At 42.6% G+C, this 72,089-nt stretch overlaps 3 protein-coding genes across 3 annotated transcripts; 2 read left to right on the forward strand and 1 right to left on the reverse strand.

Annotated features, from left to right (window-relative positions):
- Positions 1-2,432: 2,432 nt before the first annotated feature.
- Positions 2,433-23,586, reverse strand: LOC120055574 (receptor-interacting serine/threonine-protein kinase 1-like). The gene is made up of 12 exons (XM_039003456.1): positions 23,380-23,586; positions 22,848-23,057; positions 22,331-22,487; positions 22,015-22,152; positions 21,289-21,532; positions 19,785-19,934; positions 15,510-15,586; positions 15,227-15,302; positions 8,145-8,810; positions 7,845-7,997; positions 7,101-7,396; positions 2,433-3,831 (listed from the first exon to the last, which is right to left on the reverse strand). Exons 2-11 carry the CDS (start codon positions 23,003-23,005, stop codon positions 7,101-7,103), a joined length of 2,115 nt encoding a protein of 704 aa, XP_038859384.1. The 5' UTR covers positions 23,006-23,057; positions 23,380-23,586; the 3' UTR covers positions 2,433-3,831.
- Positions 23,587-34,765: 11,179 nt separating this feature from the next.
- On the forward strand, positions 34,766-47,247 carry dusp22b (dual specificity phosphatase 22b). The gene is made up of 7 exons (XM_039003457.1): positions 34,766-34,895; positions 36,238-36,271; positions 36,453-36,535; positions 37,362-37,411; positions 38,587-38,661; positions 46,363-46,534; positions 46,782-47,247. The coding sequence occupies exons 1-7, from the start codon at positions 34,875-34,877 to the stop codon at positions 46,932-46,934; spliced, it is 588 nt and encodes a 195-aa protein (XP_038859385.1). The 5' UTR covers positions 34,766-34,874; the 3' UTR covers positions 46,935-47,247.
- A 2,948-nt stretch (positions 47,248-50,195) lies between these two features.
- LOC120055576 (interferon regulatory factor 4-like) lies at positions 50,196-59,138 on the forward strand. The gene is made up of 8 exons (XM_039003458.1): positions 50,196-50,393; positions 50,782-50,968; positions 51,801-51,886; positions 53,664-53,835; positions 54,298-54,390; positions 56,913-57,302; positions 57,799-57,911; positions 58,663-59,138. Exons 1-8 carry the CDS (start codon positions 50,196-50,198, stop codon positions 58,900-58,902), a joined length of 1,479 nt encoding a protein of 492 aa, XP_038859386.1. The 3' UTR covers positions 58,903-59,138.
- The last annotated feature ends 12,951 nt before the right edge of the window (positions 59,139-72,089 follow it).

The raw sequence follows: 72,089 nt of genomic DNA on the forward strand, positions 1-72,089 counted from the left end.
CCCATATATTTTTTGTAAATATACAGTATATATCAAATATTTATATTTATAAATATATTTTCCTTAATTATTTTTCCCTAACCCTACCACCCCTCCCCTAATTGGAGTAAATGAATGGACAACAACACTTAGGCTTCCACTTCCATGTTATACTGTACATACTATACACATTTTACGGACACAATATATTTTACATTATTTATCTTGTTATTTTTAGTCCCACCCTTCAGCGCCACTCAACCCCTCCCATCTATCTCTGAACACCATCCAGTTTGATTTCTATTTGCCATATATTTTTCAACTGTGCTTTGATGTTTCACAAAAGTTCTGAACATTTCTATTCTCATAGTTTCTACAGATTGTAAATTAAAGGAACATTTTTGCTAAGAGTATTAATGTTATTGATTTGACTATGGCTTTTTAAAATCACCCAGCAGTGCTATGAAAGCGCTAGGTAAATGTTGCAATTCTTCAGCCATTCATGAACCTGCGACCAAAAACAAGCTACATATGGACAGTACCAAAACAAATGATCTAATGATTCTGCCTCTTCGCAGCAAAATCTGCAGAGCTGGGATGGTTGTATCCCCAATATATATATAAAGTATATAACATTCTATTGGTTGCAAGAATTTTGTAAAATCATTTAAATTGAAAAGCTCTGTTTTGAATCCAGCATTGTTTTGTGTATCTGTTCATAAACCATGTGCCATAGAATCAGTACAGTGAAAATCTCTTCCCAACTATTTTGCAATCTATACAGCACAGCTGGTAAAAAAAAGGGTCCTCAAATGAAACTGGTATAAATTTTTTATTTATTACAATTTTCTTTAACCAATTTTGGTCGTTTAATGCAGGGCCGACAGACAAGTTCCTTACTTTCTCCCCCTCCCAATTGCTTCTTCCATTTTTATGGTGATGCTGCAATTAGTTGCATGTCATTTTGAGTGGAGCAGACATTTCCATATATTTTTGTTGTCTGCATGTGTGACATAACTCCACCAGTCCCATTTATGTTATAATTTACAATGATTATACGTAATGTTAGCTGGACTAGGTAAATTAGCTACGTTAGCTAACGTTACAGTCCTGGTAGTCACTGCTAGGGTAGGTTTATGACAGTAATAAATACCTCTTCCGCCCCCCCCTTTCCTCTCCCTACTCTACTGATGTGACATTATAAAACCCCTTTGGTTAACATAGAGATTCTGGGAACATCAAAAGTTGGGGGGAAATTAACTATATTCTGGTAATCCAACCAAGTGAACATATGCGGTGGTACTTAAGGTATATTATGTCAGTTCGGTTGTCATCTGGCACATTCTCATCAATGATAGAATGACATAAACTCTACTGTGGAAAGTCTGCACATCAGAGGTATCGGATTCACATGGAATTGTTGTTTAATTCAAATGTTTGAATATGAGATTATTTGTGAAGAGATGAAATGTAATTTCAGCTTCCAAATGAGAGATTTGGGTTTTCATAAGTTTAGGGCTCTGCTCAACCAGTGGCCTGCCCCTGTGAAGAGATATGGGTTATAAACTTTTCAGACACACCCTTCTCCCTCCACTATATAAGCCATTGACGAAAATGTACCTTCCTGTTCCGAGGATGTGAGGATGACGGTCCGATGTCAGAATGGTTCAGATAACATGTCAACTACAGAACTAAGCCAACCTCAGCATGAACTTTGGTTGCGAATGGTATGAACTTTGAACTCTTATTCACTATAGAAGTGATACCTCCTAGACGTTGAGTTAGCAACAGCAGCTGCAAACATAAATTAGGACAGACAGAGTATCCCGTCTACCACCCAGCAGCAGAGACATTCTTCAAAGGACAAGGACCCGGTTGGGCAACATGGCCTTCCATCTACCACCAACCTATCGAAGCGCAGCTCAGAGTAAATATTTATTGCATTTTCCTTTTCCAAATGGGCGGTAATTTAGAATGCATAAGATATTGTATTTACGATAGCACAGCTTCGCCCTTTGTTCCTCAGTCTTCCCGCTCTTTCACTCAAACCCAGCCCCTTTTCTTTTGTGTAACAAGCTGTCATATCTGTACCGCCCGCTAGGGACGTTTTCCTTTATGACGTAATTTGTAATCAAGGTATGATTCATTCCGTGTATATGTAATTCTGTGTGATTGGTTAGGTATTTAGTAAATAAATAATTAAACCCAATTTTGTATTGCTGATTCAACTTGTTAGCCAGGGTTCGTGAAGATAACCAAGAATTTACAACTTTCAGATGAGACTGAAATAAGGTGACAATTAATATTGACTGCTATTGATGTAAAATATTACTAGGTCTTTAAGAGTTTATTCGGAAGATAACAGCTCTATAAAGATTCTTTCGTGGTGCCCCTCCTCTCTAGTTAATTACATTTACATGATTAGCTCAATCAGGTAATATTAATTACGGAGAAAGTATTTTATAGAATAGCATGTCATAACACTTAATCCGGCATAGCCAAAGACACGACACTACCTTCAGCAGAGTAAACATATTTGTCTGTTCGTTCTATCTCTGACTAATGTTGGCTAACGTAAGATAGCAAACATTAGCAAATAAGACTAACTCAATCTAGTAGCCAAATAGAATTGCCGATATAACTAACTCACTGTCGGTGTGTTGGTAGTAATGATGAATGTGTATAAATTGTTTATGGTTGGTTAGTTGGTTCTCAGTTGGCTAGCAATCTTGCTGCCAATTTAGTGATGCTAACTAGCTAACAGCAAGTTGACAATATTGCAATGTCCATGTTAGGTATGGTAAGCTAGCCAATCTAATAGAGATCAATACAACTGGTGGGGTGGTTAAATTGTGTATTGTTGTTTTAGGTGGTACATAATCTGATTCCCCCAGCATGTGATTCCAACCCCAAGATATGCACAAGGTGAAGGTAAATTGGCAAAAATATTTAGAGCTGACAGCTAAAATAGCTCAATTTACAGTAAGCATGGCATAAACATGAATTGGGTATTGTTTGTGTTATGGGGTTATAGGTGGTTAGATGTAGCCTGAGGACCACAGAGTACCTTCCAGTCCATGTGATCAATTTAGTGTACTACCCCTGTTCTCTTCTTACCTTTTTCTCTTTGTAAAACTCAGGTTACTTGGAGTCCTTCCACAGGCCCTGCTGAAAAATACCCCAAAGCGGCGGCATGAGGGAGGGGACACACCTTGCAATTATGGAGTGCAACAAGATTGTGGGACAAAAACAAGCAAGGGACACTGAAAGGTATAAAATCAAGACAATAGTAATGACACAACCATTTCATTCTTCTCTCTGCAGATTCTCAAAACACAATGCAAAGACACGTCTACAAAAAATTGCCAATAATAATCTGTCAAAGTCAATGGGCTGGGGAGGTTTACAAATAGGTTTTTGAGATGAGGAAGGCGGTTGTGCTTAGAGACAGTAAATGTAAAGTTGTATATGAGAAGGATTGAATGGTGCAATTTCTCCTCAATCTCCCATACACAACAATACATAATGTGTAAAAACTGCCCTTCTAAGACACCTTCTGCAGCCCCCCCAGATGTTGACTGATCTTTCCATTCAAAAGCAGCTCCTAATGTCCCTCATTGTCCCTAAACAATACACTAGTCTGTCTCTAAACACTTACTGTAGGTCCCAATCGGTTGACACCGATACCAACAAAGGCCTGTTTCCCTACGTCCCTTCCACAAAAAGTGTCAAACACCACAACCATGTCTTTCCAGGAGACGTGCAGTATCAGCAAATCTTCGTACACTGCAGACGGAACAAGATCATTCGCCACAAGCACTCTGCTTCCACAGCCCACCATTGCCAGTGTACCTACACAGGATAAAGGACCAAATATTAAATATGGATCTTTTCGATCAAGCCTCAAAATTTGTCTGCCTTTATGGATTCACAGAAGATATTTATTTAAGCCGTACAGGGCTATGTAGCATCAAACAGATGTTAGACATTCATATATATCCAAAGAATGTTTATTTGTCCAAATCTAAAATAAAGGGGAGAGTACAATATTTAATGGTAACTCAAAAAGAACTGGGTATTCAACAAGAATGTTATGGTAAAAGTAACATACCAAAAAATACAGTATGAACAGTGTCCTACTCCCTACCAAAAGCCTGTGACTGATAATTAATCAATGTGATTTTGTGTTACTGAATCTCTGTCTGTATATTTGGTTAATTGATCTCTGGCTGGGCAAGTGAAGGTGGTAGCTCATTTATTTGTTTGGGCATCTATCACTGATCAGAAACATTTAGCATGCAATAATGTAGCCTAAATCAAGTGTAGCCTATCAACTGTTAAACTCTGACCCCCTCTAGTAGAATTTTCTAAATGACACACACTATTGTATACTACCCTCAAAGTACATTTCGGTTTCAAAATTATAAGTCCTACAAACACATATAGTACTGTTAGAACGGTAAGAACTGTGGGATTCAGATACGGGTGTCATAAACAATGTGACTACTACAAAGCCTGAGATACAGCAGACCCCCAAAAACTTTAATGTACTTTTTCTTTTCGGAGGGTCCCCCCAATTGTCCCCAATTTTTGGGAATAAGAGATTTGAACATCTAGTTTTGAGATAAATATTTCACCAATTACTGTTCCAAAAGCTATAAAAAGAAATCACCCAATAAATTACTGGGATTTTATATATAGTTTGCAACTCTAATTTTTATACCTTGTAGTTTATTCGCCGTCTACATAAAATAATTTTCTATGGGTGTGCGCGCCAACTCATGTTTTTTATTCGACCAATTACTTTTCCAAAGGGAATTCTAAAATAAATTAAGAAAAATGTTGTCCAAACTTTTACCTAATGGTGTTGCTCTAAACATGGACCAATTCCCATTGGAACGCAGTGTTTATGCAATTTGCCATACCATATATCCTCTGTCTGATTCTCAGTTCGTCCACTAGATAGCAGTATGAGATCATATGATGTCTCTTTGCTACTTAAAACCAGTTGCGTCTGGTTTGGGTAGTGAGTCACTGTGCCAAAATGGCTGAATGGATTTTCAAGCCTGACATCTTAAAATTACCTTAGCAATCAGGCTTTGAAGTTATTGAAAAAAAATGATATCTATAAGACACAGACAGGTGAAGAAACTATAAACTTCTTGTCCCATTCACTGTTCCTATTGTAAACAATGAGCTAGCTAAGCGGTGCGCGTGGAGGATGCATAGAAGGTCATGTGGATGGAGAAGGAAAGCCACTGCTTTACAATGACCATCAGGGTGTACCCTTTCCATGCAAACTAAATGTTTGTATTTTTGGTGACTTGACCATGATTTATGGCCTTTTATGGGGGGCGGTGGGGAGAAGATTCTTATGACATTGCCAGCAGTAAGATTTGAGTTCGATTTCCAAAAAGAAAATGCCTGTAGCTTTCAAATGATGTCACATTCTATTTTCTGATTATTATTTATTTTCACCAGGCCCTGTAAGGGCCCAAAATCACCACTCAGAGTTTAACAGGGTTTAATCAATGTAGACTATTATTTTGCTCTTGCCTCACGTAGTAGCCTAAGCCTTATAGGATGATCTATCCACCATCGAGCCGTGAGAGCGTGTCCTGTTTATTGTCTTAACGTAACAGCCTACTTCAATCAACCAATCATTCATTCAAGTCATTCCACAGCATACAAGTCATTCATGACTTTAAATACAATCAAGCATTTTATTTTGAAATGAAATAACAAAGGGAGCTTTGAATAATTAAATAATAAATTACTAGATTTTCTGCCAAACATACATTTGAACAATCACTCAAAAGCCTCGTGTTTTGAATGCATGTTTGATTAGGAAAACATTTGGCCTACTTTCGATAGTTTACAAGGTCCTGCAAGGCACATTAGCGGGGCAGTCATAGGGTGTATTTTGTTAGAATGTATCGACATTAAAAGATCCCATTGGAATATGGGCTTCTCCTGATACTGAGATGCGCTGCCTGTCGTGGTATTGTGGATCATCATTCTCCTGAGTACACTCCAGCTTATTCGTATTGCAATTTAGAAAAATTTCAATCATCAGAAAAAAAGTTTCATCATGGCCACAAATTTCTCTGGCCCAGCCAATATTGGAATCCAGCCTCTGCTGGTGCTGAGAAAGAGCTAAAATGTGCACAGACACGCAAAGTCCATTTTTTCTTAATACAGCACGGAACCCACCCAGCCCAAATCAATTCACAGAATTTGAGGACTGGTCCTGTCGGGTTCGGGCTGAGAATGAGAACTAACAGGCTGACTACACCGCTCGCGTTGCAAAATAAATTTAGAAATCTATATTATTCAATTATTGCACCCACACTGCTTGCACGCGCCAACGAGCGTCTGCGTTGCCAAGGGCTAAAATAGAAGTCAGTTCTATTTGTGACGCAGATGGCGCTGCAAGTCCTGCCTCTCCCATCTCCTCATTTGTTTATAGAAGCAGGTACCCACGTGCCATCTCCTCATTGGTTATACCTACGTGGGTGACTGAAAGACGAACGAGGTCAGTGGCGGTAATGCACCTAATTTATGAAACTTGCCAATCGAAATATAAAGTCAAGAGAAGAAAAAGCCTAGGAGGAGAGATGACTAGAAACGATTCGGTTGACCGCTTTTATGTGTAGATTAATTGTCGGAGTAGAGGACCTTGTGGATTTCAGGTAAAATAACAACTCAATGTTTATATCCCAGGACAAATTAGCTAGCAACAGCAAGCTAGCTAAATAGGACAAATTAGCTAGCAAGTGCAAGCTAGCTAGCTAAATTGCCATAAATGTTTAATGCTTTTCGACCTGTCCCCAAATTAATATAATTGGTTCAGAGTTTGTTTTGATATTTTAACCTGCGTGTCGTGATCGCGTTTGATGTGGGGGGAGAAAATAAATGTATGCATGATGGCACACGTGCGCAGCCGGTTTGGCTTCCATATAACCTGTACACTCATATCCTATGGCAGGAAAATTCAATACTAACAACTCTCAAACATTACACGTTACATTGGTCGGCAGGAATGTAAGGTTGTGGGTGGGAGTCGAAAGTCTCTCTCTGGGTTAGGGGTAGGGGGTACTGGAATAGATAGTCTACTGTACCTATGGAGAAGTATTGGTCCTGCAGGCATGAAGAAGCTTCTTTACCAGGTCTACTTTGACACAGTTCTCCAGTGCTCTGCAGAGCTGGCCCACTGTGCAGCCCACACAGCCCTCCTTCATCCTCCAGCGCTCCAGCATCTGGTGCACCTTCTCAGGCAACCCGTCACGATGGTAGTCCTGGTCGATGGTGTCCACCTCCACCTCGCTCAGGCCCAGACGACGGGCGCAGCGCTTCCATTCCTTCCCGATGTTTTCTCTCAGGAGATCAAGGTGCTCTTCAGTCACTGCCTGGTCTTCTGAACACGGGACAGGACACAACAGAACATATTGTGTAAAATGGAAGTTAAAGACCCTTGTCTGTGATATTTAAGGGTTTTTGATCATTTACTGTCAATTAATGATACATAGCAATTTACTGTTGAATAATACCACTTATAAATGCCCCATGGTCTTAGTTGAACTATCCAACCCAATTATAACCCCAACAGAGGAGGCTGGTGGGAAGATATATAGGAGGGCAGGCTCATTGAAATGGCCGGTATGGCATAAATGGAATGGTATCAAACACATGGAAACAACGTGTTTGACGCCGTTCCATTCATTCCAGTAAACAAACAATGTAAGAACCCTTATATTGTGGCTAGATACAAAATATGGGACTAAAAGTAGAAAACATGACATAGAAAGATAGGAAGATGTCTATTTTCAGGAAGTAGGCTCCTCTTTGCAGGATTATATTCTTACCGTTCATCTGCAGGGTCTCTTTGAGTAGAGAGTATGAGTTTGCCCCATTGGAGAGAGAGCTGGCTGACCTGCTGTAAGACTCGTGGTCCCTGATGCTGAGTGTGTTGTTGCTCCCTATCTGGATCCCTCTGGCATTCTGGATGAACAGGCCTCCTACAACCCACACACACACACTGTTTCTCATAAATGCTTTTCTAATTGAAGTGGTAGATCGCTGTCATGCTGATTGGGGAATCTGCATCAGCTTTAGTAATGGTAATAGTGGTATCAAGCACTGTAATCTCTGTGCTTCACCCCTACCTGGGTCCTGTGGAGGTCTAACCTTGCTACCCGAGTTCAGGCGCAGCCCTGCAGAGAGGTCTGGGGCAGCTGACTCTGGCACTGGGTAGGCTGGCCAGGACTGGAGGCGGTAGTACTGGGCGTAGGGATACTGCTGCTGGGAGGAGTACTGGCCCTGGCTTAGAGAGGGGCTGCTGGAGGACTCAGGCATGTGGCTGGAAAGCTGGCGCCTGGGTGTGGTGGCCCCTGAGGGGTCCGCGGCCTTGTACACGCCTAGGCTAGAAAGACGGAGGTGGGGGTTCAGCTCCACGCTGCTGGTCTGGACGGCCTGGGTTTTGGGGAGCCCTCTGTTGGCGGTGGGGTCCTGTGAGCTGAGGCGCTGTGGGGTGGAAGGGTGAGGATTAGGGTAGGGGCTGAAGTCAAGCTGGTCCATCCGGTTGTAGCTGGCGTATTTGTGATATTCCAACTGCTGGGCTAGTTTGACTTCCAGGGCTGAGAGTTCGTTGACCATTTTGAGCTCCATGCCCGAGGTGGTGCTGACGGGGCTGAGGGCACAGCTATCTGGTTGGATAAGGGAGTGCTCACAGGGGAGGAAGAAGTTCAGGTCCTCGATGCAGGCCTCCACTGGACCAGCCTCTATACGAACAGCCCTAGCACTGTCTGAGCTCAGCAAGGGAGCCAGCCGGTCTATAGGGAGAAGGGGTAGAGGGTTCATTTTTAATAGCTGAATTCTAAATTAAGGTGTTGTCGTATAAAGATCCAACTTGTCGTATAAATGGTTTGATTATTGATGAGAATGAGAGATTTGAATAGAAAATCTAGAAACGGGCAAAGATCTCAAGTAAAGGTCTTTTTTATTTTTTATTATTATTTATTACAAAAAACACAAGGAAGTGGTAACATTAAAGTATTAGAACATGAAGGACAAACACTACAGCATCAAGACACTATCAAACATGTATCAGTCTTTCCGCAACAGAGCCATCCTTATGTGTGAGGGTGCATGTGCATGATAGTGATATAAAATGTCTTAATTTCCTTTTTCATGATCACAATCTTGTGAAACCCGAACCCTCCAAGATCCCCCCACAGTTCCCCAATAGCTGTCCCTCAACCATTCGAGACCCCTCCCACAGTCCCCCCCCGGAATATATATATATTTTTTAAACAATTAATTCCGTTCCCCCAAGAACCCCCCAATGCACCAACAACCAAGAGAATGAACTAAAGAGAAAAATGGAAAAGACAGAAGAAAACAGCAAACAACAATGCAAAAAAAATATTTAAAAAAATAATTAAAACAAAGGACATCAAGGACAACTGAAATCATAACAGCAATGCCTACTGTATATGTTTGTGTGCTTGTCTGGCACTATTACATGTATGTGTGTGTTCTTGTATGTGTTTATTTGATTGAGAGTGTGTGTATATGCATGTGTACAAACACCTGCACGGCATCAGCCTCAGGCAAACCGGCATTAGTTGTAAAAACACTACCACTTTTAGTGTCATTCAAATGTACTTTTATTATGTTTTATTTTGACTTTTTTTCCCCTTTATCTTTTGACCATCATTCTCTCTCTCTCACACAGCAACTCCACTCTCACTTGTCTCCAATTCCACATACCAACCCTCAGCTTCCATCAGCCCATCCCATCTATCTCTGCTGGCCACCCACTTCGTGTTTCTACACAACACATATCTTTCAACTATGCTATGATGTTTAACGTACAATTTCAATCTATCTAATCGAATAGAATCTACAGATTGCGTGTTGAAGATAAATACTTTTACTAAGAGTATTAGTAATTGACTGACCCGGTCTCTCCAGATCTCCTAACAGTACTATTTCTAGGGTAATAAATGGTCTATTGATTCTGTATCTTCACAACAAAATCTGCAGAGCTTCGATGATTTTGTGCCCCAAATATTCAACATTTTGTTGGTGGCAAGAAGTCTATATAATAATTTTAGCTGAAAAGCACAAAGTCTTGAATCTTGCATTGTTTTATATATCAACTCATACACCCTGTACCATGGAATCGGTACATCAAAAATCTCTTCCCAACTATTTTGTAATCTGTATGGCACAGTTGTCAACATCCTGTTCCTCAAATTAAACTGGTATACTTCCCTATTTATGCTATTTTTATTCCTCCGCCAGTTTTGATCCTTTATATTGGGCAGACAGACCAGTTCCCTACCTCCTCCCGCTGCCACCCGCCTCCTCCATTTTTGGGGCAATACTGTAATCAATTGGTTGTACTCTTGGATTGAGCAGACCTTCCAATACAATTCTGATAACTCCATAAAGGACATAACTCTACCATTACAATATCATTTAAGAACAAAATACCCTTTTCAAACATCTTTCCCATAAATACAGGTATTTTATCAACCAGCACATTTGAGTTCAGCCATAATATTTGTTCTATCTTTTCAGGGGGATGAAATTGAAATTGTAGCCAGCTCTGCAATGCTTGTTTGAAAAAGACAGATACTTTGAAAAAAAGTATCATTTTCAATTAATAAATGAGACATGGCAATCTGCACAAAGCCAAAAAGGCCATTTTTAAACAATGGATGAGCTTTTCTTATTAATCTACTTGAGAACCATTTATGGTTCAAATAAAACATTTGAATGAGTGAAGCTTTTAGAGAGAGGTTTAGTGCTTTTATAATTAATAATCTCAACCCACCCAACTCATATTCATTATATAGATAGGCTCGTTTTATTTTGTCTGGTTTAGCGTCCCAGATAAAGCTAAATATTTTTTGCTCATATGATTTGAAAAACTAATCATCAGGAGTAGGCAACGCCATAAGTAAGTGAGTAAACTGAAATATTTCCATAAATAGACAGGTATTTACCTCTCCATGGTTGCAGGATCTTGTCTATTTTTACAAGTTTTCTATTGAAATTCATTGTGGAGACCTTATTTATATCTTTTGTGATATGAATACCGAGTATATCTACTTCACCATCAGCCCATTTCATAGGTAAGCTGCAAGGTAACGTAAAAGTTGTCTTTTTTAAGGATCCAATATGTAATATTGTACACTTATCATAATTAGGTTTTAGTCCAGAGAGTGCAGAAAAGTTATCTTTAATGAGATATTGCAGGGATCTAGCTTGCGGACTTAACATAACTTGAGTCATCGGCATACATGGACACCTTTGTTTTTAAGCCTTGGATTTCTAATTCTCTAATGTTGTTATTGGATCTGATTTTAATAGCTAGCATTTCGATGGCCATACGAATAGATATGGTGACATTGGACACCCTTGTTTAACTCCTCTTGACAATTCAAAACTCTCTGAGAAGTAGCCTGTATTTACTATTTTACACCTGGGGTTGCTATACATTATTTTTTACCCATTTTATAAGAGAATTAACGAAATTGAAATAAAATCCAGGCATTTATAAATAAAATCCAGTCTTACTTTATCAAATGCCTTTTCAAAATCCGCTATAAATATCATTCCTGGCTGCTTATATGTTTCATGATGTTCTATTATTTCTAGTAGTTGTCGTATATTATCTCCAATGTATCATTCATGTAAAAAACCTGTCTAATCAGGATGAACAATACCTGGTAAAAACCCTTTTAATTCTGAGTGCTATGCATTTTGCTAGTATTTTTGCATCACAACATTGAAGTGTAAGGGGCCTCCAGTGTTTTTAGATAGACCGGGTCTTTATATTTGCCATCTGGGTCTTGTTTTAATAATAGAGAAATCGGACCTTCCTGCTGAGTACCTGACAGACTACCATTTCTATAGGAGTAGTTAAAACAATCTAACAATGGAGCTTTAGTATATAAAAAAATACTTGATATACCTCTACCGCTATGCCATCAAGACCTGGGGTTTTTCCCAGACTGAAAGGATTTAATAGCCTCAAAAAGTTCTTCCTCTGTAATTTGGCCTTCGCACTGATCTTTCTGTACATTTTGTTAATTTTTCATTTTTTTTATTATTATGAAAGAATTCCTTACCATAATCTTCATTCAGTGGGAGAGGATGAGACAGAAAAGAGAACATATGCCTAAAATAATTAGCTTCCTCTTTTAAAATATAATTCGGAGAATCATAGATGACTCCGTCTTCAGTAACGAGTTTCTGCAAATTATTTTTGTTAGTGTTCCTGTATTGGAGATTCAGGAAGAATTTTGTGCATTTTTCTCAATATTCCATCCAGTTTGCTTTATTTTTTGTAATAAGATCGTTCTTGAATAAGTTCCTCAAGTTCTTTTTGTTTTTCCTCCAACTTATTTTGTATCTCTGTACTATCGTTTTTATTGCTATCTACCTGTACTATTAGTTCATGGATTTTCCTTGTTTGTCTTGTTTCTTTAGCCAGAAACTGCTTTTTTATTATTGATGAATATTGAATGACCTGAAGGTACATTTAAAAGGTATCCCAAACAATAAGGGGATTTGCTGAACCTATATTATACTGGAAAATTTTAAGTAAAGGTCTTTGTGCATCCCATCCCATTGGATTTTTGTATCCCTTTTCTTTCATGTCCAATAGTTCAGTGCACTTTGTCCAAACTTTTGGATCCGTGGGCTCAGGCAAAGTATATTATATATTAAACTTGACGCAAGCCTAAACCACGCTGACACTGTTTAACAAGGCAGTGAGTGGAGTTGTAAGACATACGGCTGTGAGTGGTCTGGAGGTGTACGTCAGTGTAGAGTTGTAAGACATATGGCTGTGAGTGGTCTGGAGGTGTACGTCAGTGTAGAGTTGTAAGACATATGGCTGTGAGTGGTCTGGAGGTGTACGTCAGTGTAGAGTTGTAAGACATATGGCTGTGAGTGGTCTGGAGGTGTACGTCATGTATAAAGATGCAGAGAGCAGTGTAGAGTTGTAAGACATACGGCTGTGAGTGGTCTGGAGGTGTACGTCATGTATAAAGATGCAGAGAGCAGTGTAGAGTTGTAAGACATACGGCTGTGAGTGGTCTGGAGGTGTACGTCAGTGTAGAGTTGTAAGACATATGGCTGTGAGTGGTCTGGAGGTGTACGTCATGTATGAAGATGCAGAGAGCAGTGTAGAGTTTTAAACCTCTTATGGCTGCAAGCCCGAGGTCGGTACACCTATGACAACATCCCCCACCCCCCCACACTGATTAGCATCGCTAGCATAGCGTCACAATTAAATAGTAGCATCTAAATATCATTAAATCACAAGTCCAAGACACCAAATGAAAGATACAGATCTTGTGAATAAAGCCACCATTTCAGATTTTTAAAATGTTTTACAGGGAAGACAAAATATGTAAATCTATTAGCTAACCACGTTAGCAAAAGACACCATTTTTCTTTGTCCACCATTTTTTCTCTCCACCAGTAGCTATCACCAATTCGGCCAAATAAAGATATTGATAGCCACTAACCAAGAAAAAACCTCATCAGATGACAGTCTGATAACATATTTATTGTATAGGATAGGTTTTGTTAGAAAAATGTGCATATTTCAGGTATAAATCATAGTTTACAATTGCACCCACCATCACAACTCGACTAGAATAAATACACTGAGCAACGTGTATTACCTAATTACTAATCATAAAACATTTCTTAAAAATACACAGCTCACAGCAATGGAAAGACACAGATCTTGTGAATTCAGACAATATTTCAGATGTTCTAAGTGTTTTACAGCGAAAACACAATAAATCGTTATATTAGCATACCACATGTGCAAACGTTACCAGAGCATTGATTCTAGCCAAAGAGAGCGATAACGTAATCATCGCCAAAATATATTAATTTTTTCACTAACCTTCTCAGAATTCTTCCGATGACACTCCTGTAACATCATATTACAACATACATATAGAGTTTGTTCGAAAATGTGCATATTTAGCCACAAAAAAACGTGGTTATACAATGACAAAACTAGCAAAACTAGCCTGAAAATGTCGGGCGCCATATTTGACAGTGATCTTGTCTCATGATTAACTATTCATAAACTTGACAAAAAAAAAATAAGTTGGACAGCTATCGAAAGACAAATTAGTTCTTAATGCAATCGCTGAATTACATTTCTAAAATTATCCTTACTGTGCAATACAGGGTTCGCCAAGCGAAGCTATACCAAAGAAAATGGCGGAATATGCGTTTAAAATTTTTCGACAGAACAACGATTTATCATCTTAAATATTTCTTACTATGAGGTGATCTTCCATCAGAATCTTGGGCAATGTATCCTTTCTTGGGTCTAATCTTCTTTTGGTCGAAAGATGTCCTCTTGTCCGTCGAAATGCCCACTAACGTTCGACCGGTACTGGAAACGTGCCCAAAGCTTCAAAGTGCATCACTAAGAATTGCCTCAAAATCGCACTAAACGGATATAAATTGCTATAAAACGGTTTAAATTAACTACCTTATGATGTCTTTAACACCTATAACGAGTAAAAACATGACCGGCGAAATATTACTGGCTAAACCCAAGCTTGGAAAGAGAGCAGGTCCAACGTCCATCGTGCGTCAGGCGCAGCAGGAAAAGAACGGTACATCCGGTCTTTGGCTTTTTATACAGGCCCTGATTGCGCAATCGACTCCATTCAAATTGTCACCTCTTACTGACATCTAGAGGAAGGCGTGGGCAGTGTTTGTATCCTCATAGGATTTACAGGGACTTTAAAACTGACCTGGGACCAGAGGCCAACATTTCTGAAATCTCACTCCATATCAGGAAAAGTGCTGTAGAATGAGTTCTGTTCCACTCAGAGACATAATTCAAACGGCTATAGAAACTAGAGAGTGTTTTCTATCCAATAATAACAATAATATGCATATTGTACGAGCAAGAATTGAGTACGAGGCCGTTTGAAATGGGCACCTTAAACAGAGCTACTCAATACTGCCCCTGCAGCCATAAAAAGTTAAGACATACGGCTGTGAGTGGTCTGGAGGTGTACGTCATGTATAAAGATGCAGAGAGCAGTGTAGAGTTGTAAGACATATGGCTGTGAGTGGTCTGGAGGTGTACGTCATGTATAAAGATGCAGTGTAGAGTTGTAAGACGGGGGAGCTATAGAGGCCCAGGGTCATGAAGCCTGCCTCATGTTGTGCTCAGACTGCTCACCTGCTTTAAGGCTCTCAGGGGACATGGATAAAGATTTCATCTTCTCCACCAGCTCCTCTGGCCCCTCGTACAAGTCCTGCATGCCAATGAAACAGATCACAGTTTAAAAAAGTGTTTTGGACCTTATATGATACATTTGGTAATATTATGGTAATATTAAACACCCATCAATATCTTTCATGTAGTTACTGTATTTGTTTTCGTCTCTGATTTGTTGTGCACTTGGTTCATTCAATAATGTACTCATGACAATGCTGTCACTTTGTTCACACAAGCAACTTACTCTGAGACCAAGTGAGTCTCTCTCTACATCTGGTTCTAACTTCTCCCTGTAGACGGGCAGGAAGGTGTTGTACCCCTCTGTGTAGAGAACATGTGAAAATCAGAGCAGTCATATGACTAATATAGCAACAGCCACAGAATAGTCTGCGTATTAGACCATGATGCAACATTAGACTTGTGAATGCCATGGGCTCGCTTGAATTGATGCTTGTTGCAGTACTAATTGATTCATAGGTCCAAGGTTGACTTGTGAAGATGAATACAGCATATTGGTTGCATATTGCAGTAGTTTTGAATATGTGTTGAAATGTATAAGTTATAAATGCTCTGCAATATCAATCACATTTATTTATAAAGCCCTTTTTACATCAGCAGATGTCAAAAAGTGCTAATACAGAAACCCAGCCTAAAACCCCAAACAGCAAGCATTGCAGAAGCACAGTGGCTAGGAAAAACTCCCTGGAAAGGCAGGAACCTAGGAAGAAACCTAGAAGAACAAGGCTGAGGGGTGCCCAGTCCTCTTCTGGCTGTGCCGGGTAGAGATTCTCTCTCTCTCTCTCTCTCTCTATATAAAGTCGGAAATTTACATACACCTTAGCCAAATACATTTAAACTCAGTTTTTCAATATTCCTGACATTTAATCCTAGTAAAAATTCCCTGGTTTAGGTCAGTTAGGATCACCACTTATTTTAAGAATGTGAAATGTCAGAATAATAGTAGAGATAATGATTTATTTCAGCTTTTATTTCTTTCATCACATTCCCAGTGGGTCAGAAGTTTACATACACTGAATTAGTATTTGGTAGCATTGCCTTTAAATTGTTTAACCTGGGTCAAACATTTTGGGTAGCCTTCCACAAGCTTCCCACAATAAATTGGGTGAATTTTGGCCCAATCCTGCTGACAGAGCTGGTGTAACTGAGTCAGGTTTGTAGGCCGCCTTGCTCACACACGCTTTTTCAGTTCTGCCCACACATTTTCTATAGGATTGAGGTCAGGTCTTTGATGGCCACTCCAATACCTTGACTTTGTTGTCCTTAAGCCATTTTGCCACAAATTTGGAAGTATGCTTGGGGTCATTGTCCATTTGGAAGACCCATTTGCGACCAAGCTTTAACTTCCTGACTGATGTCTTGAGATGTTGCTTCAATATATCCACATAATTTTCCTCCCTCATGATGCCATCTATTTTGTGAAGCGCACCAGTCCCTCCTGCAGCAAAGCACCCCCACAACATGATGCTGCCACCCACGTGCTTCATGGTTGGGATGGTGTTAATCGGCTTGCAAGCCTCCACCTTTTCCCTCCAAACATAACGATGGTCATTATGGCCAAACAGTTCTATTCTTGTTTCATCAGACCAGAGGACATTTCTGAAAAAAGTACGATATTTGTCCCCATGTGCAGTTGCAAACCGTAGTCTGGCTTTTTTTTATGGAGGTTTTGGAGCAGTGGCTTTTTCCTTGCTGAGTGGCCTTTCAGGTTATGTCGATATACGACTCGTTTTACTGTGGATATAGATATTTTTCCTCCAGCACCTTCACAAGGTCCTTTGCTGTTGTTCTGGGATTGATTTGCAGAACGTGTCTCCTTCCTGAGCGGTATGACGGCTGCGTGGTCCCATGGTGTTAATACTTGCGTACTATTGCTTGTACAGGTGAACGTGGCACCTTCAGGCATTTGGAAATTGCTCCCAAGGATGAACCAGACTTGTGGAGGTCTACAATTCTTTTCTGAGGTCTTGGCTGATTTCTTTTGATTTTCCCATAATGTCAAGCAAAGAGGCACTGAGTTTGAAGGTAGGCCTTGAAATCCATCCATAGGTACACCTCCAATTGACTCAAATGATGTCAATTAGCTTATCAGAAGCTTCTATAGCCATGATATCATTTTCTGGAATTTTTCATGCTATTTATAGGCACAGTCAACTTAGTGTATGTAAACTTCTGACCCACTGGAATTGTGATACAGTGAATTATAAGTTAAATAATCTGTCTGTAAACAATTGTTGGAAAAATTACTTGTGTCATGCACAAAGTAGATGTCCTAACCGACTTGCCAAAACTATAGTTTGTTAACAATACATTTGTGAAGTGGTTGAAAAATGTGTTTTAATGACTCCAACCTAACTGTATGCAAACTTCCGACTTCAACGGTATATATGTGTGTGTATATATATATATATATATAAATATATATATATAAAATACACACATATATACCCTATATATACACCATATATATATATGTATACATATATGTATATATGTGTATGTGTATGTATATATGTGTGTGTGTATATGTAAGTATATACACACACGTGTGTGTATATACACACATATGTGTGTGTGTGTATGCATATGTACGTGAGAGAGAGAAACACACACCCCCTTTAACTTCTTATGGCTGCAGGGGCAGTATTGAGTAGCTTGGATGAAAGGTGCCCAGAGTAAACGGCCTACTCCTCAGCCCCAGTTACTAATATATGCATATTATTATTAGTATTGGATAGAAAACACTCTGAAGTTTCTAAAAACTGTTTGAATTATGTCTGTGAGTATAACAGAACTCATTTGGCAGGCAAAAACCTGAGAAAAAATCCAAACAGGAAGTGGAAATTCTGAGGCTGGTCGAGTTTCAACCAAGAACCCATTGAAATCACAGCGAGATATGAATGAGTATTCACTTCCTACGGCTTCCACTAGATGTCAACAGTCTGGAGAACTGTGTCTGATGACTCTACTGGGAAGGGGAGCCGAATGAGAGGAGAATTTGTCACTACTGCCATGAGGTGAACTTTCTTTGACCACGCGCGTTCACATGAGAGGCAGCTCCGTTCCATCGCTCATCTGAAGTCAATGTAATTCTCCGGCTGGAACGTTATTCAAGATTTATTTTAACATTCTAAAGAATTATTCAATACATCGTTTGACATGTTTCTACTGACTGTTACGGACATTTCGTCAGGTTTTAGTGAACGCGCTTTGGACATAAATAACGGACATTATCGAACAAATCAAGCATTTATTGTGGACCTGGGATTCCTGGGAATGCATTCTGATGAAGATCATCAAAGGTAAGGGAATATTTATCATGTAATTTCTGGTTTCTGTTGACTCCAACATGGCGGCTAATTTGACTATTGTTCTGAGCTCCGTCTCAGATTATTGCATGGTTTGCTTTTTCCGTAAAGTTTTTTTGAAATCTGACACAGCGGTTGCATTAAGGAGAGGTATATCTATAATTCCATGTGTATTATCATCTACATTTATGATGAGTATTTCTGTTGAAACGATGTGGCTATGCACTATCACTGGATGTTTTTGGAACTAGTGAATGTAACGTGCCAATGTAAACACAGATTTTTTTATATAAATATGAACTTTATCAAACAAAACATACATGTATTGTGTAACATGAAGTCCTATGAGTGTCCTATGATCTGATGAAGATCATCCAAGGTTAGTGATTAATTTTATCTCTATTTGTGCTTTTTGTGACTGCTATCTTTCAGTGGAAAAATGGCTGTGCTTATTGTGGTTTGGTGTGACCTAACATAATCGTTTGTGGTGCTTTCGCTGAAAAGCACATTTGAAATCGGACACTTTGGTGGGATTAACAACAAGATTACCTTTTAAAATGGTATAAGACACATGTATGTCTGAGGAATTGTAATTATGAGATTTCTGTTGTTTTGAATTTGGCGCCCTGCACTTTCACTGGCTGTTGTCATATCATCCCGTTACCTGGATTGCAGCCATAAGAAGTTAATGCCATGTCTGTACACGTGTAACAGTATTGCTTCCGTCCCTCTCCTTGCCCCAGCCTGGGCACGAAACAGTGACCCTCTGAACACAACAACTGCCTCCCACGAAGCATCGTTACCTATTGCCTTACCTTTCAGAGCAAGGGACAAAACTACTTCAAGGTCTCAGAGCGAGCGACGTCACCAATTGAAACACTACTGGCGCGCACTACTCCCCAGCCATTCATTTCACAGCGGTTACAGTAGGTCCAGCTAGCCACGGGAGTATGGGGACTCCCTAGGGTCTAATTCCTCTCAAGGGTTATCTACACTACCTTTAGGAGTTATACCAAGCTTCTGTTGACCTGAACTTGCTATTCAAGGAGGTTAGGTTTGGGTTTCATGATTTGTGCTGGGACAAAGTGCTATACAAATAATATTGTATTGATTGGCATTGTGTATACTGTAATGCATTATACTGTGTTTAGGAATTCCCGTACCTCAATCTCACTACACACATGCACACGCACCTTGGAATGTTGGTCGTAGTTGTGGATCCTGATGCCAGCATCTCTTCATTAGCTCTGTGATCTCTACAGGAGTATCAGCAGAGATGAGGTCCTCATCAGGACGATCACCTTTACGGACACACTGGCAGATATGGTCCTCACTCCGAGCATCTGAAATACACTTATCCAATATTAATTCAGTGCATTCAAATTTGATCTCAAATCTTATCCATTCATAAAAAAAGAACAAAGGACCTCTTACTATAACATATATCAGAGTTCACAAATAACACTGAACAAAAAAATAAATGCAACATGTCAAGTGTTGGTTTCATGAGCTGAAATAAAAGATCCCAGAAATTTTCCATAAGCACAAAAAGCTTATTTCTCTCAAATGTTGTGCACAAATTGTCTTTTTATCCCTGTTAGTGAGCATTTCTTCTTTGACAAGATAATCCATCCACCTGACAGGTGTGGCATATCAAGAAGCTGAATAGACAGCATGACCATTACACAGGTGCACCTTGTGCTGGGGAGAATAAACGGCCACACTAAAATTTGCAGTTTTGTCACACAACACAACGCCAGAGATGTCTCAAGTGTTGAGGAAGTGTGCAATTGCCATGCTGACTGCATGAATGACCACCAGAGCTGTTGCCAGAGAATTAAATGTTCATTTCTGCACAATAAGCCGTCTCCAATGTCATTTTAGAAAATTTGACAGTACGTCCAACCGGCCTCACAACTGCAGACCACATGTATGGCAATGTGTGGGTGAGTGGTTTTCTGATGTCAACATTGTGAACAGAGTGCCCCATGGTGGCGATGGGGTTATGGTATGGGCAGGCATAACCTACGGAAAATGAATATAATTGCATTTTATCGATGGCAATTTGAATGCACAGAGATACTGTGACAAGATCCTGAGGCCCATTGTCGTGCCATTCATCCGTCGCCATCACCTCATGTTTCAGCATGATAATTCACATCCCCATGTCGCAAGGATCTCTACACAATTCCTGAAAGCTGAAAATGTCCCAGTTCTTCCATGGCCTGCATACTCACCAGACATGTCAACCATTGAGCATGTTTGCGATGGTCTGGATCGACGTGTACGACAGCTTGTTCCAGTTCCTGCCAGTCTCCAGCAACTTCGCACAGCCATTGAAGAGGTGTGGGACAACTCTCTTCAACTCTATGCGAAGGAGATGTGTTGTGCTGCATGAGGCAAATGGTGGTCACACCAGATACTGACTGGTGTTCTTATACACGCCCCATACCGTTTTTGAAGGTATCTCTGATAAATAGATGCATATCTGTATTCCCAGTCATGTGAAATCTATAGATTACGGCCCAGTAAGTTAATTTAAATTGATTGATTTCCTTCAATGAACCGTAACTCAGTAAAATCTTCGAAATTGTTGCATGTTGCATTTATATTTTTGTTCAGTATATATATGGCTGAAATCGCAGCAGATTAATTTGAATGCAACAGTCCTCTGTAGAGTGAGTGAGCAACACTCACTTTCATATGGCTCACTGCCAGTGAGGATGACCCATACGACAATAGCGAAGCTATAGACGTCAGACTTCTCAGAGGAGCGTGTGTGGATGCTGTCCAGGTGCTCAGGAGCCATGTAGCACAGAGTACCAGCTGCCCTGCCCCCCGCTCCCCCGGCCCCAGGACGCGCCAGCCGGCTCTGCCTGCGAGACTCCTCCTTAGTCAGCCTGCTCCACGTCTGACAGGTGGCCAGGCCCAGGTCTGCAATCTGGGGCACAGATACAGACATGCATATTCATACATGTACATGCATTGCATACACAGATTACACACATATCCATATTCATACACATACACATACATTGAACATAGAGACATCAATACACAGATGCACATGGATACACACACACACAGTCTTGCATAACTAACCTTGTGGGGGACACACAATTCAGTCCCCAAATCCTATTTTCCCTAACCCCTAACCCTAGCTCCTAACCCTAAAACTAACCCTAGCTCACCTAACCCTAATTCTAACCTTAACCCCCTAGAAATAGCATTTGACCAGTTGGTCAAATTTCTCTTTGTTTACTATTCTTGTGGGGACTTCACACACACACACACACACACACACACACACACACACACACACACACACACACACACACACACACACACACACACACACACACACACACAGTAAAGTCAATGATATAAACAGTAATAAAGCATATTATACAGTGTGTGCTGTACCTTGATGTGAAAATCCTTGTCCACCAGTATGTTTTCTGGTTTGAGATCTTTGTGTATGACACGGTTCTTCATCAGGTACACCATCCCCTCCAGAATCTCCAGTATGATCCTGCCCTTGATGGATATCAGCACAGGCACCTGGAGAAAAGACAGGAATATATACAAGTTGTTTGCCCAGAGAGAAAATTGCTTCTTGATATTACATAGAGAAAATCTGATATGGAGTTCTTCCATCTCTGCAGTGAGTCCAGGACCTAACCTCATTCATATAGTGACATTGTAGACTAAGTTAACTGTTTTTGTGATATCCTCTCACCCGGTCCAGCATGGCCAGCAGGTTGCCTTTAGGGAGGAGCTCCATGACCAGAGAGTAGTCCCCATCCTCCAGGATCACCCCCAGCAGCTTGACCACCCGTTCATGGTTCAGTCTGCTCATCAGGCTGCCCTCCTCTAGCAGGGACTGCTTACTGCCCCTGAGGGAGAGAGGGAGGAAGGCTTGGTCAAGACTACGAGCTAGGGAAATATGTTCACTTGGAGATGTATCCCTATGTATTAACTGGGCCGCCTACTGTAGCCTACTTTATCACTATACACATCACAGGAACATGTCTATAGACACCCAATTTCTCTGGTTTTATCATCCTTTCTGTCACAGGAAAGGATAAGTGTAGCCTAAGCCTACCCACTGGCACTCCCAATGCTGGAAGGGAGTCCCTGAGTGAAAAAGTTTGGGAATCCCTGGTTTAGACTACAATATCAAACTCAGTAGAGCGTGACAGTCACAACACTTACAGACACAGGGGGAATCCTCTACCATAGTCCGTTATACTCACTCATTACGCGGTGGCCCGGTGTAGATGGTCTTCAGAACCACCTGGCCGAGGGTTTTGTGATAGCACAGATACACTGTACCGAATCCACCGTAGTCCAGAGGCTCCTTTTTGATAAGGTCCGCGGATTTCATGTAGATGGAGTCCTGCGCAGTAGCCATGGCTTGCTACCTGGTCCTCGGTCGGGTATTTCCTTCTAGCGTTGATACGAGACTAATGGGTACATTGCTCTATTACTGGTCAATCACAATCCCCCATAATGTAAATAGTAACAATAGTATATTTCCGAACGAATGGAGGAGTAGGCTGAGGAGCTTCAGCGGCGTTACATTGACTCGAAATACAAAACTGAATATGGAAGTGAAAGACGTAGTCGGAAATCCAATACTGTAACTTGCTCTGTTAAAGAGTTGTCAACACATAAAGTGGATAACATCAATAATGTATCCAGTTTAATATTCAAGGTAAATAGGTCTATGTATTCAATAGGATAAAATATGTAGGATAAATCGTTAATTATAGATAAATAACCTACCTTTTAATTCCACGGGTAGGCGTATAGTTCCGGGATTTGCCTTGCTGTCGCAATAGTGAAACAACTAAAAATATGTTGTGGAAGTTAGTTGCAGACCAGTGTAGCTAATCGAGAAAGGAGCATATGATTTATATGCAAATAGTCACTGACTATAGTAAGTAAGTAGCTTTGTGCGAGCCGGAACGGCTCATAGGGCAGGAGCCTATAAATTCTGTATCTGTAGCGTGAGGCAGCTTGGTGAATGGACAGGGTGCTAGTCTATCGCAGGGCCTTAACCCCCAATCTATCTCCTTAATGCTGAGTGCCAAGAGGCGACGCATCAGGTCCCATGTTTACAGTATTTGGTGTGACTCGGCCAGGGATTGACTTTATATTATAAAGTGTGAATGGAGCTGAACATTTTGGTCAAAGACGGATTCCTAGCCTGGGCAATAGGCTAGGCTAAACTCAATGATATCACAGTTGGACAAAACAATTCACATGTTCATAAAATTGCATATTAGCCAATGTCAGTAACATAAAGCACTATCACCGCCTACTGGAGGTATGCATCTATCACAGTTCGAGAGAGAGAGAGAACGTAGGCCACTTTACACTTAGGAATGACACACAGTACATCAATAAAACCTATGGCAGTGGAACCCACAGGCAGCAGGTAAAATACAATAATATATTAAAGGATAAAAATAGCTACCCTCAAAATAACCTGAACATTTTTCATAATCTACCTCAGAGTACTTTACAGACACTACAAAGGAAATAACAAGACACTTTCCCTTACTGGCACAATGACTCAACACAGCCAAACCACACTGAATTAAAGCAACACACTCACAAAAACAAAGAGATTATGATCCATTGATAAAGTCAGATTTTCTCTGAAACCAGGATGGGAAACCACCTGAATTGTACCGCTTCTGAAGGTTTTGGGCTTCTGATGGTTTTGGGTGACGTGACTAGACTACACTGAATGTGCAGAGTTAGGCCAAAGCCTGCAGTACATCTGGAGTAGGCCTATATTCTGTAAACGCCCCCGACCTCCTCTATATTCTTTGCCTGTCCTCACACACTAAAGCCACAACAAAGTATTTCACATCATCATTTGCCATTGCTCTGGGTTCTCTTTCATGGTCATTACAGTTACCCTGGCATCCACTGTTTTACTGGATCTTATTGTCTGCCTGTAATAGAGTCTGAGTGAATGAGTGGTTTAATCAATAACTGTATGGGTGCAATAGGCCTAAATGTACTATTGTCTGGCCTTGATGCCTATTTTGTATAGGCCAGGATTGTAACAATTTCTGCCCACAGCAAAGCTCAATAAGTTTGGTAAGCTTTTCATTCAAAGCAAATATCCCTCAATATGTTATTTCTGGTCATGATATGTGATTGCAATTATTCAACAATATATACATTATGGTTTATGTGAAGACAGATAAAAATAAGTTTGCAGTATCTATCTCACTGCTTGCCTCATCTCCAAAATAATAAGTCCTGTAATTAATAACAGGCCAGATAACCGACCATTTCGAATCCCACCGTACCTTCTCCTGTATGGGCTGCGTACTGGCGGCAGAGAAGTCAGACGCAGTAGAGCAAAAACTGTGTTTCCAAACGGCGCAGTTTAATAACAAAAAACCCACCAGAAAACAGAACAATCAAATAATGGGTACATTACCCGACGCACAGACGTGCACAAGCACTTAGAATAATCAATAACAGACTAGGACATGAGGGGGAACAGAGGGTTAAATACACAACATGTAATTGATGGGATTGGAACCAGGTGTGATGGAAGACAAGACAAAACCAAAGGAAAATGAAAAGAGGATCAGCGATGGCTAGAAGGTCGGTGTCTTCGACCGCCGAACGCCGCCCGAACAAGTAGAGGGACCAACTTCGGCGGAAGTCGTGACAGTACCCCCCCACACCGGCCTCGGGGACGACCCGGAGGGCGAGGCGCAGGGCGATCCGGACGAAGACGGTGGAACTCCTGCAGCATAGACGGCTTCCCATGTCTCCTCCGCGTGCCTGAACCAGTCGTCCACCGCAGGAACCTCGGTCTGACCCTGATGCCAAGGCGCCAGAACCGTACCGGAAGGGAGAGAGGTTAGTGGAGGAGTGGCGGAGTGAGATCTGTGCCATCTCGGCCCAGGGCACGAACGCCGCCCACTCCCCCGGCCGGTCCTGGCAATAGGACCGCAGAAACCTACCCACATCCTGGTTCACTCTCTCCACCTGCCCATTACTCTCGGGGTGAAACCCTGAAGTAAGACTGATCGAGACTCCCAGACGTTCCATGAATGCCTTCCAGACCCTAGACGTGAACTGGGGACCCTGATCAGACACTATGTCCTCAGGCACCCCGTAGTGCCGGAAGACGTGTGTAAACAAGGCCTCCGCAGTCTGTAGGGCCGTAGGGAGACCGGGCAGAGGGAGGAGATGACAGGACTTAGAGAAACGATCCACAGTGACCAGGATCGCGTTTTTACCCTGTGAGAGTGGAAGATAAGTCAGAAAATGCACCGACAGGTGCGACCAAGGCCGCTGTGGAACGGGTAAGGGGTGTATCTTACCTCTGGGAAGGTGCCTCGGAGTCTTACACTGGGCGCACACCGAGCAGGAGGAAACATAAACCCTCACGTCCTTAGCCAAGGTAGGCCACCAGTATCTCCCGCTCAAACAGTGCACTGTCCGACCGATCCCAGGATGACCAGAGGAGGGTGACGTGTGGGCCCAATAGATCAACCAGTCACGAACAGCAGACGGGATGTACAGACGCCCAGCGGGACACTGGACGGGAGCGGGCTCTGCATGTAACGCCTGCTCAATGTCTGTATCCAGCTCCCACACTACTGGCGCCACCAGGCAGGAGGCGGCGAGTATGGGAGCGGGATCCATGGGCCGCTCCTCTGTGTCATACAGCCGGGACAATGCGTCTTCCTTAACGTTCTGGGAGCCTGGTCTGTAGGAAAGGGTAAACACAAAACGGGTGAAAAACATGGCCCACCTTGCCTGGCAATGGTTCAGTCTCCTCGCTTTCCCAGATGTACTCCAGATTGCGGTGGTCAGTCCAGATGAGAGAAGGGTGTCTAGCCCCCTCAAGCCAATGTCTCCACAACTTCAAGGCCTTGGCGACAGCCAACAGCTCCCGGTCCCCCACATCATAGTTTCGCTCCGCCGGGCTGAGCTTCTTCGAGAAGAAGGCACAGCGGCGGAGCTTCGGTGGTGTACCCGAGCGCTGAGAGAGCACAGCTCCTATCCCAGCCTCGGACGCGTCCACCTCCACTATGAACACCAAAGAGGGATCTGGATGGGCCAGCACGGGAGGTAAACAGAACCCTCAGGTGACCAAAAGCCCTGTCCGCCTCAGCTGACCACTGCAAGCGTACCGGGCCCCCCTTCAGCAGTGAGGTAATGGGAGCCGCTACCTGACCAAACCCCCGGATAAACCTCCGGTAGTAGTTGGCAAACCCTAAGAACCACTGCACCTCCTTTTCCGTGGTGGGAGTCGGCCAATTACGCACGGCTGAAATGCGGTCACTCTCCATCTCCACCCCTGAGGTGGAAATGCGATACCCTAGGAAAGAGACGGACTGTTGGAAGAACAGGCACTTCTCAGCCTTGACGTACAGGTCATGCTCCAACAGGTGACCAAGCACCCTGGGCACCAGGGACACATGCTCGGCGTGTGTAGCAGAGTATATAAAAATGTCATCAATATACACCACCAAACCCTGCCTGTGCAGGTCCCTGAAAATCTCGTCTACAAAGGCATGGAAGACTGATGGCGCATTCATCAACCCGTACGGCATGACGAGGTACTCATAGTGCCCTAAGGTGGTACTGAAATCCGTCTTCCACTCGTCTCCCTCCCGGATACGCACCAGGTTGTAAGCACTCCTGAGATCTAGTTTGGTGAAGAAGCGCGCCCCGTGCATAGACTCAATCGCTGTGGCTATGAGCGGTAGCGGGTAACTATACCTCACAGTGATCTGATTCAGACCCCGATAGTCAATACAAGGGCGCAGACCTCCCTCCTTCTACTTCACAAAAAATAAACTTGAGGAGGCGGGTGAAGTGGAGGACCGAATGTACCCCTGACGCAGGGATTCGGAGACATATGTTTCCATAACCTCTGTCTCCGCATGTGAGAGGGGATACACGTGACTCCTAGGAAGTGCAGCGTCTACCAGTAGATTTATCGCACAATCGCCCCGTCGATGAGGTGGTAGTTGAGTCGCCTTCTTTTTAGAGAAGGCGAGAGCCAAATCGGCATATTCAGGGGGAATACGCACGGTGGAGACCTGGTCTGGACTCTCCACCATAGTAGCACCAATGGAAACCCCTAACACCTACCTGAGCACTCTCGCGACCACCCCTTGAGAGCCCTATGTGGCCAAGAAACAGTGGGTGTGCTTGTGCATGACATCTCCGCTATGCAATCCGGTTTCCAAGCTGGTCACGGGTGCACCTCAGCCCCGCTCAAGGTCCTAAACAATATCGTAACCGCCATCGATAAAAGACAGATCTGTGCAGCCGTCTTCATCGACCTGGCCAAGGCTTTCGACTCTGTCAATCACCGTATTCTTATCAGCAGACTTAACAGCCTTTGTTTCTCTAATGACTGCCTTGCCTGGTTCACTAACTACTTCTCAGATAGAGTTCAGTGTGTCAAATCGGAGGGCCTGTTGTCCGGACCTCTGGCAGTCTCTATTGGGGTGCCACAGGGTTCAATTCTTGGGTTGACTCTTTTCTCTGTATATATCAATGATGTTGTTCTTGCTGCGGGTCATTCTTTGATCCACCTCTAAGCAGACCACACAATTCTGTATACATCTGGCCCTTCTTTGGACACTGTGTTAACAAACCTCCAAACGAGCTTCAACGCCATACAACACTCCTTCCGTGGCCTCCAACTGCTCTTAAATGCTAGTAAAATGAAATGCATGCTCATCAACCGATCGCTGCCCGCTCCCGCCCCCCGACTCGCATCACCACTCTGGACGATTCTGACTTAGAATATGTGGACAACTATAAATACCTAGGTGTCTGGTTAGACTGTAAACTCTCCTTCCAGACTCATATTAAGCATCTCCAATCCAAAATGAAATCTAGAATCGGCTTCTTATTTCACAACAAAGCCTCCTTCACTCATGCTGGCAAACATACCCTTGTAAAACTGACTATCCTACCAATCCTTGACTTTGGCGAAGTCATTTACAAAAAAGCCTCCAACACTCTACTCAGCAAATTGAATGCAGTCAATCACAGTGCCACCCATTTTGTCACCAAAGCCCCATATACTACCCACCACTGCGACCTGTATGCTCTCGTTGGCTGGTCCTCGCTGCATATTCGTCGCCAAACCCACTGGCTCCAGGTCATCTATAAGTCTTTGCTAGGTAAAGACCCGCCTTATCTCAGCTCACTGGTCACCATAGCAACACCCACCCGTAGCACGCACTCCAGCAGGTATATTTCACTGGTCATCCCCAAAACCAACACCTCCTTTGGCTGCCTTTCCTTCCAGTTCTCTGCTGCTAATGACTGGAACGGATTGCAAAATCACTGAAGCTGGAGACTTATATCTCCCTCACTAACTTTAAGCGTCAGCTGTCAGAGCAGCTTACCAATCGCTGCAGCTGTACACAGTCCATCTGTAAATAGCCCATCCAACCAACTACAGTTGAAGTAGGAAGTTTACATACACTTAGGTTGGAGTCATTAAAACTCCTTTTTCAACCACTTCACACATTTCTTGTTAACAAACTATAGTTTTGGCAAGTTGGTTAGGACATCTACTTTGTGCATGACACAAGTAATTTTTCCAACAGTTGTTTACAGACAGATTGTTTCAATTATAAATCACTGTGTCACAATTCCAGTGGCTCAGAAGTTTACATACACTAAGTTGACTGTGCCTTTAAACAGCTTGGGAAATTCCAGAAAATGATATCATGGCTTTAGAAGTTTTTGATAGGCTAATTGACATAATTTGAGTCAATTGGAGGTGTACCTGTGGATGTATTTCAAGGCCTACCTTCAAACTTAGTGGGAAAATGGGAAAATCAAAACAAATCAGCCAAGACCTCAGAAAATAAATTGTAGACCTCCACAAGTCTGGTTCATCCTTGGGAGCAATTTCCAAACGGCCGAAGGTACCACGTTCATCTGTACAAACAATAGTACGCAAGTATAAACACCATGGGACCTTGCAGCCGTCATACCGCTCAGAAAGAAGACGCATTCTGTCTCCTAGAGATGAACGTACTTTGGTGCGAAAAGTGCAAATCAATCCCAGAACAACAGCAAAAGACCCTGTGAAGATGCTGGAGGGAATAGGTACAAAAGTATCTATATCCACAGTAAAACGAGTCCTATATCGACATAACCTGAAAGGCCGCTCAGCAAGGAAGAAGCCACTGCTCCAAAACCGCCATAAAAAAGCCAGACTACGGTTTGTAACTGCACATGGGGACAAAGATCGTACTTTTTTTTTTAGAAATGTCCTCTGGTCTGATGAAACAAAAATAGAACTGTTTGGCCATAATGACCATTGTTATGTTTGGAGGAAAAAGGGGGAGGCTTGCAAGCCGAAGAACACCATCCCAACCGTGAAGCACGGGAGTGGCAGCATCATGTTGTGGGGGTGCATTGCTGCAGGAAGAACTGGTGCACTTCACAAAATAGATGGCATCATGAGGGAGGATAATTATGTGGATATATTGAAGCAACATCTCAAGACAACAGTCAGGAAGTTAAAGGTTGGTTGCAAATGGGTCTTCCAAATGGACAATGACCCCAAGCATACTTCCAAATTTGTGGCAAAATGGCTTAAGGACAACAAAGTCAAGGTATTGGAGTGACCATCACAAAGTCCTGACCTCAATCCTATAGAAAATTTGTGGGCAGAACTGAAAAAGCATGTGCGAGCACGGAGGCCTACAAACCTGACTCAGTTACACCAGCTCTGTCAGGTGGAATGGGCCAAAATTCCCCTAACTTATTGTGGGAAGCTTGTGGAGGGCTGCCTGAAACGTTTGACCCAAGTGAAACAATTTAAAGGCAATGCTACCAAATACTAATTGAGTGTATGTAAACTTCTGACCCACAGGGAATGTGATGAAAGAAATAAAAGCTGAAATAAATCATTCTCTCTACTATTATTCTGACATTTCACATTCTTAAAATATAGTGGTGATCCTAACTGACTTAAGACCTTCTAGTTACTCCCAAACCCGGATCCGGGAGCACCCCCATCAGTAAAAAAGCTGACTGGCATAGCCTAGCATAGCGTCACAAGTAAATACTAGCATCTAAATATCATTAAATCACAAGTCCAAGACACCAGATGAAAGATACACATCTTGTGAATCCAGCCATCATTTCTGATTTTTAAAATGTTTTACAGGGAAGACACAATATGTAAATCTATTAGCTAACCACGTTAGCAAAAGACACCACTTTTTTTACTCCACCATTTTTTTACTGCATCAGTAGCTATCACAAATTCGACCAAATAAAGATATAAATAGCCACTAACCAAGAAACAACTTCATCAGATGACAGTCTGATAACATATTTATTGTATAGCATATGTTTTGTTAGAAAAATGTGCATATTTCAGGTATAAATCATAGTTTACCATTGCAGCCACCATCACAACTCTCACCAAAGCAACTAGAATAACTACAGAGACCATCGTGTATTACCTAATTACTCATCATAAAACATTTCTTAAAAATACACAGCGTACAGCAAATGAAAGACACAGATCTTGTGAATCCAGCCAATATTTCAGATTTTCTAAGTGTTTTACAGCGAAAACACAATATAGCATTATATTAGCTTACCACAATAGCCAGAAACACAACACCATTTACCAGCAGCAAAGGTTAGCGATCGTAACAAACAGGCAAAAGATATATAATTTTTGACTAACCTTGATATTCTTCATCAGATGACAGTCCTGTAACATCATATTACACAATGCATATAGGGTTTGTTCGAAAATGTGCATATTTAGCGGCACAAATCGTGGTTATACAATGTGATTAGTGGCCAAAACTTCAAGCAATCTGTCCGGCGCCATCTTGGAGAGGCACCTATTCTAATCGATAAGTAATCATAAACTTGACTAAAAAAATACAGGTTGGACAGCAAATGAAAGATACATTAGTTCTTAATGCAACCGCTGTGTTAGATTTTTAAAATTAACGTTACTGCGCAATACAGCGTGCGCTAAAGCGAGACCGCACCGAAATTCATGGCGGAATTATTATTTGACATTTGTCAACATAAATACGAATTAACAGCATAAAGACTGCTTACTATTTGCTGAGCTTCCATCAGAATCTTGGGCAAGGTGTCCTTTCTCCAGAACAATCGTCTTTTGGTTGAAAGATGTCCTCTTCTCCTGTAGAAATAGCAGCTAACGATAGCCATCCACTGGAGAGGTGTCCAACTCGTGATAGCGCGTCACAAAGAAATCCCAGAAAATCGCAATAAACTGATATAAACTGCTATAAGTCGGTTTAAATTAACTACCTTATGATGTCTTTAACACCTATAACGAATAAAAACATGACCGGAGATATAGAACTGCTAAAACGAAAGCTTTTGCAGGACGCCATTGTGATGTCCCTCTTGCGCCAGGCGCCCCGTTGAAAAGAACGGTACTTCCGTTCCATGAGCTTTTATAGTCCCCCAGATGGTGCAATCCACTCCATTCAAATTCTCACCGCTTACTGACATCTAGAGGAAGGCGTATGCAGTGCATGTAGCCCCATAGCTTACATGGGGACTTATAAACTGACCCTAGAACAGGGACCTCGATTTCAGAAATCTCACTTCCTGACAGGAAATGTGCTGCAGAATGAGTTCTGTTTCACTCAGAGAAATAATTCAAACGGTTTTAGAAACTAGAGAGTGTTTTCTATCCAATAGTAATAATAATATGCATATTGTACGAGCAAGAATTGAGTACGAGGCAGTTTAATTTGGGAACGAAATTATTACAAAGTGCAAATAGCACCCCCTATTGACAAAAGGTTTTAATTAAGACAGGGGATTTTTACTAGGATTAAATGTCAGGAATTGTGAAAAACTGAGTTTAAATGTATTTGGCTAAGGTGTATGTAAACTTCCGACTTCAACTGTACCTACCTCATCCCCATATTTGTTTTTGTTTTTCTGCTCTTTTGTACACCAGTATTTCTACTTGCACATCCTCATCTGCACATATATCACTCCAGTGTAAATTTCTACATTTTAATTACTTCGCCACTATGGCCTATTTATTGCCTTACCTGCTTACTTAATTTGCACACACAGTATACAGATTTTTCTGTTGTGTCATTGACTGTACGTTTGTTTATCTCATGTGTAACTCTGTGTTGTTGTTTTTGTCGCACTGCTTTGCGTTATCTTGGCCAGGTCGCAGTTGTAAATGAAAACTGGTTCTCAACTGGCCTACCTGGTTAAATAAAGGCGAAATAAAAAAAATAATGATAAACAAAAACGTTGAGTGAGTGGCTTTTACCCAAAATGAGTATGTATGTCGTGAAATTAGAATACTTTTGTTTTGACCCTAGAGAAAACAACTCTATGTCCATTCCTTCATTCATGAGTTGAGAGATCTTTGACTGTATGCCTATTACCTATACAGTGGGCTCCAAAATGACTGGCACCCCTGACTGGCAATGCACAAACAATACTTTAAAAAATATAAACAATATAATTATTGAGATGAACTCAAAATACCAACATGTGAGAAATACTGTACTTTATTAATGTTTCAATGGGACCCACCAAAATAATTTATTGATTTAATTTAAAATCAATGTCCTCCAAATCAAGGTTTCACAATTAATGGCACCCTTAAAGATTATTGTAAATAACATCTACCAAAATTAAACCAGGAATTAAATTCGACTTATTTAAGTTTATCTAAGTCTTAAGGAACTATATTGAGCCATTACATCACTTCCTGTTTCATTAGGGTATAAAAATGAGGTAACATGCATGTAATATCCCTTTGTCATCCAACACCATGAAGAAAACAAAATATCTGGCAGTTCAAAAGAGACAGATGGTCATAGACCTTCATAAATCTGGTAATGGCTACAAGAAGATCCACAAATGATTGAATATACCACTGAGCACTGTCAGGGCAATTATTTAAAACAAATATGGAACAGTTGAAAGCTTCACGGGTAGACGGAAATGCATTTTCCCCCCCAGGATAGGGAGGAGGATGGTGAGAGAAGCAACAAAACCCCCAAGAATCACTGTGAAATAATTGCAGGCCTTGGTGGCGTCTTGGGGTCACCAGGTTTCAAAAAGCACCATCAGATGCCACCTCCACAACCATAGGCTCTTTGGAAGGGTTGCCAGAAGAAAGACCTTTCTGACCCCAAGACACAGACGCAAGTGCTTGGAGTTTGCCAAACGTCATTTCAATTATGACTGGAAGAAGGTGCTTTGGTCAGATACAGCACCGGCATGTTTGGCGTCGAAACAGAGATGCATACAAGGAGAGGCACCTCATACCCACGGTGAAATATGGTGGTGGGTCAGTGATGTTTTGGGGCTGTTTTAATTCCAGAGGTACAGGGGCACGGGTTAAGATTGATGGCATAATGAATTCCACCAAGTATCAGGCAATTTTGGCTGACAATCTGGTCGCCTCTGCCAGAAGGCTGGGATTTGTCCGTAGGTGGACTTTCCAACAAGACAATGACCCAAAATATACCTCAAGATCCACACAGAAATGGTTCTGTGACAAGTCAATCCAATCAAAAACCTGTGGGCTGAGTTGAAGAGGGCAGTTGATAAGCGGAAACCCAAAAATGTGAAGGATCCTGAAAGGATCTGTGTAGAGAAATGGTCCAGAATCCCTCCAAATGTGTTACTTAACCTTGCTGTTATCCTTGCCAGAGGTGGTTGCTCTAAGTACTAAGTGAGGAGTGCCAATAATTATGAAACCTTGATTTTGGTGAAATGTAGTTTGTATTAAATAATTGTATAATTTTGGTTGGTTCCATTGAAACATTAATAATGTACAGTATTTCTCACAAGTTGGTATTTTGAGTTTATCTCTAATTATATTTTTTATATATTTTTAAGTATTGTTTGTCCATTGCCAGTCAGTGGTGCTAGTCATTTTGGAGCCCACTGTAGGTGAAGCCTACCCATAGAGTCTATGGCATAGACTGTATAAAAATGGTGAATATAAAAATAAGCGTAGGCCTGCCATCCTTCATTTACAGAGACCATGCCTCTCTAGATAAGCAAAAACTACATATCCCAGGAAGCATTGAAAACATCGGGAGCTTTATGGAACAGCGCTGCTGCAGACTGTGTGAGTCCTCGATCGCTCGCAATTTGGGGAGCTCGTGGGAAAGCCGTTGGAGACCTACTTCTCGAAACAAGAGTACAACAATAAATGCCGTAATTTCCATTTGTTGGTTTTACAGAATTCTTCGTTTAGAATGGGTAATGGGCTCAATAAGGTATGTTATTCGTTGATATACAGCCTATGCATGCGCTCCTAAAGCAAAGTTTACGCAAGGTCGCTGAGTAGGCTACAGTAGTTCTGTAGACAGGGGGTTTCAATGCATATAGAATGTCAATCAAACGCGTGTAGTCAAATGTGTTTAATGCGTGAAGTGAAGTGCAATAGTGTGTTCTATTGGTGTTATGAACACGTATTACGTCTAATTTATTGAATCGGTGTTGGTATTGCATAATACCATATTGCACTTCAGGCCATCTGCCATAAGAGTGTCTGTTTGTCGCTGTATGTATGCTACTGTACACTGTACACTTTAATGACTCTAGCTGTCTATCAAAGTAGACACACCCGGTGTGTAGGCGTTGTGCTTTTACAGTCCAACTCCTTGGCTACACATTGGACAGATTTCTGTTGAAAATGATCAAAGCATGCTACATTTGCTGATATTACTTATGGGTGTAATGCATTGCTGTGTCTTATCACATACAGTAGGCTACATGTCATCATGGATACTTTAGCAATTGACCTTCTCAAATGTTGGCTTGGTACTTGGTGTACACAACAGGTGTCATCAACTCATTTCAATTGGAAAAGCTTTCTGCACCTCTCATCACTGTTATTCCAGCTGGGTTGGAGATGGGGGAGGAGAGGTATGAGGGACGCAGGCACACACACACACACACACACACACACACACACACACACACACACACACACACACACACACACACACACACACACACACACACACACACACACACATACACACACATACACAGTGGATGAAAAAGTACCCAGTGACTCAAGTAAAAGGGAATGTTATGGATAGCCAGGGGCACACTCCAACACTACACTGTCTACACTGTATTTCTGATCAATTTGATGTTATTTTAATGGACCAAAAATGTTGCTTTTCTTTCAAAAACAAGGACATTTCTAAGTGACCCCAAACTTTTGAATGGTAGTATACACACACACACAGATCCTACATTAACATGTCTTATTATCGCTATTATTTTGTGTGGCATCAGAGTGAACTGTGTCGGTTATGTGAGCTCACTCGCCTCTGGTATTTGGTGTCAAACTAAATATACAGTCTCTGCACCTCCATGTTGTCTTTCCTTGAGAACACAGGCTATATATTTGAGTTTCGTCTTTGCTGTTAATAGTGGCACAGGTGTATAGGCCCAGGGGCTTGTGTTTTAAGTAGTAATATGGTTGCTTAGCCTAGTTATTTGTGTAATGAATGAAATGCTTGTTGTAATTATGTCAGGTTTAAGAACACTGGTGAATGTAAACAACAGGTCACACAATAATATTCAATGCTTACCTTCCCATAGGTCCTGCCTGACTTGTACTTGGGAAACTTCAAAGGTAAGTGTTTCTTCCCAGCTGTACTGGTCAAAGGCTTGAGCGAAGGATAAGACCAATGAAGACACCCCTTCACCATTTTCCCTTCCAGTACATTTCAGTTGCACATTCATATTTGAGAACATTCTATGAATATTTAATAGATGATTCATGTGTTTGTCATTCAATACTTGTTTTCCTTTAGATGCGAGGGACAGGGAACAGTTAGCAAGGAACAACATCACACACATCCTCTCCATCCATGACAGTGCAGCCCCTATCCTGCCGGTAAGAAAACAATTGTGGACCATTCGCTAGATCAAAATGGCTAAATACCGCATCAGACATCCTTTCAGCATTATATTATATGAATGTACGTGATCTAATGACACCTGACACATGCATTAACACACGTTCTTTAATGCTTGTCTGTATCATACGCACACACAAAATCCAGTTTCAAAATCCAATTTAGATGGATGTTAATGTTACAAATCAAGATTTGCATCCAAAAATGAGGACACAGTTTGGTTAAGCAAATAAATTGACAGTCCCCATGTCAGTCCTCATGACTGCTCTTCCCATAAGAGCATGGTATATGTTTGCCCCTGGACCAGTCTGTCAGGTAATTCAGGACAGCAGTATGGGAATGTGGCTTAGTGTGTAATATTAGACTAGGCCCCATCCCAAACAAAACAGGTTCACATTACATCAATAGAAATCATTTGTTGGAGCCTGTATGAGCTCTGTGGGAGGGTGTAGGCGGTAGAGAGGAGTATTCATTTTAGTTTCTGACCCAGTGCTCTGGCTCTAGCTTGTGTGGGATTTGGTGTTCTCATATTCTACTACTCCCTATAGAAACTAGCACAGTCTGTCCCATTCCTTTACTTCCTCACTACAGCTGCAATCACCACATCAGAAACACAGTCTATAGGATAGGACCTGGTGTGTAAGCTTACATAATGGTTTTTATTGTTTGCAGACACACTTGTAAGACTGAGAGCATTATGTAATAGTGTGTACAGAGTGGTGTTTACAACGATCCTGTCGGCATGCTTTGCCTATTAGATTGTAATTGTGTTAGAGCGTATAACAGTTGTATGTTTTCCTGCAGGAGATTACCTATCTATGCATCTCAGCAGCAGACCTGCCCACACAAAACCTGTAAGTACCCCAACACACAGCACCACACAGTACACAAGTCTACCATACAGAACAGAACAGCACCGGACTGAAGCAGACTAGACCAGTCAGATCCATTCTATCCAGCACACACACTCTGTGTGGGCGTCTCTAGTTCATGTTCTCCTGATATGAAAATGATAGGCTTCACATGCTCACCAGTTGACTGTGAATCAAAGCACTGAATAAATCACCAGCTGACTAGGCGATTCAGCTTCTTATTTCTCTAATGAGAAATCATGGAATGCTTTTTACTCATTAGGATTAAGACAAAAAACATGCAGAGATGTACTGAGCACCGACATATCAACATATACATGCATAAATAGGTGGATAGATAGATGCTGTAAAAATACATGCACATATGCACACACACATTTCCTCTGGTTGAGTGTATAGAGTGCAGGTGGCCTGGTCCTCTATGCAGGAACGAACAGGATGTCTCTGGTTCTCTATGAGTTGCCACGTCCGTCTGCACTGCGCCTCTATTTTTATAACACCCCCCAAAAAGACGCACGCACTCACGCACACACTAACACCCAGGCACCCAGATGTCGCTGTCAACTCCCCTGTTACTCCCACAGCTTGCCTCTCCAGCAAGGTGTGTGAAACCTGCAGGTGAAATGTTAAACTGGCCCTGGCTAGCCAGAGATGGACAGACACCACTTGCTCATCCTGGTCCTGTCAGGAGGATAGATGGATGGAAGAAGAACACACCCATGCTCACCCCTACGGCCCTCCCCTCACCCATACCCTTCACTGCTCGCACACCACAGGTGGCTGATGGCACAGTAATTTTGGAGGATGGGCTCATAGTAATGGCTGTAACGGAATAAATGGAATAGTATCGAACACATCAAACACATGGTTTCCATGTGTGTTTTTCCACCTTTCCATTCACTCCATTCCAGCCATTATTATGAGTCGTTCTCCTCTCAGCATTATGAGTCGTTACCCACTCATCCCCCCACTTTCTATAACTGGGGTGGAGGGCCCGTTTTACAGCTTTTTTGTTAACTTTAATGTTACTTGTCCTATTTTCTTTTGTCTTCCACAACAGAAACAATGTTGTTACCATTGTGGCAATGGTAACTGGTTTGTTATTGTGTTATGACCTGCTTATGACTATACATAACCTGTATGTGTGTCATTCTCAGGACACAGCACTTCAAACAGAGCATTATGTTCATGCACGAGTCCCGGCTGAAAGGAGAGGGCTGTCTGGTCCACTGGTGAGTCATAAACTTCTTAATTTGTCCATCTGTTACTGTATCTCTGGGTTAATCTGAGTGCTCACAAGTGAACCCATGTGTGACTATGGTAAGCAGCACATAGACAGATAACACAGAAAGCTATTCTTGAACTTCCCCAAACAACAATCTTGATTTGAATGTATTGTGTTGTTAAATTATTTGAGGTATCTCTGGTGAGGGTCTTCTGAGAAATACAGAAGACCCTTCCTTTATATAAATGTTCTAATGTTGCCTCCACAGCCTCTATCTTTGACTTCCAATTCAAGTAAATGTATTGTCTATTAATATGACCTGCTGATGTCCATGCCCTTTATCTCTATCATGGCCATGCCGGCTCCTATCCATCTCTCCCTCTTAAATGTAAAGTCCCCATATTTGGGGACCCTATTTGATTTGTTTTATTCAATTCAGGCTGGTATGAGAACGGTAGCCCCTATCTGCAAAACCAGGATGTCTGCGGAAAGCTGAGTATCTTGGCTATTGATCGGCGCCTTCAAATCTTTGGTGTGACTTACTACCATATATGGGCATACGAATTTATAAGGGCAGGCCGAGCCGATAACCTCATTTCAAGATGGCTGCTACCTACATTCCGGTTAGCGTTGTGAAGCATAAACGAAATAAACACGGAATACGTTGATAAACACCAAAAGCCGGGACAGATATCTTATTCATCTGCCTGTGACCTACTGTTATTGATCACCAGTGCCGAGAGTCAAAATGTTTATTTTACACAACGTTTTCATCAAACAAATCATAATCGAATCAATTTTTATTTGTCACATGGGCCGAATACAAGTGTAGACATTACCGTGAAATGCTTATTTACAAGCCCTTAACCATCAGTGCAGTTCAAGAAGAGTTAAGAAAATATTTACAAAATAAACTAAAGTAAAAATAATCAAAAGTAACACAATAACAAAGTAATAACGAGGCTATATACAGGGGGTACCGGTACCGAGTCAGTGTGAGGGGGTACAGGTTAGTTGAGCTAATTTGTACATGTAGGTAAGGGTGAAGTGACTATGCATAGATAATAAACAGCGAGTAGCAGCAGTGTACAAAACAAATGGAGGGGGGTCAATGTAATAGCCCGGTGGCCATTTGATTAATTGTTCAGCAGTCTTATGGCTTGGGGGTAGAAGCTTTTGGTCCTAGTACAGCTTGCCGTGCGGTAGCAGAGAAAACAGTCTATGACTTGGGTGACTGGAGTCTCTGACAATTTTATGGGCTTTCCTCTGACACCACCTATTATATTTATTTTACCAGGCAAGTCAGTTAAGGACAAATTCTTATTTTCAATGAAGGCCTAGGAACAGTGGGTTTAGGGGCAGAACGACAGATTTTTACCTTGTCAGCTCGGGGATTCGATCTTGCAACCTTCCGGTTACTAGTCCAACACTCTAACCACTAGGATACCTGCCGCCCCAGGTTATATAGGTCCTGGATGGCAGGAAGCTTGGCCCCAGTGATGTACTGGGCCGTACGCACTACCGTCTGTAGCGCCTTACGGTCAGATGCCGAGCAGTTGCCATATGCAACAGGTCAGGATACTCTCGATGGTGCAGCTGTAGAACCTTTTGAAGATCTGGGGACCCATGCCAAATCCTCATGGGTCTTACAAGGTAAGCTTCGATTTGGTCTGTGTTTTCGCTACATGGGGCGTATGAAATTAATCCTTAGGTTGGTAGGAACAAATCTAGCTTATTGCCAATGTTATCTGATGATGTATGACTTCATGGCAAGATCGAATGTCCAATGTCCACCGAGTGACTATATCTTTGCGCATCAAAAATATGACAGCAGGCATCCATTACACAGGGAATTGGCTACTATGGCACCTTGACAGTCTTGTAGCCAATGAGGTAAGCTTTCCAGGGATATGCAGTTGACCTGGGTGGGACAAAGCAAGGCCTAGAACCTTTTATGCGTAATGCGAACTATTGCTACCTGGCTCAGAGATGAGACGATGCTACATTACATTGTAAACAGATTTCATCACTTTAGCATAAAATGCTTCTCAAGGGGTAAAAAAAAGGTAAAAACTAAGAATATCGAACAGAAACCTAAAAAGAAAGCAACTATGAATAAGTATACCGACATAGAAGCTTTGAATAAAATACTGGAGTCGGACTCGGATCAAGGGGAACGAAGATTTCGACTCGGCCGACGAAGATTGCTTTCTAGAAGGATTGGATCCACTTTTAGATCTGTAAGTAAATTATTTTCATGACTATATATTTACTATAGCTATTTGTTTTTTTTACTAATTTTCTGCTTTTTATGCTTTGGATTTAGTTACCATAGGCCTATGTAACAAGTCATTTCAATGTTATATATTTCCAAAGTAGTTATTGTCTATGTTTCATATTAGTTCACTGTTTGCTGTTCTAAGTTTCATCTTTGTAACTTTGGAGAGGCCACTAAACTCTCATGGCCATTGTTTATTTGTGGTTCTCACCTCTGTCTTTGTCTCCAAAGTGTTACTGTTTGCATTGTGTGTGTGCTTCACACCTTCTATGAGAGTCACTGTACAGATAAAGTTTAGGCTTGGTGTTTTTACTTTACAGTAATGTCGTTTTGTAAATTTAGTCAACTGTAATTCTGTGTCTTACAACAATATGTCCCTTCATGTTATTCACCACAGAGTGGAGGATGCAGAAGATTTGGATGATGACTTTTGGGAGCCACCCCTTCCCTGCAAGCGCCCCCGACGGTCAAGGTTTTCACCCCCCACTGCTGTGTCAATCACCCTGTCTGATGGTTCTACATCCACCACTCGACAAAGGCCCCACTCCTCTTCAACCACCCTCACTGCAGTGTCAATCACCCCGTCTGATGATTCTACTACCACTACTCCGCAAAGACCCCACTCCTCTTCAACCACCCTCACTGCAGTGTCAATCACCCCGTCTGATGGTTCTACATCCACCACTCGACAAAGGCCCCACTCCTCTTCAACCACCCTCACTGCAGTGTCAATCACCCCGTCTGATGGTTCTACTACCACTACTCCGCAAAGACCCCACTCCTCTTCAACCACCCTCACTGCAGTGTCAATCACCCCGTCTGATGGTTCTACATCCACCACTCGACAAAGGCCCCACTCCTCTTCAACCACCCTCACTGCAGTGTCAATCACCCCGTCTGATGGTTCTACTACCACTACTCCACAAAGACCCCACTCCTCTTTTACCACCCCCATTGCAGGCCCTGGCACCAGTCCCCTCTGTGCAAGTTCATCTGGAGGTGCGGGGGCAGGGAGGAGATCTAGGCCTCAATAGAGAAGAGGCAGAGGCAGAGGGAGAGGCAGTGGAAGCAGCACAACAGAGGGAGAGGAAACTGAGGACAGGTGGCATACGGTCTTTGAAGATGATGAAGAACCAGAACAATTTAGGTTTAAACCCAAGGCCCACAGTTGGTTAGTGATGAAACATACAGCCCCTTACAGCTGTTTCAGCTCCACTTTACAACCTCTTTACTGGGAACACTAATTACTAATACCAACAAGTATGGGGACAAGAAGCAGCAGGGGGGAAGGAAGATGTCCTGAAAACCTGTCATCTTGGGTGACATGCTCAACTACACTTCCTTGGTGATTTACATGGAACTGGTAAAGGTATCAAGACTAGTTGACAACTGGAGCAAGTCCCCACTCAATCGGTTTGAGTTCCCCACCTCCATCATGAGTGAAACTCGATTCTTGGCCATTAACCATACTATTCACATGAGTGACCCACAAAAGGATCAGGAGAATGACCAGAAGAAAGGGACTGCAGGGTATGATCGTCTTGCAAGAGTCAAGCCCCTGTATAATGTCATGGTGGAGGTATGCAAAACTTACTTCCAGCCTGCTCAAAATCTATCTATAGATGAGCGCATGGTTGCCTCAAAGGTTTGAATTGGCTTGAAGCGATATATAAAATAAGCAGACCAAATGGGGCAACAAGCTCTTTGTGCTAGCCGATTCAGCCTCTGCCTACACGTGGAACTTTTTCATCTAAACTCAGCAAAAAAAGAAACGTCTCTTTTTCAGGACCCTGTCTTTCAAAGATAATTCGTAAACATCCAAATAACTTCACAGATCTTCATTGTAAAGCGTTTAAACACTGTTTCCCATGCTTGTTCAATGAACCTTAAAAAAATAATGAACATGTGCCTGTGGAACGGTCGTTATTTACATTTTACATTTTAGTAATTTAGCAGACGCTCTTATCCAGAGCGACTTACAGTAGAGTGCATACATTTTATTACATTTTACATACTGAGACAAGGATATCCCTACCAGCTAAACACTCCCTAACCCGGACGACGCTATGCCAATTGTGCGTCGCCCCACGGACCTCCCGGTTGCGGCCGGCTGCGACAGAGCCTGGGCGCGAACCCAGCCCAGCCTGGGCGCGAACCCAGAGACTCTGGTGGCGCAGCTAGCACTGCGATGCAGTGCCCTAGACCACTGCGCCACCCGCAGTGGTCTAGGCACTAACAGCTTACACTAACAGCTTATGACACTAACAGCTTACAGACAGTAGGCAATTATGGGCACAGTTATGAACACTTAGGACACTAAAGAGGCCCTTTTACTGACTCTGAAAAACACCAAAAGAAAGATGCCCAGGGTCCCTGCTTATCTGCGTGAACGTGCCTTAGGCATGCTGCAAGGAGGCATGAAGACTGCAGATGTGGCCAGGGCAATAAATTGCAATGTCCGTACTGTGAGATGCCTAAGACAGCGCTACAGGGAGACAGGACGGACAGCTGATCGTCCTCGCAGTGGCAGACCACGTGTAACAACATCTGCACAGGATCGGTACATCCGAACATCACACCTGCGGGACAGGTACAGGATGGAAACAACTGCCCGAGTTACACCAGGAATGCACAATTTCTCCATCAGTGCTCAGACTGTCCGCAATAGGCTGAGAGAGGCCGGACTGAGGGCTTGTAGGCCTGTTGTAAGGCAGGTCCTCACCAGACATCACCGGCAGCAACGTCGCCTATGGGCACAAACCCACCGTCGCTGGACCAGACAGGACTGGCAAAAAGTGCTCTTCACTGACGAGTCACGGTTTTGTCTCACCAGGGTTGATGGTCGGATTTGCGTTTATTGTCGAAGGAAAGAGCGTTACACCGAGGCCTGTACTCTGGAGCGGGATCGATTTGGAGGTGGAGGGTCCGTCATGGTCTGGGGCGTGTCACAGCATCATCGGACTGAGCATGTTGTCATTGAAGGCAATCTCATCGCTGTGGGTTACAGGGAAGACATCCTCCTCCATCATGTGGTACCCTTCCTGAAGGCTCATCCTGACATGACCCTCCTCTGTGTGTGATTTCCTGCGAGACAGGAATGTCAGTGTTCTGCCATGGCCAGCGAAGAGCCCAGATCTCAATCCCATTGAGCATGTCTGGGACCTGTTGGATCGGAGGGTGAGGGCTAGGGCCATTCCCCCAGAAATGTCCGGGAACTTGCAGGTGCCTTGGTGGAAGAGTGGGGTAACATCTCACAGCAATGCAGCTGGTGGCCACACCAGATACTGACTGTTACTTTTGATTTTGACCCCCCCCCCCCCCCCCTTTGTTCAGGGACACATTATTCAATTTCTGTTATGCAGTTGATGGGCTTCCCCTTACTTGGCGGTGGGTACAAGCTCTTTGTGGACAATTGTTATTCTAGTCCCATAGTTTTCATAGACCTCGTGTCACCATTTGTCCTAACAGAATCGGTTTCCCCAAGACCAAGGTAAACAACATGAAAAGACAGCGGAGAGGGGGGCCATAACGTTGGATCAGGACTAACAAGCTGTTAGGGAAGTAACTATGCTCACGACACAGCATAAGGCATTCAGTAACGACCATGTCTCAAGGAGGGTGAAAAATGCCAATGGGTGATGGGTGAGGAAGAATGTCCCCATTCCTGTTTCTGTGAAGGACTACAATGCCAGCATGGGGGGTGTCAACCTATCTGATGCTCTGATAGGCTACTACCAGGTCCTCCACAAGACCAGGAAGTGGTATAATACTTTTTTTTACCACTTTGTGGACATTGCTACAGTAAATACTTTTATTCTCCACAAGCAGATGGCCAAAGCAAAGGTCAAACCCCTCGCTCCCAGTTGGCCTTCCAACAGCAGCTGGTGTTGAATTGGGGGCCCAAAGCAACCTCACAACCACCACAGACCCCCCCCCCCCCCCTCACAGTGAGTGCCACTATCCAACACACATGCCAAAAGACAAAAGGAAGATCTGCAAGCATTGCACAAAACATAGGGGGGGGGTGAAATGCCAGATCTTCTGTCCGATATGCCAGTTCGCTTTTTGTTTCCTGGCAGAGTGGGACTGCTTCAAAGACTATCATGACATGCACAAGCTACGCTGAAAGTGAAATCTAATCATCTACACGTACCTCCCGGGTGGCGCAGTGGTCTAGGGCACTGCATCGCAGTGCTAGCTGCGCCACCAGAGTCTCTGGGTTCGCGCCCAGGCTCTGTCGCAGCCGGCCGCAACCGGGAGGTCCGTGGGGCGACGCACAATTGGCATAGCGTCGTCCGGGTTAGGGAGGGTTTGGCCGGTAGGGATATCCTTGTCTCAGTATGTAAAATGTAATAAAAATGTATGCAATCTACTGTAAGTCGCTCTGGATAAGAGCGTCTGCTAAATGACTAAAATGTAAATGTAAAAATGTACACCTGGGGTGTGAAACGAACACGAATGCCATTTGTAAATAGTTCAGCTTATTTCTATTTCAGATTTTTTTTGTTGTGAAAGACACGTGTGTAACCAAGTTTGTGTTTGATGAAGACATTTTTATATATTTTTTATGCATATCTATTGCTTTTATATTGTTTTTGTAAACAGTTCATTTGTATGTGGGACCAATACATTGGATATGTCTAGGCTAAACGTTCAGGCACTTTGGAGAGGCTACAAAAACACTTGGAATCACCTGTATCTCCCCCGAAACCACCACAATGTTTGAGAGAGGATGGTGTTTAAGAAATGTAGTTTTTATAAAGAACAATAACTTTTAGGCACCCCCAGTGTGCAAAAACAGTGCAATTACCACATTCGGACACTTTGGAGAGGTTGAAAGGGCACTTGAATGTACCCTGGGTACCCCATAACACCACCACAATGTTTGAGTGAGGTTGATATGGTAGACATTGTGTTTTTATACTGAACAAATAGCATTTAAGGATTGCAAATATGTACTAGCACTGGAATGATCCAATTTACAGACATATGCCACTTTGGAGAGGTTTAGGGACACTTGGAAACGTCCACACCTGACACCACTTACTAAAACATATTCCCATTTCTAGTTGTTAGGTGTATCAATCCCATTTGCTTTCTGATATTGTTCACATGTTGTGGAAGCCATCTTATGTGTTTTCAGCTCTAGTCATCAATTATTCACTTATAGCTTGTCAATAAAGAAATAAAAAACGTATTTTGGATGCGCTTGATCTTGTGTATTCTGAACTATGTCACTCCTATCTATCTTCTGATCATTTCCTCATAATCTCCCAGGTGTCTTCTTTCCAAATATGCAACGTTTTTGCATGTCAGAATCATGTAATTACACATGAATAGCAGTTACTTTTGGGTAAGTCTATTTAGGCGGGAATCTACATTTTGCCATTACATTTAAGAGGTTAACCATCCATTCCTCTCTCCATGTAGTCTGGCGGGTGTGTCTCGGAGTGTCTCCCTGGTGGTGGCCTACATCATGACAGTGACAGGGCTGGGCTGGCAGGAGGCTCTGGCTGCTGTGAGGGTGGCTCGGCCCTGCGCTGGGCCCAACCTGGGGTTTCAGCGCCAGCTCCAGGAGTTTGAGACCACTCACGCTGACCAGGTCAATACAGAGGGAGGACAGGGGGGGAAATGTCAGTCTAGGTACATGTGACAGTGTAAGAGATGCAGGCACTCTTGGAGGGAATGGAAGTTCAATAAAAAGGAGTTTCTTATCATAAAAAATGTATGTGTTAAGCATTAAATCCTTCAGAGAGAGGAGTAGCCTTGTAGTTACTTGAGGAAGAGAATACAGCTGCCTCAACAGACAAGAATATTGACATACTGTATGTTGCTGTCTGTCTCTCCAGTACAGGGAGTGGCTTCGGCAGGAGTACAAAGAGAGTCCCTTCAATGACGAGGACGACATCCGCATCCTGTTGACAAGGAGTCTCAAACCCAACGGGGTGGCGGTGGAGGTGAATATTGAGCCGCCCACCCCTCCAGGATTGCAGGGTACCTGAGACCCCTTATCCAGGTCTTAAGTCTTGCATTGTGGGATGATACCACTCTGGCCCCAAGAGGGGGGGGGGTTCTCTCTCTGTCAGTACACCGTTGGACCAGTCTCTCTGTTGTTGTCCCTTTGCTGGAGAAGACTGGGGGAGGATGGGCCGATTGATGCACCATTTTGAGAAGGTTTATTGATGTTTTATTATGGCTAATACTACTGGTTTCATTACCCCTATTTTATGTATATAGCTATGTATACCACGTTCTGTATTTGTACTTGTTTTTCTAAATCTTGAAAATGTATAATATTGTTACCATGTCATTTGTTTCTTCTTGAAGCCATGTCAGCTTTTTGTGCAATAATAAAAGGATTCAAGTCACTGTGTGATTAACTGGTTATTAACTGCTGTGTGTGCTGTCAGATGCCATGTGATGACAGAAAGACATTCTCTGTGCTCTCTGTTTCGGGTCTATTTCCTGTTTGTCTAATGCAAAGGAAGCCTTGCATGACAGCAGTAAAAACAACCTTTTCAGCCACCTTTCACTGTCAGCATCGGAGGGATAGAGAGGGCTGGACATGAGTGCAACTAGTTCTGAAAAGTAACTACATTTAATTTGTCTGTAGCTTACCCATCAGCTTACCTATAGTGTAGACCTCCAATAGATATATCATACAGTCTATGAAATAGACCCAGTTGATACTTAAGGTTATGCACATTTCACAACCACTGGAGGGCAGCAGTATTGCCATAGTAAAACCAATTTAGGCTATATTGTAGGCTATTTGTTAATGAAATGAATCCACTCTTCTCCACTAAAATATACCATATCAGTGTAAAACTGTAATCACCTATCAGGAGGGTTGACAAAATTAAATAGAAATTCAATTTTAAAAGTAATATAACTAAATTATGAAAATTATATACAGTGCATCTCGGATAGTATTCAGACCCCTTCACCTTTTCCACATTTTGTTACGTTACAGCCTTATTCTAAAATGGATTAAATTGTTTCCCCCCCCCCATCAATTTACATACAATACCCCATAATGACAAAGCAAAAACAGGTTTTTAGATTTTTTTTCAAATGTATATATATATATATATATATATATATATATATATATATATATATATATATATATATATATATAAATGAAATACAACATTTACTTAAGTTTTCAGACCTTTTACTCAGTATCTTGTTGAAGTACCTTTGGCAGCGATTACAGCCTCAAATCTTCTTGGGTATGACGCTACAAGCCTGCACACCTGTCATTGGGGAGTTTCTCCCATTCTTCTCTACAGATCCTCTCAAGCTCTGTCATGTAGGATGGGGAGCGTCGCTGCACAGTTATTTTCAGGTCTCCACAGTTCGATCGGGTTCAAGTCCCGGCTCTGGCTGGGCCACTCGAGGACGTTCAGAGACTTGTGCTGAAGCCACTCCTGTGTTGTCTTGGCTGTGTGCTTAGGGTTGTTGTCCTGTTGGAAGGTGTCTGAGGTCCTGAGCGCTCTGGAGCAGGTTTTCATCAAGGATCTCTCTGTTCTTTGCTCTGTTCATCTTTCCCTCGTGCCTGACTGGTCTCCCAGCCCCTGCCGCTGAAAAACATCCCCACAGCATGATGTGGGCACCACCATGCCTCACTGTAGGGATTGTGCCAGGTTTCCTCCAGACGTGACGCTTGGCATTCAGGCCAAAGAGAGCAATCTTGGTTTAATCAGACCAGAGAATATTGTTTCTCATGGTCTGAGAGTCTTTAGGTGGCTTTTGGCAAACTCTAAGCGGGCGGTCATGTGCCTTTTACTGAGGAGTGGCTTCAGTCTGGCCACTCTTCCATAAAGGCCTGATTGGTGGAGTGCTGCAGAGATGGTTGTCTTTCTGGAAGGTTCTCCAATCTCCACAGAGGAACTTTGGACCTCTGTCAGAGTGACCATCAGGTTCTTGGTCACCTCCCTGACCAAGTTCTTCTCTTCCGATTGCTCAGTTTGGCAGGGCGTCCAGCTCTAGGAAGAATCCTGGTGTTTCCAACCTTCTTCCATTTAAGAATGATGGAGGCCACTGTGTTATTGGGGACCTTCAATGCTGCAGAAATGTTTCGGGACCCTTCCCTATGCCTTGACACAATCCTGTCTCGGAGCTCAACAGACAATTCCTTTCGAACCTCATGGCTGGTTTTTGCTCTGGCATGCACTGTCAACTGTGGGGCCTTACATAGACAGGTGTGTGCCTTTCAAAATAATGTCTAATCAATTGAATTTATGGGTTATTTTTTGTAGATTGATGAAGGAAACAACTAATTTAATACATTTTAGAATAAGTCTGTAACTAACAAAATGTGGAAAAAGTCAAGGGGTCTGAATACTTTCCACATGCACTGTAAACTCAAGAACAATTATATTTTAGGATTCATAATACAGTAGACTATTTAAAGTATAAACATAGAATGGAAACGCAATCTATTGACATAATGACGATTTTAGGGAGTTTCTGTTTTGATATTGAGCGCAGGTAATTATTCCATTCCATGGCGGTGTTTGCATCCTGTGTTTGCCAGTCGAGAGGGATTCCCCATCCACTTACTGTAGGCTACTTACTGTATGTAGGTTGTTCTCCGATAAGCTTCAAAGAAATGTAGCGCATAGTGCTGCACGCATAAAGTCAATAGGCTCCTCCCAGTCAAGACACCGCCATAAAGATGTGACAATATTTAAGAATAGGTCATCCCATGCTCTCTCTTGAGAACAGTGTTGAGAACAGATCGATTTCATTACTTTTCAGAGACGCTCACATGGTTAGAGGTAAGGAGTTTATTCTCATTCATAGTGAACATACGAGAGGGTAAACGTCCTGAAATTGACGCAGTGATGTTGATGCACTTAACACTAGGCTATTACGTTATTTATTTTATGCATGTGATTATAACATTGTTTTTCGGATTGCAATTATGAGCCTACAAAATATTAATGTAATTGTCTTTGAATCAAGATGACCAACAAATCCAGAAGTGTTTCATTCTTAAATTAGGCCTACTTATTGTTTGTGATTTTTGGGGGGGATTAAACATATGTAATAATCTCAATGATTATACTCTCAAATTATCTGTGATAATATATGAATGCATTACATTTGATAAAAACATGATTTACCTAATAACATTAACCACCATCACTCAACACCAACTGACAATGTATTTTTCTTTTGCATTGCACAACCGACTCATTGGTCCCACATCATCACTATGCCCATCCTTCTATTGCATGCGTTTTTCGAAAGAGATGAATTTAGAGGGGGACAGCGGCCTGTCAGTGATTTGTGGCAATGGGAAACTTAGACAGTGGCTGATCGATCAGATTGACAGCTGCATCTATCCCGGACTGGTTTGGGAGAATGAAGAGAAAAGCATTTTCAGGATTCCGTGGAAACATGCGGGCAAACAGGATTACAATCGTGACGAGGATGCTGCACTCTTCAAGGTGCGTTAGGACCCATACCTTCACTTTACCCGATTTCTCCTATTGTTTTTCTTCTACTTTTAAGTTACTATTTACAACTCGTGAATATTGAATATAGTGTGCAGGAACCCCATAAAGTATAGCTAACTCAATCATATTCATACTTATTTATCTCCAGACCAAGTCTAGTTGGTCTGGTGTAATTTACAGTATTTGCTATAGACTACCTGTTGATTTTTACTACAGTATAGCAAGTGATGATCTTTGTTCAAGGCAGTGGATATTTATTAAAGGCAAAGACCATGACATGTTGATTTTGATGCAGGCCCATAATGCCTTACTTATTGCCAGGTAAATTGAAAATGAATGCAGAGAGGAAGTTAAATCATTATGTTGTTGATTATTGCAGGCCTGGGCATTGTTCAAAGGGAAACATAGGGAAGGAGTGGACAAACCAGATCCCCCCACATGGAAGACTAGACTGCGATGTGCTCTGAACAAAAGCAATGACTTTGATGAGCTGGTGGAGCGTAGCCAACTGGACATATCCGATCCTTTCAAAGTCTACAGAATCATACCGGAGGGAGCTAAGAGAGGCACGTTTTGTTCATCTTATTGTAGTATTACCAAAGTCAAGTCCATGTCATGAATGCCTACTGTTCTGACTGTACTATACTGTACCATAGTGAAGTGATATAGGCTACTGGCAGTTGATATCAGAGATTTCATGTGTCAAAGGTAATAATGCACTAGGGTTCAAGTTACACCTGCATTGCGTAACAAAACCGTAACTTGTGCTTCTAAGAAGTGTTGTAGTCTACCCCTCCCTAGAACACCCACCTGCTTACATAGAGGGTGAGCCCAAACTCATGTTGTCTGACTCTAAACCTAGCTGAGCAGACATACACACACAGCCGGTAATGTTTCATTTTGCCTCCATCGTCTGATGAGGCAGGAAGCAGAGAGGAAGCCGATGTGTGTACCAAAAAGGCCTTGACGCTTTTTTTAGAAGGCTTCAGTTACCCAGTGCAGAATGCACAGCATACACACCTAACCTCCAGGCTTGCATAACAAAGGCTGAAGGCTCCACCATCAGAAGAACCTTTTGTCACTCTCATATGGCAGTCTCAGTTAGGATTGACTCTTCGAGACCAAACCTGCAACCTAGGGGTTGAGACACTTTACCCATGTTGTTACCGCATGGCTCTATAGTTTCTGTATTCAACTGTTTGAAGAGGCTGAATAGCCTTGAGCTCTGTTGAAAAGGCTCTACTTGTAAGGATGACAGTTGACAGATGAATACAATTTCATTTGATTTGACTTCTTATTGAGGACATACATATTTCTGGAGGGACCACCACAAAATGTTGCATTAGAACATAGAGAGTTCTATGATGTGATGTCTGATGTTACGTTTCTGTAATGTAGGGATCAAGATGGCAGGGACAATGTCCCACATCAGCTCAGTCAACAGCTACCCTATGCACTCTCTATACCCATCTCTACAGAGCCAGGTAAGGTAATGTGTTTACCCCGGCAACAGGTACAGTTGAAGTCGGAAGTTTATATACACCTTAGCCAAATACATTTAAACTCAGTTTTTCACAATTCCTGACATTTAATCCAAGTAAAAATTCCCTGTTTTAGGGTCAGTTAGGATCACCATTTTATTTTAAGAATGTGAAATGTCAGAATAATACGAGAGAGAATAATTTATTTCAGCTTTTATTTATTTCATCACATTCCCAGTGGGTCAGAAGTTTACATACACTCAATTAGTATTTGGTAGCAGTGCCTTTAAATTGTTTAACTTGGGTCAAACGTTTTGGGTAGCCTTCCACAAGCTTCCCACAATAACTTGGTTGAATTTTGGCCCATTCCTCCTGACAGGGCTGGTGTAACTGAATTAGGTTTGTAGGCCTCCTTGCTTGCGCACACTTTTTCAGTTCTGCCCACAAATTTTCTATGGGATTGAGGTCAGGGCTTTGTGATGGCCACTCCAATACCTTGACTTTGTTGTTCTTAAGCCATTTTGCCACAACTTTGGAAGTATGCTTGGGGTCATTGTCCATTTGGAAGACCCATTTGCGACCAAGCTTTAATAACTTCCTGACTGATGTCTTGAGATGTTGCTTCAATATATCCACATAATTTTCCTGCCTCATGATGCCATCTATTTTGTGAAGTGCACCAGTCCCTCCTGCAGCAATGCACCCCCACAACATGATGCTGTCGCCCCGTGCTTCACGGTTAGGATGGTGTTCTTCGGCTTGCAAGCCTTCCCCTTTTTCCTCCAAACATAACGATGGTCATTATGGCCAAACAGTTCTATTTTGTTTCATCAGACCAGAGGACATTTCTCCAAAGAGTACGATCTTTGTCTCCATGTGCAGTTGAAAACCGTAGTCTGGCTTTTTTTATGACGGTTTTGGAGCAGTGGCTTCTTCCTTGCTGAGAGGCCTTTCAGGTTATGTCGATATAGGACTCGTTTTACTGTGGATATAGATACTTTTGATCCTGTTTCCTCCAGCATCTTCACAAGGTCCTTTGCTGTTGTTCTGGGATTGACTTGCACTTTTCGCACCAAAGTACGTTCATCTCTAGGAGACAGAACGCGTCTCCTTCCTGAGCGGTATGGCAGCTGCGTGGTCCCATGGTGTTTATACTTGTGTACTATTTTTTGTACAGATGAACGTGGTACCTTCAGGCGTTTGGAAATTGCTCCCAAGGATGAACCAGACTTGTGGAGGTCTACAATTTTTTTCTGAGGTCTTGGCTGATTACTTTTGATTTTCCCATGATGTCAAGCAAAGAGACACTGAGTTTGAAGGTAGGCCTTGAAATACATCCACAGGTGCACCTCCAATTGACTCAAATGATGTCAATTAGCCTATCGGAAGCTTCTAAAGCCATGACATCATTTTTGGGAATTTCCCAAGCTGTTTAAAGGCACAGTCAACTTAGTGTATGTAAACGTCTGACCCACTGGAATTGTGATACAGTGAATTATAAGTGAAATAATCTTTCTTTAAACAATTGATGGAAAAATGACTTGTATCATGCACAAAGTAGATGTCCTAACCGACTTGCTAAAACTATAGTTTGTTAACAATAAATTTGTGGAGTGGTTGAAAAACGAGTTTTAATGACTCCAACCTAAGTGTATGTAAACTTCTGACTTCAATTGTACCTTCACAGATTTTCACAGCTCTCTCTCCCTGCTGGGTGTGGATCAGGAACCCACCACTACCTGACTAACAGCCGTCTCCTCTCCCCCTGGCCTGTTCACAGGTGTCTGGCGGATTCATGATTCCTCAGGAGAGGAAGGAGTGGAGGGAGTACAGCCACGCACTGGACCAGCCTCAGCCTCACCAGCCACCCCACACTGAGCTGCAGTACAGCCAGTGCCACTACCCACAGCCACTCAGCCGACCCTGGCATACCGGGCCACACACAGATAACGGTGAGACATGGCATCGCCATGGGGAAGACACTGATTATAGGAATGAAAATATCATGGAGAGATAAGACTCCACAGTACATGTCCTTCAGTACAAGTACAGAGGAGCCAGGTAGAGATGAAGCCATGTGAACACCATACTTCACTAGTTCTCATGTTAACTTGGTTTCAGATAATGAAAGGCTATAGTTTAGGTCAGTGTTCTGTATGACAGATTTGACATATGTTCATCTGAGTGACGCACACACACACACAAGTTGTAAAAACAGCTACAGTTTGACAGTGAAGGCTTTGATGACCACCAGTTCTCCAAAATAATGAGGGCTTCATTTAACAGTCTTTAGTCAGGTTCCTCCTGATATGAAATTATTTAGACAAGGTCTAGTAATTCATCCTCCATGATATGTACACTGAAAACACTCATTCATTGGTTAATAACAGTATTTATTTATCTTCTCCCCTCAGGTTATCAGTTCACTGGCTCCTTCTGTTCCTACTCTTCCTCAGAGTCTCACACCACAGCATTTCAAATGGACCACAACATGTCTACCCTTTCTGGTACATGCTATTCTATTACTTCTAGATTACTAATTTACTACTGCTGCTACTGCTACTACTGCTACTACTCCTACTTCTGCTACGACTGCTCCTACTACTGCTGCTACTACTTGTACTACTACTACTGCTAACTATACTACTAATACTACTGCTGATACTACTTCTGCTACTACTACTACTACTACTACTGCTACTAATGCTGCTACTACTACCATTGCTAGCTAGTCTTTTCATTTCCTTCAAGATATCATGGAATTATTCCCGCACACCTTTTTCAGTTATTGTGCACACAGCATGTGTGTATTGTATTGTAATTCCACACCACTGACCAGTGTTAATGACAGATAGACACAAAGAGAAGATTCGTACGATGTAGTGGAGCGTACTGCATTATTATCTCGTGTTACCAACCACCAGAAACTAAAAGCTGTTTCTCTAGGACAATTACTTCCCTAATCTGGCTTTTAATATGGTCAGTTATTTGTCAGTGTTGGAACTGGAAACAGTGCTCATATTAATGATTTTCTATTCATATACAGTTGAAGTCTGAAGTTTACATACATCTTAGCCAAATACATTTAAACTCAGTTTTTCACAATTCCTGATATTTAATCCTAGTATAAATTCCCTGTTTTAGGTCAGTTAGGATCACCACTTATTTTAAGAATGGAAATGTCAGAATAATAGTAGAGATAATGATTTATTTCAGCGTTTATTTATTTCATCACATTCCCAGTGGGTCAGAAGTTTACATGCACTCAATTAGTATTTGGTAGCATCGCCTTCAAATTGTTTAACTTGGGTCAAACGTTTCGGGTAGCCTTCCACAAGCTTCCCACAATAAGTTGGGTGAATTTTGGCCCATTCCTCCTGACAGAGCTGATGTAACTGAGTCAGGTTAGTAGGCCTCCTTGCTCACACACGCTTTTTCAGTTCTGCTCACAAATTTTCTATAGAATTGAGGTCAGGGCGTTGTGATGGCCACTCCAATACCTTGACTTTGTTGTCCTTAAGCCATTTGCCACGACTTTGGAAGTATGCTTGGGGTCATTGTCCATTTGGAAGAGCCATTTGTGACCAAGCTTTAACTTCCTGACTGATGTCTTGAGATGTTGCTTCAATATATCCACATAATTTTCCTGCCTCATGATGCCATCTATTTTGTGAAGTGCACCAGTCCCTCCTGCAGCAATGCACCCCCACAACATGATGCTGCCACCCCCATGCTTCACGGTTGGGATGGTGTTCTTCGGCTTGCAAGCCTCCCCCTTTTCCCTCCAAACATAATGATGGTCATTATTTCTCCAAAAAGTACGATCTTTGTCCCCATGTGCAGTTGAAAACCGTAGTCTGGCTTTTTTATGGTGGTTTTGGAGCAGTGGCTTCTTCCTTGCTGAGAGGCCTTTCAGATTATGTTGATATAGGACTCGTTTTACTGTGGATATAGATACTTTTGTACCTGTTTCCTCCAGCACCTTCACAAGGTCCTTTGCTGTTGTTCTGGGATTGATTTGCAGAAAGCGTTTCCTTCCTGAGCGGTATGACGGCTGCGTGGTCCCATGGTGTTTATACTTGCGTACTATTGTTTGTGCAGATGAACGTGGCACCTTCAGGCATTTGGAAGTTCCTCCCAAGGATGAACCAGACTTGTGGAGGTCTACAATTGTTTTCTGAGGTCTTGGCTGATTACTTTTTATTTTCCCACTGAGTTTGAAGGTAGGCCTTGAAATACATCCACAGGTGCACCTCCAATTGACTCAAATTATGTCAATTAGCCTATCAGAAGCTTCTAAAGCCATGATGACATTTTCTGGAATTTCCCAAGCTGTTTAAAAGTAGAGTCAACTTAATGTATGTAATCTTCTGACCCACTGGAATTGTGATATAGTGAATTATAAGTGAAATAATCTGTCTGTAAACAATTGTTGGAAAAATTACTTGTGTCATGCACAAAGTAGATGTCCTAACCGACTTGCCAAAACTATAGTTTGTTCACAAGAAATTTGTGGAGTGGTTGAAAAACGAGTTTTAATGACTCCAACCTAAGTGTATGTAAACTTCTGACTTCAATTGTATGTTGTTGATATTTTAGATGGGTGACTGCAGGGACCACTACAGTTACAGTAACATACGCAGTATTATATAAAATAATTTGACTGTTTATCAGTGTTGAAAATACAGAACTGGCTCCTTTTGCATTGTCTGTAAATGGAACAGTATTTAATGTTTAGCTCGGCTGATTAAGAAAGTCGTAAAGTTCAGCAGTTTGCTAACTTCCGTCATTCACTTTCTTTCTATATACACTGTTTGCAAGATGCGGTATATTTACTAAAAGAAGAAACAGACTTTTGGCCGTTGAAAGTGATTTCAACTCCCCAGGCACATCTTCATATCAGAAACGGATTACGACTCCACACATGGAAAGAATGCATTTGTTTTCAGACAGCTGTCAATCTTCTTTCATTTGGAATACTTTTACTTACTGGTTCATTCTCTAACATCTTCCCCCCTCTTTCCTCCAGACTTCCGACTGCACATATCCCTGTTCTACCGTGAGTCTCTGGTCAAGAAGGTAACCACCTCTAGTCCTGAAGGCTGCCGGATCACCTCTTCTTCCTCCTCATCTTCCTCTCCGTCCTCCCCCTGCCCCGAGGACAGGCTGTACAGTGGTGCAGAGACGGTGCAGTTCCCCTCCCCTTACCCCCAGTCTCAGAGGAGAGGGGCAGAGAAGCTACCCAACGTCCTGGAGAGGGGCGTGCTCCTGTGGATGACGATAGATGGGCTCTATGCCAAGCGGCTGTGCCAGAGCCGAGTGTACTGGGAAGGCCAGCTGGCACCCTACACGGACAAACCCAATAAATTGGAGAAAGAACAGACCTGCAAGCTGTTTGACACCCAGCAGTTCCTCACTGGTGAGAAACAGTATTTTGATTGTGAGCTGATTATGATGATGATGGTACTGAAGGTTGATGATGGTGGTGAGGATACCTACTGTAGAAAGTGAAGTCCCTCTCCATGCTGTGGTATCAGTGGGTATGCGACCTGTCACGTTCTCAGCGGCGGCCTGTCAGTGGAGTGTCCATGAAACAGCCCCCGCCCACCTCCTGTGGTCCACCACTCAGTCTCTAGCTGCAGTTTACATGTGAACCACTAATTTTTCACACCAATGACTTCCTTGCAAATGACTGGAAAAAGCTTTCTCTGACTCCTCTTTCTCATTCTGTGAACCTTTTATTTGTAGCATTTTCCATGCAGTGATACTGAATCACAATACCCATCTCTCTCAAGCTGAACGTCCTTCCTTCATGAGCAAAGTAGATGTTTTCAGCTGTTAGGGGGCGAATTGGTGAATTGTGGGTGAAATAAGGTGATAAAATCATTGTACACTCCCTCCATCCCTCCTTCCAGAGCTGCAGGGGTATGCCCATCATGGCCGTCCCATGCCCAGGCACCAGGTGGTGCTGTGTTTCGGAGACGAGTACCCGGACCCCCAACGCCAGGCCAAGATGATCACAGCACAGGTACAGTACATTACAGACTCTCGCTATCTTATTATGGTTGGAATCAACAGTGCATTAAAATAACAGTCCAACATGATAAAGGCTGAAATAAAAAGAAAACTAAATATAGCCTGCCTAGCCTTGTTACTCATGATGATAAACAAAGGACTCTATCAACACGTCCAAATCGGTTCTTCCCCCACTCTCTTGGCCCTAACCCATCGCTGTTTGCAAATCTGTAGGATCTGGATAGGTATAAGAAGGGCAATGCGTATTGCTTATACCTTACACATTTTCAAAAACGGAAAGTTAGGCCCAAGGGGGAGGGGAAGGGAGAGATTTGGTATTTGCTATTCTTGGTTACCCAGAAATAAATTCTTGCGAAATTTGGTCAGCTTCCTTATTTACTTCTGGGTCAATACGTGTTAACAATTGAGAGTTCCGTTGTACCAGGGAGGAAGCAATGTCTCCACCCTCGTAAAGGAAAGTCTCCCCCCTCCACTAATTAACTACTGCGCACACAAGCTTGAAATAACCCCCCCCCCAATGTAGATATTGAAGCGCCGCCTTCGCCCAATTGTGATTTTTTCAAATAGAGACGAAAACCCAAACACAGAAACTACTGCTACTAGTTATCTCGCCATTCGATTACAGCCCTGACAGATTCTCTCGGTTTACACACAGAATCTGCCCAAGAGAGATTAGGTAAATGGGAGCAATCTTTATTCATTTTCATTCATCATTCATGGTGTGACCCCTGCATGTGTTGCAGGTGGAGCCCATGTTTGCCAGGGGCATGTTATACTTCAGCCAGCAGAGCAGCAGTCACTGCCTGAGGGACTATGAGCTCCAGGGACATACAGAGATCTCCCTTCCGGCTCCAGGAGTCTACCAGAGGACCCTTCAACAGAGCTCCCCTCTAGCTCAAGGAGACTACCAGAGGACCCTGCAACAGAGCTCCCCTTTAGCTCCAGGAGACTACCAGAGGACCCTGCAACACATACAGGAGTAACACACAAACAGGCCCCAGGAGCCATGGACATGAATGTAGATTGACCAATGAGCTTTACATCGCTTCTCCTGAATAGTGTACAGTATACTCAGGTCTTGGACTAAAATACCTTACTGTAATTTCAACGTAAAACTGGACTGTGCCTCCATCGTCAGTGTCAGCAGTTTGAGCCAATGATCAATGTTAAAAATGGGGGCGCTGAAAGAATCTACCCTAGTTTGTACAGGCTTACAATTATTTTTGTAATCAACCATTTTTTTGTTGTTCTATTAAATTATATGAAAAAGTGAATACCTATCACATGAGGTGGTGTGTGTTACTCGTATTCCTGTGACATCTGTGGGTGCTGATGGGAAAGCTCCTGACCTGTGATAGTGGTGTGGGGGGGAGAACCCCACTGCTTAGCCTCTCTCGCTCTCCCCTCTCTCATTTTCTTTCAGCGAGAGGGGGATGCATGTGTATTTGTATGCATGTGACATGGTGACAGTGTATAGGATGTGGTTTGGGCTAGAGGGTTTAGGGTGAAGCAGAGAGGGACTGTCTGAAGCAGGAAGCACAAGTCACAGGTGCACAGGAAGAAGAGTAGCCCTCAAGAGAAATTAAGACTCGACAAGGAAGAAGAAGCCAAATGTATATGAATGAAGAATACAAAATGGATCATTGACATATTGAAGTGTCTCACACAGAGAGAATTTCTGTGTAGTATATTTTCACACATTTATCAAACAATCTATGAAAGGGGTTCACTCCACTTAAGGCCAGGCACTGAATACAAATCCCTTGACATATTTTGATTATTTATGAACAACAATAGGTAACTTTGATGCAATCTAACTGAATAACTATTATTGTACTCTTATATTTTCTTGATTATCAGGCTCCATAATCTGACTTTTTGTGACAACACAAGTCACAAAGTTTTCCATTCATATATTTCTATTGTCTACTACTTCACCATCTCAAAACTGATTGAAAAAAGGGCAGCCCTGGCATACAGTGCATTCGGAAAGTAGTCAGACCCCTTTACTTTTTCCACATTTTGTAACGTTACAGCCTTATTCTAAAATGTTTTAAATTATTATTTATTTCTTATGAATCTACACACAATACAAAACAGACCCTTTGCTATGACACTCGAAATTGGCACACACCCGTCTACAGTCCCACAGTTGATAGTGCATGTCAGAGTAAAAACCAAGCCATGAGGTCGAAGGAATTGTCCTCAGAGCTCAGAGAGGATTGTGTCAAGGCACAGATCTGGGGAAGGGTACAAAAACATTTCTGCAGCATCGAACGTCCCCAAGAACACAGTGGCCTCCATCATTCTTAAATGGAAGAGGTTTGGAACCACCAAGACTCTTCGTAGAGCTGGCCTCCCGGCCAAACTGAGCAATCGGAGGAAAGGGCCTTGGTCGGGGAGGAGACCAAGAACCCGATGGTCACTTTGACAGAGCTCCAGAGTTACTCTGTGGAGATGGGAGAACCTTCCAGAAGGACAACCATCTCTGCAGCACTCCACCAATCAGGCCTTTATGGCAGAGTGGCCAGAAGGAATCCAGTCCTCAGGAAAAGGCACATGACAGCCCACTTGTAGTTTGCCCAAAGGCACCTAAAGGACTCTCAGACCATGACAAACAATATTCTCTGGTCTGATGAAACCAAGATTGAACTCTTTGGCATGAATGCCAAGCGTCACGTCTGGAGGAAACCTGGCACCATCCCTGCTGTGAAGCATGGTGGTGGCAGCATCATGCTGTGGGGATGTTTTTCAGCGGCAGGGGCTGGGAGACTAGTCAGGATCGAGGAAAAGATGAATGGAGCAAAGCACAGAGAGATCCTTGATGAAAACCTGCTCCATAGCGCTCAGGACCTCAGACTGGGACGAAGGTTCACCTTACAACAGGACAACGACCCTAAGCACACAGCCAAGACAATGCATGAGTGGCTTCGAGACAAGTCTCTGAATGTCCTTGAGTGGCCCAGCCAGAGCCCGGAATTGAACCCTATCTCTGGAGAGACCTGAAAATAGCTGTGCAACGACGCTCCCCATCCAACCTGACAGAGCTTGAGATAATCTGCAGAGAAGAATTGGAGGAACTCCCCAAATACAGGTGTGCCAAGCTTGTAGTGTGACACCCAAGAAGACTCAAGGCTGTAATCACTGCCAAATGTGCTTCAACAAAGTACTGATTAAAGAGTCGGAATACTTATGTAACTGTGATTTTTCAGTTTAACATTTTTAAAACATTTGCAAAAAACGTATTGCTTGTCATTATGGGGTATTGTGTGTAGATTGATGAGGGGAAAAAACGATGAAATAAATTTTATAATACGGCTATAACGTAACAAAATGTGGAAAAAGTCAAGGGGTCTGAATACTTCCCGAATGCACTGTACATGTACCAGTAATATACAACTCCAATTCGAGAGAAATTGTTGTTATCAGTTGTCTAGTGGTGGAGGGGAGGAAGCTGTTATAACAAATTGTTTCCCCTTGGCAGCTGGATGTGATGGAGGACACTGGCGTAGCACACACCACATGGGGCCCACGAGCTTTGCCCCCCAAAATACTTTGAACATTATACATTTCCATGTCAGCTCTGTGCCTGGAAATGCCCTTGTCCGGAGCAAAGGATCCCAATATTAAACTCTCCAAAAAAGTGTTTAAAATTCCAAAAACTGTCAATAATGGATATTAACTGAAAAAATGATCTTGCAATAGCCCTTTCTGACTCTTAAAGAATAATTCTCTCAGAACTGTGATTCCTAAAAGATGTGTCTGGAGATTTGATACATTTGGACTCCTTATTCATTTCATCATTACATGTAGTGCAACAAGACCACTCATGGTCTGTAAAGCTCCTTACTTTTGAGAGATTTAAACCAACAATATTGGAATCACCATGGTCACAACCATAAACTGTCAACTCCATCTGTCTGGTAGAATATGAATTGTAGTTCAAATATGTCGTGAGTGAGGCAGGCAAAAACGGGAGGTGAGAAGGACGGGAAAAAACAGTGCCCTGAAAAAGTGTTTCTCAAAAACAAAAACACCTCACAGTGATGGGGTGCAAGGAACTGAACTAGATAGTGTGGGATGATGAGATGCAGGTGTGTGAACAGGTGATTAGAATTCCAGTGATTGGGATCTGGAGAGTGAGCTGGAAAGTGGGCTGCGTTCCCGGGATCTAAGTGTTTGGGAGTGTGAGTTGGACGCAGACGGTACAGTGTGGAACTTCTTCCGTCCCCTTTCTCTGTCTTAGCTAGCCACTGACTACACTTTAGCTGGCTAGTTAGCAGAGCAGTAGATACAAAAAAAATATTTTAGTATTACTTAGCCTAGATAATTATGTGTACAGTATGTCAACTTTCGTGTCTATTTCAGACCTTATGGCATTTTTGAAGGATGAGCATAAGAGCATTAAAAGGGGAGAAGACCACTAGAAGTCTGGCCATGTGGAGAAGTGCAGCTATAGTGAGGGGCAACTTACCGGTTTGGTCAGGGCCAGCATGAGGGATAAAGTTTATCCTGTGTCAGTGAGTGTAGCTCTATTAAGTTAAGTTTGAGCATCTTAGCAATACAATGTGTTCTATACTGCTGACAACATTCTACAAGGATAGAGCCACTTATTCAATTCTATAATCATAAACCAGATCACCTCGGATACCAGACAGATGAGTGATAACTCAGTTCTAGGATATTGTCATTGATGAGAATGAACCTAAAAATCTATTGCTATTCAGAATGTACTTTGTTTAGACATCCAGCCAGTATTGTAGTTTCATGACCAGAGACAAATCCAAAGGCACAGTATTTATTTATTCAGAGTGCTACATGCAATCACACTGTCTTGATTTAAAGGATCCTTCCCACTATTTGATTGTTAAAATCCACTATTAAAATCCCAAGTTATTAATTAAACGTTTATGGAAAAACTGCACTAGTCCTAGAAAATGACAGTTTATTAAATATTCTACAGCTGTAATGTCATCAATCAAATACATTTTATTTATATAGCACATCCTTCCTCTTGGCAGGTCTCTATAGGTGACCAGGGGATTCTCTCTACCATATACGATAGAATGCCTCTGTGGAGCTCAAAAGTATAGCTATGCAGCCAAATGTGGCGGTTCACAATATCGGCCGTACGGATGTGGAATGCGAGTGGAGGAAGCCAGCCGTGCCCAACCAGGTGCAGTCAGTGTAGGACCTACAATGCATTTGGAAAGTATTCAGACCCCTTGACTTTTTAAACATTTTGTTATGCTACAGCCTTATTCTAAAATGGATTAAATTGTTTTTTCCCCTCATCAATCTACACACAATACTCCCTAATGACAAAGCAAAAACAGGTTTTTAGAATTCTTGCAAATTTATACAAAAAAATAATAATTATATAATTTACGGAAGTATTCAGACCCTTCACTCAGTACTTTGTTGAAGCACCTTTGGCAGTGATTACAGCCTCGAGTCTTCTTGGGTATGACGCCACAAACTTGGCACACCTCTATTTGGGGAGTTTCTACCATTCTTCACTTCTTCGCTTCCAGAATAGGTTATATTACATAGAAGTTTTGCTCAAAGCAGCCAACTAAAGTAATGTACTGAAGTTAGCTATATCATGGGCACAGTGGGAATTTATATCTGTGATGTTTAAATGATGTCTTACCCCCAGAGTGAAAGAGAGAGAGATTACATCACTTCCATCAGATCTCCTTGCTGAGGGTAGTGTTGATCATGCGCTGCTTCTCGTGAGGTGAGCCTGATGTTCCGTATTTCACGTGTCATGTCTAAAACATGTCTAAAACATCTACGCAGATGACACCATTCTGTATACTTATGGCTGTCACGACTTCCGCCGGAGTCGGTCCCTCTCCTTGTTCGAGCGGCGTTCGGCGGTCGACGTCACCGGCCTTCTAGCCATCGCCTATCCACTTTTCATTTTCCATTTGTTTTGTCTTTGTTTTCTACACTCCTGGTTTCAATTCCCCCATTACATGTTCATTATTTAACCCTCTGGTTTCCCACATGTTTGTGTACGTGTTTGTTTTATTGTTCAGGCTGTTACTGACGGCTGGTATTTTGTTGTTTTGTTATTACGCCCGTTTATTTCTTGGTACCGGTATTTTTCCTGCACCATAGTATTGTGTTTATACTGGTGTTATCTTGTATTAAATACCTTGTCCACGCATCTCAGCTCTCCTGCACCTGACTCCTTCACCAGTTACCCACAGCCTTGACAATGGCCCTTCTTTGGACACTGTGTTAACAAACCTCCAGACGAGCTTCTATGCCATAGAGCACTCCTTCCGTGGCCTCCAACTTCTCTTAAATGCAAGTAAAGCTAAATGCATGCTCTTCAACCGATCGCTGCCCGCACCTGCCCGCCCGTCCAGCATCACTACTCTGGACGGTTCTGACTTAGAATATGTGGACAACTACAAATACCTAGGTGTCTGGTTAGACTGTAAACTCTCCTTCCAGACTCACATTAATAATCTCCAATCCAAAATTAAATCTAGAATCGGCTTCCTATTTCGCAATAAAGCCTCTTTCACTCATGCTGCCACACATACCCTCGTAAAACTGACCATCCTACCAATCCTTGACTTCGGCGATGTCATTTACAAATTAGCCTCCAACACTCTGCTCAGCAAATTGGATGTAGTCTATCACAGTGCCATCCGTTTTGTCACCAAAGCCCCATATACTACCCACCACTGCGACCTGTATGCTCTCGTTGGCGGGCCCTCGCTTCATATTAATCGCCAAACCCACTGGCTCCAGGTCATCTATAAGTCTTTGCTAGGTAAAGCCCCACCTTATCTCAGCTCACTGGTCACCACAGCAACACCCACCCGTAGCACGCGCTCTAGCAGGTATATTTCACAGGTCATCCTGAAAGCCAACTCCTCCTTTGGCCACCTTTCCTTCCAGTTCTCTGCTGCCAATGACTGGAACGAATTGCAAAAATCCCTGAAGCTGGAGTCTTATATCTTCTTCACTAACTTTAAGCATCAGCTGTCAGAGCAGCTTACCGATCATTGCACCTGTACACAGCCCATCTGTAAATAGCCCACCCAACTACCTCATCCCCATATTGTTATATTTTGTTTTGCTTCTTTGCACCCCAGTATCTCTACTTGCGCATTCATCTTCTGCACATCAATCACTCCAGTGTTAATTGCTCAATTGTAATCATTTTGCCAATATGGCCTATTTATTGCCTTACCTCCCTAATCTTACTATATTTGCACACATTGTATATAGATTTTTCTATTGTGTTATTGACTGTACGTTTGTTTATCCCATGTGTAACTCTGTGTTGTTTGTGTCGCACTGCTTTGCTTTATCTTGGCCAGGTCGCAGTTGTAAATGAGAAGAGCCTGTAAGCTCTTCTCTAACCAATATTGTTGGTTAGAGCCTGTAAGTAAGCATTTCACTGTAAGGTCTACACCTGTTGTATTCGGCGTACGTGACAAATACACTTTGATTTGATTTGATCTCCTATATTTGTCAGTTCCCCAGCTCTGTTCCCCGCTGCTGCATTGTTTGTCATATGTCCGTGTTACCCGTGTGCTGACGCTGTTCCTGTTTTGTTCTATGTCTGTTCCCGATTAAATGTTTGACTCCCCGTACCTGCTTCTCATCTCCAGCGTCATTCCTTACAGAAAGCAGCAGCCATCACACAAGGCATCGAGGAGTACTGGCGTTCTGGTTGGTGGTGACGTCGGTCCTGGGTCGCTACCGATGGAACCGGGGGTGCCTAGCCAGCTCGTCGGGCTTCCACGCCCTAGCTGGCTCGAGAGGTTTCCTTGCCCCAGTTGGCTCGGAAGGTGCCCATCCCACGTTGGGCCTCAGCCGGATCGTCAGGTCTTGTTCGCCCAGCCGGCCCAGGAGTTTTCTTGTTTCGTTGGTGACGTCGGGCTTGGATTCCACAGCTGATGGAACCGGGGGGGGGGCCTAAGCCAGCTCGTCGGGCTTCCACATCCTAGCTGGTTTGAGAGGTTTCCTTGCCTCGGTTGGCTCGGCAGGTTCCCATCCCACGTCATGCTCCGCCGGATCATCGGGCTTCCACGCCACAGCGAGATCGACAGGCGTTCATGCCTCAGCTGGATCGTCAGGCTCCTATGCCTCAGCCGCCTCGCCAGGCTCCCACGCCCCTGCCGGTTCATGGGGAGTTTACCCCCAGCCGGCTTGCCCAATGCCCATGTATCGCCTGGCTCGCCCAGGTGGGACGCCGGGTGACGCCCTTAGAGGGGGGGTACTGTCATGCCTGCTCCCGCTCTTCCCCGAGCGCCAGGCTGCCCTGCATTACGCGCTCCTGCCACCATCAGTTACGCGCACCTGCCTTCCCTCGTCACACACTTCAGCAATATTGGATTCACCTGGACTCACTCAATCACCTGTTTATTACCTCTCCTATATTTGTCAGTTCCCCAGCTCTGTTCCCTGCTGCTGCATTGTTTGTCATATGTCCGTGTTACCCGTGTGCTGACGCTGTTCCTGTCTTGTTCTATGTCTGTTCCAGATGAAATGTTTGAATCCCTGTACCTGCTTCTCATCTCCAGCGTCATTCCTTAGACTTATTTAATAGTTTGCAACACAAATATTTCTGGGTCAAAAGAAGGGTAAGAGTTGAGTGATTTAATATTATATTTATATATATTTATCGTTTTATGTTAAATAGATGGCCTTCGGACACCAACTTTACACTTCTCATCTTTGACCCATTAACCAAGGTTTACAGGTTTACTGTCAATACTGAAAATATTTTGTACAAAGTAATGATTTGGAAACAAAAGCTGGACACTAACCGATAGGTTGTTACTGTATGAAGCAGGTATTATGAAGCGGTTATTGTAATGTCAAATGTACATGCAGTGACTGTCAGGACAGGATGGTCAGGAAAGCATCACCATTGTCATCTTTCACTGGTGGGAAGAAACCACACCTCTTCCCCATGACTCGAAACCGGTGGGCAGGCTAACAGGAAGGAAAACTATCTGTGGTTTCCATGTACAGTAGGGCCAGCCAAGACAGGAGCTTTCAGGTTGGTTCCCTTCCCACTCTGAGCTAGCATCACACAGGGAGATGCTTCCTTGTTACAAGTCCACATACATGCAGTTCACATGCTACTGATAGCCTATTGATAATTGGTTGAGCATCTATACATGGGTTATCTGACTAAAGTGTTACCCAGGTGGACAATGTCCACTACAGGAGTAGACATAATATTACATAAACATACAATAACATGAAATTAGACAGTTCTGTACATTGAAGTGTGAGTAAAGATGAGGGTCCTGTTTTTTCTTTCGCTCTCACTGTCCAGTTTCGGTCCCTAAGAGTGAGTTCCTTCACACTTTAACCACTTTACTTTCACTGTGGGCCGTCAAAACCAAACTCACTGTTGATTTGCTGTGATTTAGAAACCCCAATTCCCACCCCCTCTTCCAATCACTCTCCCTCATTCTCTGGGCTAAAATAAAATGTTATTTAGTTCATATTTGGACTACACTTAGGGAATTACCAAGTTGTATGAACTTAAATGAACCAGAGCCATCTGACTGATGTAGACTCATATTGCTCTTGTAAAAGTCAGTGTTTGGGTCTGACCCCAGTCGCTGTTGCTTGATGTGTGTGTGTGTGTGTGTGTGTGTGTGTGTGTGTGTGTGTGTGTGTGTGTGTGTGTGTGTGTGTGTGTGTGTGTGTGTGTGTGTGTGTGTGTGTGTGTGTGTGTGTGTGTGTGTGTGTGTGTGTGTGTGTGTGTGTGTTTGCGTGTGTGGGGTGGACCACTAGCACAGCTCTAAGGGCTTGACATTTGAGGAGACAGGAGAACACGTGACTCCCCCACCTACATGCTTGGTAATAACCCGGTCACATCAGTGACTTACACACACACACACTAATTAATGTACAGTAAAACAATGCATTTGGAACATCCCAAGCAATACATTTCAAAAGTTGCCATATTACTGACTCAAAAAGAAAAAGAAACCGACTCTCCAAAAATAACTGAAAATCTTAAAGAAAAAACACATCAATCTATGATGATGGAGCATGAGAGGATTTGATTGAAATTCGAACATACCTGAGATAAATACACCATATCAAATTTTATCTACAACCACATCTGATTATATCCAACTAGTCTACAGAATATGATTGAAGGCAAGCAGACTAACACAGGGGAGAGGGTGCTTCCCCCCTTTGCAGGAAGCAAAGACTGAGGCTTGAGTTTTTCCATCTATGAGCTGCCCTGACAACTCTCACCTCAATCAACGTTACTGAGAAGGACAGACAGACAGGATACAGAGCATTAGCACCAGAGACCAGAGACCTGTCCCACCATCATAACACATCAGGCTTTACAGAGAAATGACACTGTCTGTACAGTGTGGGCGACTCGGTTTCTAACTAGTCTCTAACCAATGGCTGTTAAAACGTCTTAAGGATCCACCCCTTCTTTTCAATTTTCGCCTTAAATGACGTACCCAAATCTACCTGTCTGTAGCTCAGGACCTGAAGCAAGGATATGCATATTCTTGATAGCATTTGAAAGGAAATGCTTTGAAGTTTGTGGAAATGTGAAATGAATGTAGGAGAATATAACACATTTGTACCATCATCTTTGAAATGCAATAGAAAGGGCATAATGTATTATTCCAGCCCAGGCGTAAGTTAGATTTTGGCCACTAGATGGCAGCAGTGGGTGTGCAAAGTTTTTGACTGATCCAATTAACCATTTCATTTCTGTTCAACATATTGTATCAAGACTGCCCAAATGTGCCTAACTGGTTTATTAATACAATTTAAAGTTCATAATTGTGCACTCTCCTCAAACAATAGCACAGTATTATTTCACTGTAATAGCTACTGTAAATTGGACAGTGCAGTTAGATTAACAAGAATTTAAGCTTTCTGCCCATATCAGATATGTCTATATCCTGGGAAATGTTCATGTTATTTACAATGCTAATCACATTAGCCTATGTTAGCTTAACTGTCCCGTGGGGGGGACACCGGTCCTGTAGAGGTTTTTAATAATGCTAATAACTCAAAACTTAGAGAAACATGTCATGATGGAAATACAAGATAACCACGTACTGACTTTTGATTGCTTTAGAAATAGATTGTTAATGCAATGGCAAATATCCTTTGGAATTTTTTGGTACAACATGTTTTTTTATTCAGAAAATCCGAATGTAATAAAATTAGGTAGGCTACTGTAACGGCTTTCATCGGTGGAAGGAGAGGAGGACCAATGCGCAGCGTGGTACGTATCCATATTTATTTGAATACTTTTCAATTATGAACAAAACAATAAACAGACGAAAACCAACGAAGCTACAGTACCGAACTAGTGAACACAGACAAAACAGGAACACACGAACAGGAACAATCACCCACAAAACACACTACAAAACAGGCTACCTAAATATGGTTCCCAATCAGAGACAATGACAAACACCTGCCTCTGATTGAGAACCATATCAGGCCAAACGACAAACCCAACATAGAAACACAAAACATAGATAACCCACCCAACTCACGCCCTGACCATACAAAACAAAAGACAAAACAAAGGAACTAAGGTCAGAACGTGACAGCTACGAAGGCTTGTTACTATGTAATTTCCATTTTACAATGACATTTCTTAAACTATCATATAAACTGCTGACATAAATAGCGTAACCAAAAATGTATATCTGAGTGATAAAAAAATATACATCTTAATAGTGACCTGAATAGTTTACTGATAAAGACAAGGATCGCAAAAATATGAAGGTGATACAGATGATTCAGATTCTATTTAAATACTGATTTAGTTTGTACATTACTGACCTCTGCTGGTTATATAAAAAATAAATAAATACTTCAATAAGAGCTTGTAAAACTTACTTGAATATCCAGAAATTGATTTGAGGGGGACAATTGCGTGCATGTGTCTGTGTGTGTACAGCATGTGTGTGTGTGTGTGTACAGCATGTCTGTGTGTGTACAGCATGTGTGTGTGTGTGTGTACAGCATGTCTGTGTATGTGAAGGAGGACAGACATCTTACTGGGTGGCTTGCATATCATTTTCATACCTCCATGGGTGGTCACAGCAGCACTAAAACACTTGGCAAATTACAGGGCTGCATGGGGACACTTTTTACCCTGCTGTGTCTGCCATCTGGACTAGACCTTTAACTTAACCACATGAATGATTGGTGACTACACATACAGAGATAAAGAGAAAGCAAGGAAGAGAGTGAGAGTGAGACAACCCTTTCACTCAGTGAGAGGATTTTTTAAAGTTAGAGGAACTGTAGGTTTAAAAATAACAAGACTTCCTGAACTGTACAAGTAGGATATACCAGCCACACACACACACACACACACACACACACACACACACACACACACACACACACACACACACACACACACACACACACACACACACACACACACACACACACACACACACACACACACACTGGACCTACAGCAGGATAAGAGTGAGGTCTGGACACTCCAACCGAAGGTTCAGCTGGAAGCCCACTCAGTGTCTACAATAGATTATCAGTGTTTCTGGAAAGCCAGGACAACCAAACCAAAACAACCCCTGGGACTAGGAATCTGTCTCTGTCACATGCAGGATGTGCCTTCTTCCTAACACACGCCCGCACACGCAAGCATAAAAGTACACACGCACACAAATGTTTACCATAATGTTCAGGGCCCAGTCGACCAACTGGATCATCATTTAGTTGTGTTGATCCCAGATCATCATTTAGTTGTGTTGATCCCAGATCATCATTTAGTTGTGTTGATCCCAGATCATCATTTAGTTGTGTTGATCCCAGATCATCACATTGGCTCGGATTTTAATATAAAATTAATTAATGGGGTGGGGCAGGTAGCACTGCAAGTGTTGATGATGTCACAAGGCAGACTGATTGGTTAATGGACTTCTTGATCCAGGGATGACAAAATAAAGACGACCCAGGTACATGTACGTCTTAGATGAATGTGGGTGTGTGTCTGAACCCTTGTGTCACTAACCTCTGTGTGTTTAGGGTCGGTGAAGGGCGAGACACTTCTCACGGTTTCACATCCAGGGTGCTGACAAAATGACCAATGCCCTCTAACCCCAGAACAGTCTGACTGGCCCCAGAGTCAGAGGGGGTCGTTGACACCCCTTGACCCCATTACCCTGCTCATGACCTCTGACCCCTGAGTCTGACATTACATGCCCCCCTGTCAACACCTACCAGCCAATCACAGATGTCCTGCTCCCATGAAGCAGTGGGTGATGGTTAACGGCACGTAAATTACATGTGTTGAGTTATGCATTAATGTGAGCTGTTTGATATCACTGCAGTGGTTATCAAACCGGTGGTTAAAAGTACCTTTCTTACCTTCCTTCATCCAATCACAAATGTTGCCCTTGTAGAGCGAGCTCTGAGTGGCATGAGAATAGTCTCCGGCACTTTATGATGAAGTCACTAAAAACAAACAAAACTTTATCTCCACAATTAACCACCTTGCATTGTTATGCAGACGCTGAGTGTTTATTTGACCCACTTCAGATAACAATGAAAGCAACCCACTCCACTGCAACGTCAGGAAAGCAGTAACAGTTGTCGGAAGATAATAAAAACAGTAATGTAATGGGAAACATGACCACAGGCCTGCGTGTATACAGATGGAATGATAGTCAAGCAGAACAATACTGTAGACTAGTCTACCTGGCAGAGAGGAGTGCAGACTGGGGCCGGCTCCTGCCTGTTTAGAGTTTGGAAGGGATGGCAGGGGCTTTTGGAGGAGGAGAAGGATGTTTCTGTAAACACTGTGGGAAAAATATGTGGGTCCATATGTGGGTCCATTGAGGCCAGTGGAGAGCTCAGAGAGAGTTACTAGGTGATATCAGAAATGTATTCATTAAAATAGAAGATTTCTCTTTGGATAAGGTGGGAGGAAAATTGGCAGAATATTAACCAACATGAAACTCCAGAACTCAGTTACTGTCCTTACAGTACACTATAAGGACAGTAACCCTACATTGATTCTACCCTTTAATTGGTCAGGAAGTATTTCATCCTGCTTTTCTACAGTAGTGCTATAGATGAAGACTGGTGCAGTACACGGTATCACCAGCAGGGAGTGATACAGTATGTGATTAGTCAGCTGTAG

This window comes from Salvelinus namaycush, chromosome 11, assembly GCF_016432855.1.
Source record: "Salvelinus namaycush isolate Seneca chromosome 11, SaNama_1.0, whole genome shotgun sequence".
Classification (NCBI taxonomy): domain Eukaryota; kingdom Metazoa; phylum Chordata; class Actinopteri; order Salmoniformes; family Salmonidae; genus Salvelinus; species Salvelinus namaycush.

Bases quoted from the DNA above. Each gene is read 5' to 3' on its own strand.
- LOC120055574 (XM_039003456.1), bottom strand. From the start codon at position 23,005: ATGGCTACTGCGCAGGACTCCATCTACATGAAATCCGCGGACCTTATC. The intron at 21,533-22,014 runs GTACAGCACACA...TCTGTGCCCCAG, and splicing joins ACAAGGATTTTCACATCAAG to ATTGCAGACCTGGGCCTGGC. The intron at 15,587-19,784 runs GTGCGTGTGCAT...TTCTCTACACAG, and splicing joins ACTACGACCAACATTCCAAG to AGGGGTACAACACCTTCCTG.
- LOC120055576 (XM_039003458.1), top strand. From the start codon at position 50,196: ATGAATTTAGAGGGGGACAGCGGCCTGTCAGTGATTTGTGGCAATGGG. The intron at 50,969-51,800 runs GCACGTTTTGTT...TCTGTAATGTAG, and splicing joins ACCGGAGGGAGCTAAGAGAG to GGATCAAGATGGCAGGGACA. The intron at 53,836-54,297 runs GTGAGACATGGC...TTCTCCCCTCAG, and splicing joins CGGGCCACACACAGATAACG to GTTATCAGTTCACTGGCTCC.
- dusp22b (XM_039003457.1), top strand. From the start codon at position 34,875: ATGGGTAATGGGCTCAATAAG. The intron at 34,896-36,237 runs GTATGTTATTCG...ACCTTCCCATAG, and splicing joins TGGGTAATGGGCTCAATAAG to GTCCTGCCTGACTTGTACTT. The intron at 36,536-37,361 runs GTAAGAAAACAA...GTTTTCCTGCAG, and splicing joins GTGCAGCCCCTATCCTGCCG to GAGATTACCTATCTATGCAT.